This window comes from Ailuropoda melanoleuca, chromosome 6, assembly GCF_002007445.2.
Source record: "Ailuropoda melanoleuca isolate Jingjing chromosome 6, ASM200744v2, whole genome shotgun sequence".
Lineage (NCBI taxonomy): Eukaryota > Metazoa > Chordata > Mammalia > Carnivora > Ursidae > Ailuropoda > Ailuropoda melanoleuca.
In genome coordinates, this window is record NC_048223.1 from 40402464 (window position 1) to 40474552 (window position 72089).

A 72089-nucleotide genomic window follows, 5' to 3' on the forward strand; every position below is an offset into this window, starting at 1 on the left:
ACATGTGTGCACACAGGCCTGAGCTCAAAAAGGCTAATCTTACAATGCCACTTCCAAATTTTTGAATGGTCAACCCTTCTAGCTCCCTCTGGGAAAAAAATACGTAAAAGTTTAGGACATTTAAATATTAGTTCATAAGATGTTACTGACACAAACAAATGAGATTAACTATAAGAGCAAGTGGTTTTATTTTTCTTTCTTTCTCATTGTTAGCAGGTTAGATAGAGACTTTCCATCCACAGTCCATTCTCACAACTCCTTTGGTGGTGAGAAAGTTGAAGGGAAGAAGGGGGATGGAAAGTATCCTATGGCAGATTTATAACCCACAATTGTAATGGGTGCTGTTGGGATTCCTCCCAGCATCCTTTACCAGGCTGTGCTCCCATCCCAGCTGACATGAGTATTGGTGGCTCTCTTCTCTGAAGAAATGTCATGGGCTGAACTACAGCTGCCCTACAACCAGCATGGGCTACAACTAATGACCTACAATATAAAGTGTGAAAACTGTCCCCTTACCTAAGGTAAGTTCTTTCCTCTGAGTCAGTTCTTTGTCTCTGTGGTAGTGGCCATGCTATTTGTGAGACTGGGATGAAAATATAATTAAGTTCACCTTAATTCACTTTAGAAGAAATGTTAATTTGATTAATCTATCCATTTAATACATATTTCTTAAGGTTGTACTCTTTTCATAAGGCTAGGCACAGTAGAGATGTCACACTGTTGCTGACTTCACATCATTCTAGTTATCTATACTGAGTGACAAACCCCCCACACACAACAGGGCAGCTTAAAACAGTGACAGTGACTTTGCTCATGAATCCACAGCTTGGGCAGAAACTGGCGAGGACAGTGCATCTCTGTTCCATATGGTATCAGCCAGAGCTGCACAAAGGCTAGGGCTTCTTCTGGGAAGATTCTCACCCTCACTATCTGGTAGGTGAGGCTGGCTGTTGGCCGAGAGCTCCCTTGGGACCGTGACTGGAATGACTACATACAACCTTTCCTGTGGCTGCACAGCTCCCTCACAACATGGTGACTGGGAGTCCCAAAAGAACAGGCAGAAGCTGTGTCATCTTTTATGACAGCCTCAGAAGTCTCAGAGAATCATTTCTACCACAGTCACTAGCTCACACAGATCCAAAGAAAGGAAAGCAATGCCACTGCTCTGTGGAGACATTTCATTGTGAAATATCATGTGAGATATATATGGATGCTACCAACTTTTGGAAAATACACTTTTCAACAAGCAGATAAGGGGCACAGCCAAGGCCAACTGACCCTAATAATCACTGCCATAGGGCAATGTGAGTTTGAGCCAGAAAGCAGGGGTGGGAATGAGCCCAGGGCAGTGGCCTACCACTATGCTCAGCCTGCCTGAACTAGAGTAAAGGGCCAGAGGGATTGACATTTTCATAACACTCCTGAAAATAAGGTGCCCACTGGTGTGGCAGATCTATCAAGAGCTGCTTTCTCTCTGTTTCCCCAAGCAGAGCAGAAATGTAGAAGCCATGTGACTTTTCTTTCTTTCTTTCTTTCTTTCTCTTGCCCTTTTATATAGGACAAATATCAAGTAACATGAAATGTAATTAAAGATTTTTAAGCAGACAGAAACATGGACAAGAAAACTGAAAGCCCTTGTGAGATTTCTTATTACAGAGAGGCAGTTGAGGTTACTCATTCCTCTGATTTCCAGGATTACCAAAAGGAAAGCATTTGTCATTAACCCTCATGTTTCTTCACTGAGCCTATTCTCTGGAGAAATCAGAGTCACGAGGACATATTTGATCAGTCCCATTAGTCCTGATGTCTAGGCAGTAAGCAAAGGAAAGAGAAAATAGATTAGAAAGGGCATTGTCCTCAGTGCCAACAAGGCTTGTGTCATAGGTTTACTGGGGAACCCTGGGCAAGTTGCTTAACTTCTCTGAACAACATTCAGCGAATATTTATTGAGCGCCCATGTGAGCCAGGCAATGTTCTAGGCACTGAAGATGGAACAAAACAAACAGCAACAAAACATAGTCCCTGTCTTTGCAGAGCACACATTTTAGAGGTAGAACAAACAAAAAACAGACTGTGTCAAATGCTGATGACTGGTATGAAGAAATAATAATACAGAATAAAAAGTCAAAGCATGATGGGAGTAGGATATCAGTCAGGCTTCCCTTATAAGGACCTGAAGAAGGGAGGGTGGGAGCCACACGGATGTCTGAAGAAAGAACACTGCATTAGAGTCAATAAGTGCAAAAGACCCGAGACCCCCTTGAGCTTGTCATGTTGAAGCAACAGCAAGAAGAAACCCCACAGAGTTCAGTCAGACTGGGGTAGATAGAAGGTGGGCAGAGGCAGGAAATGAGACTGGGAAGTGGGACAGTGGCCAGGTTACAGAGGGCCTCATGGACCATCATAAGGACTGTGGGTTTATTGCACAGGAGTGACCTAACTAGGCTTCAGCGTGTTTGGTGGATCATTCTGATCCCTGTGTGGAGGACAGTAAGGAGGCAGGTGGAGGCAGGGAGACAGTTTGGAAACTGCTAAAATAGTCCATCTGGGAGACAGTGTGGCTTGGACCAATGGGCAAGTAGGGAAGTGGTGGAGGTAAGAAGGAGCGGCTTGGTTCTGGTTGCCTTCTGAAAATGAGAACCAAGGAAATGGTGATAGATCAGGGGTAGCACCTATGTTAGAAGGCTGTTAGGAGAATAAAATGAAGTGTGTATGCAAAGTGCCTTTACACTGCCATATTCTCAGCCCACCTCTGCTCCGCACCCTAACATTTCTTCCAAGAAAAGCAAAATTCTCTGGAGAATTCACACAATTTTTTGGCTGAGTGGAGGGAAGAGAGGGGAGAGAGGTCCCTATGTCAGCCAGCATATGCATACCCACCTTCCCTGCCACCATGTTACCAAAGGCCCTCCATGCCCTGGAGGGTCCTGGCTGAAAGGAGACTCACAAGGAATCCATGAGGGTCCCCAAGGGGGAAAGGTGTTCTTCCCCACCTTGGCCTTTGCATATGCCACTCCCCACCATCAATCCTCCTTTGCCTTGGTTCTTCATCTGAGTACCCACTACAGGTCCTGTAAGATTCAGCTTATTATGAGCCCCCTCCAGACTTCCCCTCTTCATTCTGAGTTAGAGCTGTCTCTGCAGCTTCCCAGCACACTGGAGCTTAGCATCAGTCCAGACTTCACCACACTGAATTGTCATTGTGGTATAAAAAATCCATCCACATTACTCTTCTGCATACAAAGATAATGCAGTTTCCTCATTCTGTCTGTTCTTCCTCATAAGCCCCTTCCCACTTGGTAAGCAGGAAAAAAAACTAAATTTGGTTTAGGCTGTTACTCTTCGGTCTGATTCTAAATTTAAAGAATCTGTTGAATTAAGTGTCTGGTCTGTTTAGATAACAGTGCTCAGACTCTCAGACTTCTGAACTCCCTCCCACCCGCTCCATCTTATCCCCTCATGGTGCACCATCAGTGGGTGGGCTATGTACATTAGTGGAAAGAGTAGAATGTCCCTGAACCAATTGGGTGCCCTCTGAGTCTTCTCTGGCTTCAGCTGTGGAGAGGCAAAGATGGCCATGCCCTGAAGTGGTATCTCTTGAGGAGATTACGGTCCCAACCCAGGCATCCTGCCAGTACCTGCTGCTACATCTCTGGTTGGTTTGGGCTATGGACTGGGCTCTCTTAGCTTCTTCAGCACCTGGTGGTGCTCTCTGGCTGCCTGGTCCTCACCTGGGCTCTCACTACTCTTCTCATAGACCCTCAGAGTCTAAATCTACACCTGCTGTAAAGTCACCTTGCCTCCCCAACAGGGCCATCCTGTGGTGGGTTCTTTCTCTCAGCACATGTACCCTCCATCCCTGATTCCCAGCCATGACTTTGGGGAACCAAAGTGACTCAGGAATGCAAACTACAGCCCATCTGCTTCTCTGACCCTTTGTCTTCTCTGACCATGTCTCCATTTCCTGTCTTCTTCCCACATCTGCCAGGACTACAAAGAGTGGGCTTTTCTCCTTGTCTCTTTCTGATCTGCAGACTTCTGAATTCAAAATTCTTTGACCACATCTACCAGACCTACCTCTTGCTGTGTTAAATCAGAACTAAAACAATTTAGCATATACTATCTCCACAAAGACTGTCCTTCAAGACTATGTCTGTTAACTATTGCTGCAATTAATGCTGCATAACAAACAACCACAAAACCTCAGTGTTACTCTCAATAAGCATTTATGAGGCTCATGGGTCTGGAGGATGACTAGGGGTTAGCTGGTTGAGGCTGGGTTCCAATAGGACAGCTCAGCTGGGGTGATTCTACTCTACTTGTTTCTTTCCCCTCTCCTGGGAGAAGACCAACACTCTTCTCAAGGAAATGAAAGAGCACAGAAAGGAAGCCCAAATGTGCAAGCACTTTTCATGCTTCTGTTGGCTTCAGGTTTGTTAACATCCCATTGGCAAAAGTGAATCCCATGGGTGCAGAAATACACCCACCTCAAATGAGAGAGCTGTGCAAATTATGTGGGTAAAGTTGTTACTGATAAGGGAGTGAGGAACCTGAAGGGAAATCTTAAATATTGACTGTTTTAGAATGACCATTTTAAGGCCCCATTCTCATATGCCATCCTGAGGCTGATGATTGCCTTGGGCCAATTTGATTGGTTATCCCTATTATGGAATTATCTATTCATCTGTATCCTTCCATTAAAGCTGTAGCCTCCTTAAGGTCAGGGACTGTACTCTGTTTATCTTTCTAAGCTCTGAGTGTCTACATGTAGTATCTTTAGCGGATAGTGTAGTTGCTTCAGCATCATAAAGCCCACCCTCTCTTGTTGCATGGTAGTCATATGCTTTGAGTGACAATGAGCACACTCTAATTTTTAGTGGCACATCCCTCTAAAAGTTTATATGGGAATATACCAAGGCTTTGGCTAATCAATAAATGGCATTTCCCTAGACACAGGGTTCAGAGTGGTTCTACCTGAATGAAGCTCATAATTTCTGTTGCCTTGTAGAAATTAATGCCAATCTCCTTTTGAATATAAATGAGAAACCACATAGCCCTGGTCCACCAGCAGCCGAATTGCTAACATGAGGGAAGCCAGTCTAGCACAAAGCAGATCTAAGAGAACCACAGATAAAAGACTATGGAGAGTGAATTGTGCCCTGACTCTGTAGTTTTCAGTTAAATGACCCAATGACCCCATATCCCCATCCTTTGGCTTTCTCTATGCCTTTCATTTCACATCATTTTCCCCCAAAGTACAGTGCCTCTATGTTTATTTATTGAGATGAACATATTTATCTGTTCATTGTCTACCTTTTCACACTAGAACGCAAGCTTCATGTGAGTTGGGACTCTTAGATTTATTGTTCTACCCTCCACATGTAGAACAGAGCTTGAAACATAAAAACGTACTCAATAAAAATTTGTCAAATAAATAGATGAGTGAATGAATGCATGAATAAATAAATGCAGTGTTTAATCAGTTTGAGTTTTCCATTTATTACCATTAAAAGAATCCTGATATGTAGTTCCAATACATGCTTTCTGAATGTATGTGTGGATGACAGAGTCAGAGCAGGAGACACAAGAGCTGTCTTCAAATATTTAAAGGTTATGCCGTAAAGTAAGCATTTGATTCATTCTGTGCAGTTCCAGAAGTAGAAGTGACATTAAGGCACAACATAAGGAAAGGCTTTCTAACAAGTTGTTTAAGAAGGAATGCACTGACACAATAGGTAATGAGCTTCCTGTCACTAGTGGTATAACAGGTTAAGCCAAGCTGGTAACTTTACAGAGTATTCTTGCAACAATAACAGGCTAGATGCTGGATCACTTTTAATACTGAGAATTTATCATTTTAATCTCCTCTCCTAGGTTTCCGAACTACACCTGCATCTTAATATCTCAACAGGTGGGGATGCTTCCTCTTTAGATATTTGTCACTTGCAAAATTTTCCCCTGTCTAGTCCTACCTGGGCATTTTATAGCTTTGTGACTTCGGGAAAGGTCAGTTCACTTCAGGGAGCCTCAGTTTACTTATCTGCAAAAGAAAGCGACTAGAGTTAATAAACTAAATATCTCAAGATCATATTTGTGAGACTTTACCTGCGGCTTGATGCTGTGCTATGAGCTTTAGCTTTCCTTGGTTTAATGTGATTTTCATAATAACAGACAACTTTACACTAAAAGGGACACACACTACTATTACTCTCTTTTTATGGATAATGAAATAAAGACTCAAATTGGCTAAGTAACTCTTCCAGATCACAGGACAAGGAAATTCTGGAGCTTGGAATTTGAACTATTAATCAGGACTCCAGCTTGTCAATGTAGAGTTTATACATTATTCAAGGCTGAGAAAACTACATTCTATAATACCTCAGTGGACTCTTTCAGCTCTGATGGTCTAAGAATCCACATCTTCCTCCACTGGGCCACAAACTTAGGATTTAAGACTTCAAAATCAACCCAAGACAGCAAGGAAAGCAGATTCATCCTGCCCTGCTGGCCCCTTTGAGCTAAATATCTTCATGTATCCAGATAGCAAAACAATCCCTAAAAGTTTGTGGTTCTCAAATCTTCCTTACCATACACCATCCCTTTAAGAAACCTTAACAATAAAGAGGAAGAATAAAGATTACCTGCTCTGAATCAGACTTTTCAATTTAGGCAGGCAGAACCCATGCATGTTGGGGGCGTAATTGTATGTGGGTGGGAAGGATAATATTGTTAGCATTCCCATTTTACAGATGGAAAAGCTGAAGTTCAATGAAGTTGTAGAACTTGTGCTAGATCACCCATAGCTAACGACCAACTCAGGACATTTGAGCTCAGCATAACTCAGTCCAAAGAGCCCATTCTCCTTTAATCTATCTCTATGTATGTGTGTCTCTTTCTTTCTTTCCATTTAAATATTGTCCTGGAAGAAAATACTTGTTCAATTCCACACTATACATATTCTTATAGGATGTAGTTTATCCTCCTAATTTGAAATTGAGGAAACTATTAGAGCAATAATTTGTCTACCTTCTCTCCAAATATCCTTCCATGCCTTCTCCTAATAAATGGCCAGAGAAAGTGTTATGCAGAAATTATGTAAAGTTCCCTCTTCTGATCTTTGATTAAATGTATCAGTTAGCTATTAGCTATTACTACAGTTAGCTTCTGGGGTCTCAGCTGCAGAAGCTTAAAACAGTTATCATGTACTATCATGAGTATAGGTGCGAGTTATGGTGGCCTTGGCTTCAAACTACAGCAGGCTGGCATTGCCTGACTTATACCAAGTTCAGTCCAGTGGCTCTGCTTCAAGATGCAATGCCCTACTCTACTTTCTCTCATCCTCTTTGGACCAGCGCTAGCACAGGCACAAGCCAGCAAGCCCAAACACCCATCTGTTGTTTAAGCCTCTATTCACATCAGGTCTGCTAACATTCCATTGACCAAAGTAAATCATATGAAGAAACCCCAAATCAAGGGATGCCAAAGTACACTCTACCCATAAAGGTGGTGGGGTGTATTGATTTGCAAGGGCTGCCATAACAAAACTCCACAGACTGAGTAGCTTAAACAGCAGAAATTTATTTTTTCTCATAGTTCTGGAGGCTACAAGCCCAAGATCAATGTGTTGGCTGGTTTGGTTTCTCCTGAGGTCTTTCTCCTTGGCTGGTAGATGGCCACCTTCTCACTGTGTCCTCACATGACCTTTCCTCTGTGCATGCACATCCCTTATACCTTTTCCTCTTCTTCTAAGGACACCAGACCTATTGTATTACGGCCCCACCCTTATGACCTCATTTGATTTGATTGCCTCTTTAAAGGCTCTGTCTTCAAATACATCACACTGGAGGTTAGGACTTCAACATATAGATTTGAGGATGGACACAATTAAACCTATAGCACACGGTTAGTGAATTTTTCTGAACAATAATGCCTGGTCTCATTTCAAGTTTTTCCATAACTTGGAGTCTGACTGACCATGATTTCAAATTCTGGCTCTACCACTTAATAGCTGTACAACCTTAGGAAGTTTACCTATATTTCCTCACTTGAGAAAATGAAATAATTACAGTAATTAACTCATAGGTTTGTTTAAAACTGAATGAAACAATTCCTAAAAAGGAAGCACAAAGTAATTGCTCAATCAATATTGCTAGTGTTGTGGCTCTTTACAATTAAGAAGCTTTCCCTTTACTCAGGGAGGCTGTATGGGCTGTGGCATCAGCCATATGCCTTCCCTTTCAGGACCTGATTCTATCCTAGAGCAAACTTTATTCTCTCAAATCCATCTTGCTTCAATCTGTTTCTGCAATATGGTGACTCTCTAAAAAAATCCACTTAACATTTCTCTGCCAATAAATTAGAGGCCAGAAAGAAAGAAGATGGCACACACTTGCCTTTCTAGACATTTTACAGATGGCTGACTGCCTTGAAGCCATGTCATGGCTTCTGGGGTCTCAGCAAAGTGTTTGATTTTCATCTGCCATGTAAAAATCTTATGAGCTCAGAGAAGGACAGCGTAAGCATTAACTAGGGCCCTTTGAGGGTACCTCTTGGGAGACCTTTTCGGTGTTAATGATACATAATCCAAATGAACTTTTATAACTTTGCAGTCATTTCTCAGAATCAGGTTGGTTATTTCACAGGCTAAGTGCCATGGAGACCTCACTGAAATATCTTCTGATGTCCTCTCAACACCTTCTCAAAGGAATCAATCATCTAATCTCCCCAGGATTAATTCTTTCAAAAATTTCTCTTAATTGGTGTTTCGGGTGGTTTTTAAATTCTCAGGCCCCACCCAAAATATATATAGCAAGTCATGGGGCCAGGGAGCACAATGAAGAACACCCACATGCATTTTTTTCTATTCTGCATATAGCAACTTATTTAGTGATCACAATATCCCCTGAACAGTAGTTAATGTTTTCTGCTTTTTAACCTGAAACAAGATGTTAAAATTAAATTTTGAACAAGTCACCAAGACACAACAGGTGTCCCTGCCAAAGTTAGATACCAGACAAAATGCTAGATTTTTTAAAAGGAACGTTTGAGAACCATTTCCATGTTGCTTGGCTCTGGCAGAAAATCACAGATGTGAAAAGAGGTTAAGATATGGAAAGAAAAGAGGATTTCATGAGAAATATGTCTTCAGAGCAATGATATTCAAAATGTGGCCTCCAGACTAGCAGCATCAGCAACTTGGGAACTTAGAAATATAAATTATCTGGTTCTGCCCCAGACCCACTGAATCAGAACCTCTGGGAGTGGAGTCCAGTAATCTCTGTTTCAATAAGTTTTCAGGTGATTCTGATACAAGTCAGTGTTTGAGAACCACCGCTTCAGATAAAGTTATGTTCTAAATACCCCAGGAAACTTCCTTAGATTGCCAAGAGCATTATTTGAGACCATCCAGGGAGTCAGCATCAATTTAACCAGGGGATGCCTCACTGTCAGCCAACTTCCAAGCCACTTGGGGGTCATTGTTCCCCAAGCAGGAAGTTTAGGGAAGACAGAAAGAAGACCAGGCTGTTTGTGAGAAAACTTCTGAATTTACTAAAGACTCTTAAACTGGGGAAAAGTCAAGACTCTAACCCAACCTCCCCTCATGTCTATGCTCTGATAGAGCTGGCCACACTAACCCTTTCTAATCCCTGGAAAAACCAGGGACCTCTTGGGGAAGTCCCTGAAAGGGCCTGAGAAAATAAACTGGCAGACTGGTTTCCCTTCATCACTCAAGCATGCAGACTCAAGTTTACTGATGAGGAATGGCTTTGCCTGGCCCACTCAGTCAAATATGTATCTCCTGGGGTTTGTGAAACTCAGTGAACTGAAATATGACCCTTGTCCCTCAAATTATGGAATTCAGGAAGCATGATCTGGCAAGCCGATTTAGTGTCCTTTAAAGTTGAGTGCATTGGTGTAGGTGTGAATTCCCAGATTTTATCAGCAGAAAGGAAATGCGAGTGTTTTCCATAGGCCATAGGTATGGAATGCATAAAAAGCCAGCATAGCTCCCCTTAGGACCAGTATTAGTTTTCTCAAGCTGTGTAATAAGTTACAACAAACTTAGTGGCTTAAAAAAATGCCCATGTATTAGTTCACAGTTCTGTAGGTCAGAAGTTCAGGCATGGCATTATTGGGTTCTTTACTCACGGCTGCATTCATTTCCAGAGGCTCTGGGGAAAAATTTGCTTCCAAGCTCATTCAGGTTGTTGGCCAAATTTGGTTTCTTGCTGCTCTAGGACTCAGGCCCCCATTTCCTTGCTATTGTCAGCTGGGTCCACTCTCAGCAACTAGAGGCTCCCCACATTCCTTACCACATGGCCTCATCCATCTCAAAAGCCAGCAGTGGAGAACCTCTCTAACATGTTGTCTGCGGCTTTATCTGTATCTGACCACTTGACCCAGATTTAAAGGACATGCATGATTAGGTCAGGCCAACCTGAATAATCTCCCTTTTGATTAACTCAGAGTCCACTGATTTCTTAAGTAATCAGTACTTAAGAAAAAAGTCAACTGATTAAGTAACATCAACTGCATATGCAAATCTCCCTTGCCATGTCATGTAATAATCACAGAAGTCATACCCATCATATTCACAGACTCACCTACGTTCAAGGGAAGGAATCATGCAAGGGTGGAGGTCACTGAGGGTCATTCTAGGATTCTGCCTACCAGAGATACTGTCCAAAAATCAGAAGGGTAAGGGGACCCCAGCAGGTCATCGATGAAAATGAGTGCCAGGTAGCTTAAGATCATCTTTTGGAGGTCAAGAATTTTGCAAAAGACAAATCCAAGCAAAAAGAACTTCCAAATAGCTCATCAAAGTGACCTTTGAGAGAGAAAGTGGGCTTGAAACTCTGGCAAGTGTCAGAGAGCAAGGAACCAGAAAGGACAGCCCCCCTTGTCAGCTATATGAGAACTTTTTTGTAACCTCTTTTCCCCTCCACTCTCTATAAACTTTAACCCAGGCAAGGGCAAAACATGTGTGTAAGCTGGGGAAGCTGATACAGGAAAGAAGAATCAAGCCATCACATGCTCTTCCCCAAAAGGCAGGTGGCTACCAAATACAGGTCTTGGCCAGATGGGCGAAGTCTCACATTTGCATGAAGACTGAAGTATCAATTAATGCCTAGGACTGCATATTTTTTCCACATAATTACAATTGTAGTTTTTTGTTTGTTTTTATTCTTTAAAATACATAAAGCAGCTATAGGTTTCCTAGGAATGAACAGAAAAGTCATAGGGACTCCTGAGCTTTCATCAAGTGGTAGGGAAAAGGCTTTCGCCAAGGAATAAAGTTGAAAAGGACAATGAGAGACAAAAGAAAATGAAGATGAAGACAAAGACAAAGACAAAAAAGGAGTGGGACACATTTTTATCACATCCTAAGTGTCATGATTGTTCAAAGTGCTGGTTGCGTACATGTAAGGTAATGGGGACCAAAAAAGTGAGTGATTTATCAGACATATACAAATAGGAAGCTAAGGAATAACTGAGCTGGGGTGGGAATTCAATTCATCCAGACCCTAAAACCTATTATTTTATTTTACTACCATGCCAAATAGAAATCTTGACTATAGGAAAATCATGAATCTGGTGGACAAAAAGCCAGAGAGGAGCTGTATGGAGATAAAAGCCCACTCCCACTATAGGTAGGTTCTTACTATCTCCTTTTTTCTTCACATGGGTTCTGTTCAGGTTGCAGGATCCAAAGTGACTCTTCACAGTAATGTGTCAGCACCTTAAAAAAAGCCTAAAGTGTTCTTCCAAGATAAAACTTCAGAGACTTAGACTTTCCTTTTCCAACGACAAGAGGTAAGGACTCTGTTGTGGGAGGGACTTGGTACCTCCTGGATGACCAATCATTGTGGAGCTTCAGTTAACTTGAGATAACTATTTTCAGTCCTAGTGGGATGAAAAATATACAGCAGCCCCCATTTCCCACCTTCCAGCCAGAAAAGCAGTAGAAGATTCCTAAGGTGACCAGACCCTGCTGCAGTAAGAGAGGAGGGAGAGGGAAGGAGAAAGACAAAATGTTTTCTCTGTGGCCCAAGTCTTCCCTTTCAGTCCTAAGAGCAGCCTTCTGTGAGGAAGGACATGGAGGTCAGAGAAGGAAAATAACATGTGTCCATCCTTGCCAGCAGGAAATGAGGAGCCAAGGCTGTGCCCTGGGATGACATGCAGTTAAATGGGGCTCAATGAGGTTGAGGAGTGAGATCACAGACCCTGGTAGAGAAGAAGGAATAGGGACATGGCAGCTAGATAGTTTGTGATTCGTGCCAGCTGTGGGATTTTGCAAATACATAACAAGCCTATCTGAATCTCTTTATTTCAACTGACAAATGGACTCACAGCTCCCCAAGATTGCTTTGGGATGAAATGAAATTATATTTATAAAACACTTGACACATAGCTGACATGACTGTTGGTTCTCTTTCCAATCCATAATCTATCCTTTGGCCGTTGCCTTAGGAAATTAAATTTTTTAGAGAAATTCTCAATGTTTATACAAAAAAATATATCAAAGTCTTATGATACTTGCAATCCATGAGAACACCCAACCACACAACTATGGACTCATTCATTCTATCTGTAAAATAATGACAACACTGTGCTGTATGCTTAGCATCAGGCTTGTGATCAGAACATGTTCCTCAGTGGAAAGACAGGCCTGCCTGCCCCCTTTTTCCTTCTCAGAACCAGAGTGATAGAGTCAATGAAAGAACATGAAGCAGGAATAATTAAATTTTAACTTTGAACACAAAAGCCAAGTGCTCTGCCAATTATCTTTCTCCAGCAGAAAACCTTCTAAGAAGGGAGTAGAAAACTAAAGCAGAAAACACCACATAAAATTGTCAGCCAATGCCTGAGTGGCTGACTTTGGACCCTACCTGGGTGATTAAGCCCCAGGCACATAAGGATCTTCTCACCCCACTGTCATGAAGGTGAAAAGGTGCCATGCTCCTTGAAGGCTATAGCTGTGGAAGAGCTGCCCTTACATGTGATGCCCTCACCTGTCCTTCTTAGCCACTGTACCTTTATTAGGTGTCAAGAATGCCAAGATATGTAGAAAAATGGTCCTTATCGGTAAGGAGCTCATAAGTAACAGGAATAACAGATGCTATATTAATCAAAGTAATTAATGCCTGTTCCCCAACAGACCCAACACTTCAGTAGTTTAATACAAATTTATTTTGTGTTCACACCACATCCAAATGTGGGACAGGTGGCCTTCCTTTATGGTAAAGTTACAAAATCTGTAGTTACAATGAACTTCAAGGTCAGAAAGATGGCAGGAATGTCATATGGGATGATTTCAAGTGCAGGCCTAGAAGTGGCACACACAGGGCAGAACCCAGCCACGTGGCTCTAGTCTAACTGCAACAGAGGCTGGAAAATCCAGAGTCACACCCAGATATTAACAGTATCCACCACAGATGGACAAATAACAGCAGTGCAATGAGTTTAGTACACATTTGGTTTATGGCATAGTTTGGCAATGGCACAATGAAGGGAGTTGTAAATCCTTTTGAGTAGGTCTAGGAAAGTTTCATGGAAAAGAAGACAATTGATATGGGTCTTAGAAAGGAAGTAAAAATAAGATAATGAAGGATTTAAGAGGGGCATTTTCAGGCAGAGGCATGGATGCATGAAAACAACATGGCAAGTTTACAGACTGTACCAAATTTGGCATGTCCAGGGAACAATATGCATGGAGGAGAGACTAAAGTGAGTGGAACCTAATCCTGAGGTTAGGAGGAAATTTTCAGGGCTATGATAATGCTGTGCTTGAACCGAGAGTCCTTGCCAGGCATCTGGAGGAAATCTGTATCCCAGGGTGTTGCCAGATATGTGAGCCAGGTGCTTGCAACCCTCAGCCAAGAAACAAGGCCTCCTAAGGTTCCTGCTTTCATGACAAAAGGCAGCCCCATACCAATGACCACTGTTGCAGTACCACACAGAAGAAGAGGAGGGGTTTGAGCATCAGACACTCCAGGCCTCAAACGCTTATTCCACCACTACTGGGCAAGTTGCTCTTAAGCTACAGTTTTTCTAGAATAGCAATGGCTATCATAGGAAACAGTATACAGATGAAGGGGAATGCCGCTTATAGGGCCACAAGAATCACAACTGGCAGTGGGTCTTCCAAACATTGTTAACACCTTCCACCCTCTGTCAGGCCTCCTTCTTTCCCCCTTTTTCTAGAACAGGCTTTGGTCACATGATTGACTGATTTGGATTGCTTGCTGGGTGGTTTTTCTTTGCACTGTGATGTCCTTGGGCTCTGTGTCAGTTAAGTCACTTAACCTCCTTCTCCAGCACACTCACTGGACAGAGTTCTTGCCTGTTCCTGGAATCAGGGGACCTCTGAATCTCTCCTTGAAGCCAGCCTAACCTTGAAGTCTAGAAGTATTCTCCGACACATGATCTCATTACAGATTGACAATATCATCCCCATTTTACAAATGAGGAAAACCACAAAGGGATTTGAAAAGAGAGGCCAAATGTATTCCATTTCTTTTAATAAAATTCCAATACTCTCCCTGATAAATAAAAAAACAAACAAACAAAAAAACACAACAACAACAAAAACACAGACTACCCTTAATTGCTGCCTCAAAAGGTAGTAGGAAAAAATGTAGGTATTTTGTCAGGAAATGAGATGGCTCTTAAAAAAAAAAAAACCTGTCTAACTGGTTTCCCCTGTAAATACCTTATAAAGGAGGTATTCTCAAAGCACTGAGCAATAAACACCAAATTCCAGAGATAAAACACAGAAGATATAGCAGACATCATTTGCTCTTGATTTGTACTGAATGGAAGTAAACCGGGCTCACTGTTACCGAGTGAAATAGCAGGGCTCTGGCCAGGTTGAAACCCTCTTTCTTTTTGGTTAGTGCTTTTTTTACTGAGAAATTACATAGCTGATACATATGTAGATACATAGGATGTACAAACACACGTATGCCCATGTATTTATAGGCACATAAATATGTACATTTACACACACATATACCCGAATTAACACAAGCCAGACTTTATTCTAGCATAGGTGCCACCAGTGAGAAGATAAGCGGGAGGATGCTCTGGAATCTGACCCTGTCCCCCTCCGTTGAAGACAGTAGGTAAGACTGGAAAAGTGAAATGAGGTCTGGAGTGTACAGCATTTCATGGCCAACACCCCTGAGTCAGGAGCTTCATGACCCACCCTGTTTTTTCTATCGGCTGCCACAGCAGAAGGTGCCGATCCCCTCTTCCTCCATGTCCTCTCAGCCCTCTTTGGTCATGGGCAGGTGACTGCCATGTAGGCCACCCTCTGGTCAGGAGAGTGTGCTCAGGACAGGTCAGAAGTGCCAGGGAGATAGTGTCCTAAAAGTGCTGTCAACACTGAATGTGTTGGAGCTAGCGGACAAACACCCCAGCTTCCTCACCCACCACATGGGACAATGTCTGGGTGTGCTCTACACAGCCTCTCTTCAGGACTGGGCCCCAGTCATCCACGGCAGGGGTCTGCTGATCGATGTATCCTTACTGGCTTTCCCACCCAGGCCTGTCTGACTTCCCCATTCCCTTCCTCTGCTGTCCGAAGTCATTGCCCAAGCAAACTTCTTACCCAAATCCCTATTTCAGGGTGTCCTGGTGTGCTAGTAGGGGACCCAAACTAGTTCCCCAATTCCAACGCCTCCAAACCAGGTCTCCGACCCCTGACATCTCTGTCTTGTTAGATGCCCTGGGCCCTGCTTCCCAGCCAGTTCCAGAGGAAATCATGGCTCCCTCCTCTGTGCTGTGACTGTGGTGGCCTGCAACAGGGATTCTGTCACCCATCCAAGGCAACACTGGGACAAAACAGGTGTTTAGCAACATGTCTCCGGTACGTCTTAGAGCTGCTTAGAGGTTGTGGAGCTGCCTAGCCTGGGATCTGGGAGGCGCTGGGGAAGCCCACTAGCTGGCTCTGATAATATGCTTTTCTGTAACTGCAGACAAGCAGATAGACAAACCAACAGGCCACTGGCCACGGGTGCCCTCTGTCTGTATGGTGTGTATCTAAGAGGAACATGCTTTGTTCTAGAGCAAAGAGATTAGCCGCAAGTGGCTCCCCCACCCAGCTGTTCCCAGCTCCTTTTCTTATAGCCTCCTTGCATTAGATCCTATCCCCACAGTGCCCCAAGTGGCTCCACAGAGCCCAGCCCCCAGTTCCTGCAGGGCAAGGCCATCTTGCAGCTAGACTCAGACAGAGCCACCCTACATTAGCTGCCAATGTGTCCAGTGATCAGGAAAGTCTCACAGATATCTCGCCAGAAAGCCCACTGCTCCTCACCTTCAGTGTGGACTGCCTGACTCCCTGCTTTGCCTGAGTCACCCATCAAGCCCATTCCATGCAACCTACCACCCTCCCCAAGCCTGAACTCCCACACCAAGCTGGCACCACACGGGAATGTCTTCTCTGCCAGACTCCCCGAGAAGAGGAAAGTTGGATCATTCTTGTCCCCACTGCTGGCCACAGTGCCAATGACACATAAGGCAGAGCTTTCCACACCAGGGGGCAATAGGCCTTAACATGCAGATACCCTTTGGAGAGGGGATACAGTGATATAAATTCATTCAAGAACACGGAGTCTCTGAAGTGTAAAGAAGGGGATTCCCAAAGGAGGAGAGGTAGGAGAGCAACAAAGGCATGTTTTGCTTAATTCCCATATCTTAGCCTGGGGAGAGGGGGACAGAGAAAATCTGCTTAGATAGTGCTGAGGAAGGAGAGGATAGGACACCTCTGAGTGGAGCATTTCTTCCTATAGTTACAAAAATTGAGAACCCTGAAGTCGGGCAGAATTTGACTTGCAGCCTAGCTTTTCTGAAGTTGTCCATGAAGAACTCTGAAAATGCCAACACACTGGAGCAAAGGAGCTTTAGAAATGAGCTCAAGCCTGGCGGCATGTCTGATTTTTAGCCAGTCACGGTGTGATTTATTTGAAGCCTGTTTGAGTCCAGTGGAGAAACGAACAGAAGATCATAGCTGTACTGGTTACCTTCCAGATGAAGCTTCCACAGTGTGGAGAGAGCTGATTTCTATTCACTGACTCAACTTAGAAAACTGTTTAGAAAATTTCCTGGCAATTATTAGCAGGGGCTTGATCTAGGGATAACTCTAGGTAGGGATGTTTTGATAAGCTTCAGAGTAAACACCGTAAAGAAAGTCATCATCACAGCTGGGGAGAGATGCTGGCATTCCAGCATACCTGGTGGAGAGTCAGCCTGGCCAGCAGCACACAAAGCTGGCTTGCAGACATGTGGGAGTCTCACCACAGATCCCACACTGCTACAGCAGCTGCACTGGAGCCCTGGCCCTGGTGTCATAGAGATAGTTTTATATGAAGGTTCATCCACAACCTCCTAGCCTACTGTGAAGTGAGGTCCTTCACCCTTCTCCATCCATGTCTATATTCCAACATGGGAGATGACCCTCTTCCTTAAAGGAAGTGGGAAAAGTGGGTGCTTAGAGAGTGTGCACTATGTGCCAGTTTCATTCTAGATGTTCCAAATGAATTATTTCATTTAATCCTCACACAGCCTGAAGTAGTTAGGCAGTGTAAGGTAGAGTCTACCCGTCAGAGTTCACTCAGGAGCAGAGAAACCATTCTAGGTACTTCAGCAAAGAGGGGGATTAATACAGAGATTATTAAACATAGGACAGGGGAGCAAAGGCTTGTGAGAATCTCTTCTGGCTTTGGAGAAATCAGAAAATACTTGGATCATAGGAAGCCCCTGCCAGTGACCTCACCTGCATGCCACACTGAAGCTCACGTGGAAGCCACTGCAAACCATCATGCCCGTTGTATGTTTGCATGGCTACCACCAAGTCAGAGGGCAAAAATGCTTCTCTTCCTCTCTGCCCTCAAGTCTGCATGAATGCCTTGCTGTGGCATGATCTAAACCAGAGGGGCCTGGCAAATGTCATTGTCAGCTTTCAAGCCCCCGAAAAACAAGGAAGAACTTAGAATCAACAGACAACATGCTGCATAGGGAGGTACTATTGTGCTCATCTTATCACTGAAGCAACTGTAGTTATAAGAAGTGAAATAATTTTGCCTAAATTCCCACTGCCAGTTTGCAGTAGGAAGGACATATGAATAAGACTGAATCTCTCTGCCTCCAAAATCGAGAAAAATGAATGGAATTCCGATGGATGTGGAGACATAAATTTGTCCACCCGAATCCTGAGAGGACATTTCTGTGCATGGATTGCTGCATACCCACCAACCATGCCAGCATTAGACAGATAAGTAAGGCACAATAGTGAAGTTCTATGTTAAAAGTCTATTTTGTGCTTACCCATAGTAATTAGAAAGAATCTAAGGCAGTAATATTGAAACTTGAAAAAATTCCAAGTGTTATTAGGGGAATGCAAGTTAAAACTACATCGAGATACTCTTTCACATCCACCAGCCCAGCAATACGAAGGGTTGACAAAGATGCAGAGACTTGCCACCTCTCAGATCTTGCTGGTGGACATGTAAATTGGTACAACCACTTTGAAAAATAACTTGGCATCATCTCTTAAAGTTAAATGTATTCACAATTTATGAGCAAGAACTCCTACTCATAAAAAATATTTCCTAAAGAAAATATTTCATTTGTGCTCCATAATCTGAAACATATAGAAATGTTTACAATAGCATTGCCCTTAGCAGACTGACACTTCAAGTAAACCTGATGGCCATTAACAAGATGAATAAATAAATAGATTCCATTTCATTCAATGGAATATTATAGACAATGGAAACAAATGAATCACAACTAGATTTGGCAAGATGTCTGAACTTCAAAGTTTTGATACGGACAGAAATTCCATTCCTATAAAAGACAAAACTAAATAACACACTGTGTAGCTTGCATGCATTATATCATAAAATTATAAAGAAAAGTAAGGTAAATATTAATTAAAATGGAGAATAATGGGCTTTTTTAGAAGGAGACTTAGGGAATGGAATCGGGAGTTTTAATGGAGTTTGTATGGTCTTAAAAATGATCTGTTCCTAAAAGGGATAGTGGGTGATTATTACACCTACAACATATGTTATATACATTTTTTATGTATATGACATACTTAACATGCAAACAAAGTTGATGTCATAGTGAAGATGTCCTGTCCACCAATCTTACTGTAGTTTCATCCAACTACTGTTTCATACTAGGGGTAGTCAGTGTCCAACGCTCTCTGGTCTTCTAAATGTGGCCTCACACATGATCTGAGACAACATAAAGTTTACTGCAAGCATATGAACTCCATCTACATTCCTCCTGACCACCTCTTACTTGCCAGCTCCACAATGCAGAGTAATAAACTGGGATAGTTTAGAGCATGAATTGTTGGAAATTGATTTGAATTCTGAAACCTGATTTGAATATCAGAACCAGGGTTTGAATCCTAATCCTGCCACTCATTATCTTTGTGATCTTAGGAGCATTATATAACCTTCATGTATCCCAGCCAGTAATTTAGTACTTATCTCATGGGACGCAACGTGTTAACTCATGTAAAACACTTAGGACAGTGACTAGCATACAGTGAATATCACTCAATTGTCAATTTTTACCATTGATTTAAAGATTTGTTTATTTGAAAAAGAGCATGGGAGGGGGGCAGAGAGAGAGGAAGAGAGAAAATACTCCAGCAGACTCCATCCCCAGTGCAGAGCCCAACGCAAGCCTCGATCTCAGGACCCCAAGATCATGACCTGAGCTGAAACCTAGAATCAGACACTTAACTGACTGAGCCACTCAGGTGCCCTGTCAATTTTTACCATTTCTTCTCATTTTTCCTCTTGCAACATTTGTTGATCAACCCATCTTTTTTTTTAATTTTTAATTTTAATTTTTTTTTGATGTAAAGTTCGATGATTCATTAGCTGCGTATAACACCCAGTGCATCATGCAATACGTGCCCTCCTTACTACCCATCACCAGTCTATCAAAGTTTATCCCATTCCCCCACCCCCCCTCCCCTCTGAAGCCCTCAGTTTGTTTCTCAGAGTCCATAGTCTCTCATGTTTCATTCCCCCTTCTAATTACCCCCCTTTCTTTATCCCTTTCTTCCCCTACCGATCTGATCTTCCTAGTTCTTATGTTCCATAGATGAGAGAATTCATATGATAATTGTCTTTCTCTGCTTGACTTATTTCACTTAGCATTATCTCCTCCAGTGCCGTCCATGTTGCAGCAAATGTTGAGAACTCATTCTTTCTGATAGCTGAGTAATATTCCATTGTATATATGAACCACAACTTCTTAATCCAGTCATCTGTTGAAGGGCATCTCGGTTCCTTCCACGATTTAGCTTTTGTGGACAATGCTGCTATGAACATTGGGGTGCATATGGCCCTTCTCTTCACAACCCATCCTTTTTGTTTGAACCCACATTATAGTAACTACTATCTACTTGGTACCATTCTTAAAAATAGGGGTCAGCAAATTATGGCCTATGGGTCAAATAAGGGCAACTGCCTACTCTTTTAATGAAAATGTTATTGGAGCACAGCCATGTCCATATGTCTATGATCTGTGACTGCCTCTGTGCCACAACAACAGACCTGAATACTTGCAATGGAAGCCGTATTACCTGAAAAGCCTACCTGGTCCTTTAAAGAAAATATGTGCCAACTCCTGCTTAAGAATATGGTTGAACTCTGCTGTCCTGGCTTTGGTCTTGCCCCCTGCTTCCATAACCTCCCTACCACAGACCCATTTCCAAATATCTGTACTCCAACCTCAGGCACAGTGACTGGTGAAGCCAACATAATCTTATGTCTTTGGGCTAGAGGGAACATAAAGTAAACTCTATTTTTTGTTGGCCATCTCTTATCATGGGTAGAAGATTGGACACATCGAATACCCAAGCCATTTCTGTCCAAGGCAAGGCATGTGACAGCAGACTCTGACTCTAAGGTCTCATTGTCTCATATTAGAAATTTCCAACAGAACCACACATAGTCACCTCACTTCAAAACAGAACATGTAAAAACATAATAAGTATGCCAATATTATGTATCTGTAAACCATACAAAGAGAAGTATTAACTATCAGCATGACCCAGCCATTAAAAATGTGTTAAAACTTAAATATTACCTATTTTATTCTCCTAAGTAAGACAAAGCCATTAAGATAATAATTATGAAGCCATATGATTTTCTCAATGGGTCTTGGGAAGAAACAAGTCAATGTGAAATAAGCATCTATTTTTTTAAGTTGTCTCTACTCCACTGACTTGGTCCACACGACCTCACCCACCAAGACAATGCACTGATTTCACAGTTCCAAATGAGAAGTCCTCCAATAAGGATGAAGGATGACACAATGACAAAGAAACCAGAACAGATGCAAAGAGAAGGAGTTTCAGCAAATTACCCACTCCCACCCAGGGAAGGAAAGAAACAGGAGTGCCCTCCTCTGTGTGCTATTTTGGTCACATGTGATTAATAGCCTGTCACACTGTCAGAAGAACCCAGACTCCATCAAATCGACACACATGGCAGGTCTGGGCACCAAAACAAGGCATATTTCTGTGCAAAATGTGCTGGGGGGTGCACTGTGTGTGTATATATATAGAATGCATACCTGCCACTTGCATCCGTTCATCCTGAAATACTGCTGAAATTTCTCTCTCCACACACACTCCCAAACTGTGTGTGTGTATGTGTGTGTGTTTTCCCATTTCATTCAGCAAGCAGCTGTGAAAGCTATTATACTGCCTACATAGCAACAGAAAAGGATCTGGTAAGTGTTTAATGAGGGGGAGGTGTGATAAAAGGGATAGGGCAGTTAAACTGGGTAATTTGGGAAATAATAAGGTAATGAATGTTGTTGCCTTGGAAACCACGTCATAGTCTATAATCTAATACTGCTCTATCTATCACATTCAATATTCTGAGAAATGGGCAAATCCAATTTGATTCACTCATGAATATTATCTTTATAAAGATATTAACAGTCTAGTCAAGGTACTTCATCTCCCCACCCATTAGTGAAGCAATACATAAATGAGATAGGAAGTATATCCTCTAGAACAGAAGAATGCAAAACCTTTTGTGAATCCTAAAAGGACTCTCTATAATTTATTTTGTTCCTTATTAAATTGGCAGTCATATTTTTCTTTACTATCCATAAACATCTTATCTTCCAAGCCTGCTCTTTAATAAAATATGCATGCAAGAACATGCAAGAAATTGATATTTTTCTGTAAAATTTGGCCTCGAAAGCAAATGTGCACCAACTTCCTATATCAAAAATCTCTTCCAATAATCATTCCTGGAAGTTTCTGGGCTGACTGGTTCCCCAGGGAAAATTTAGCACCTGGGACTTAAGGTGACTTTAAAACACATATCACAATACTAAAACGGAAATAAGAACAAAAATTCAGAACTCAGAAGCATAAATCTAAATGAAAGATCAGCATGGGAGAGAGGGCAGTGCAGTACGTATTTGTAGCCCTTAACGTCCTAGGTGTGCTAGTTGAACCAACAATTTGACTGATCTTCCTGGGTGTCAAAGCAAAAGAGAAAGTATGAAGACAAATAACTAAATGAATACAATATAGCATCCTTCAAAATAAGTCAAGCTTTTCCTAAAACTCAGTATTGAAAGAAATTTCTCAGTTGGAGGTCCATTAAGGACCATTGAGAGATAGTTACTGCCCAATTGCAAATGCAGTGACCGGTTTCATTAGGACCCCTCAGGCATGAAATCAAAGTGCAGTCCTCTCAAAGCAGTCTGGAGGTGTAGGAAGAGAGAGAGGTAATGAGGAGTAGAGGAGGGAATAATATAAAGGATCTATAGAATATGTATATTTGTCTTGCTTGATCCAAGAATTATAAAATTTTTAAGAACTCCCACACACCCATTTCCATATATTCCTTATTTCAACTAACCTTTAGGTAAGAATTGGAAATCAGACTTTTTGAAACGAATATTACACTATATGTTAACTAACTAGAATTGAAATAAAAATATGGAGAAAAAAAGGAAAGCATACTTTTTCTTTTTTTTTAATTCTCTGATATAGAATGCAGATCTACTCAGTATTACTACTACTACTACTATTACTGTTATTATTCCAGTTTGATAACCTTTTATGAAAAGGGTGGAGTGAGTTTGATACTCTCCAACCAACTCTCAGATGAAGGTATTACTGCAAAGGAAGTACTACAATGGAACAAACTCTGAAGATGGTTCCAAAAAGTTAATAGTGCAACTGTATCATTTTGAAGACCTTGGTCCTATTCATACTCTGTCAAAGAGAGAGACCAATCATGCTCATCAAATCTTCATGGGTTTCTCTACATTTCCCAATCTCCTTTGCAGTCAGGTTGGGCTCCATAGCTAAGTTCTAACCAAAGGAATGGGGGCAAAAAATGATATAAGCCAATAGAAAGTTCAAAGTAATCCTCCAACGTACTTTCTCCCTTGCTATGGCAACCTTAGGGGCCATATGTTCCAGATGGCCTGGCTACATCTAGTTGTGACATGAGCGAAAAATAGACCTTAATCTTTCTAAGCCACTGAGATTTCAGGTTTACCTAGTGTGGGAGTGAGTATTGATTGCCTGGACAATGAATACACTAGCCAACAAACTGCCTCCACCACACTATTTGTCATTTTTTAAATTAAGTGTTATTAATTTGATTATAGATGTTATATATTTTGGCTTAACTATTCGATGTAAAAATTTAGACTTAAAATTGCACAAATTTTTACTGCAGTATCTTCGAACATAATTCTGTCTCTTTCTCTCCACCTATCTAAGCTTTCTTAACATAGACACATAAAAATATAATTAGAAGAAAGATATAAATGGTGGGTGACAGATATAGATAAATAGTGGGACAGCTAAATACAATGCTTAGATGGGCTTCTGTAAGTTTCAGGTGGGTGCGGCTTTCACATTTACTTAACCAGTGATGGAGTGAAGCCTACCCCTGTAAATTTATAAATGCTGTCCGTGAGTACTGAGAGGTAGACTGAGATTAGCAGTTAGAGAGTGAGAGAGACGTGTTTTAACTCAAATAGTCCTATTCCAGAGACTGCATCTGAATTACCACTCTGTTTACTGCCCTAATTGATTATCTTTCATTCACTCAGTCACCTTTTCCAAAACCAAATGTTGCTTCACTAATAAGATTAGTGATAAGTCATTGCTGTTTTGTTTCCTGACAACTTGTGTTTCATTTACTATAGCTGCCTGTTTTCTTTAAGGATATTTATCTACTTTTTGATTTGTAAGAGCTCTTCAAAAATTAAATTTAAAATATCTTAAATAAAAGATATTAACCTTGCACCTGTCATATTTGTTCACAAATATTTACCCAGTTTTCATTTTTCTTTTAATTTAAGGTGATTTTGTTTCCTTTCAAATTTTCTTTTATGATTTCCATCATGATTGTAAAGTTCTTGTTTACTCAAAATTAACATAAATATGTGATTACATTTTCCATGTATGCTAATAGTTTCAATTTTTTTCACCTTGACATCCTTTGTCTGCTTAAGAGTTATACTTACAAAAGATTTTGCATCCTCCTTTATTTCGTTTCCCTGAATGTTTTTATTTCTCACAGTTGGTTTTCCCAATAATATTAACAAATATCTATGTTTTACCCTTTTGATTTAAAGCACTTTATTATATGTTGGATCGGTGGTGGTATAATGGGAAGAGCAGACAATCTTAACTTGTAATGAGAATGGCTTTAATGTTTGCATTTTAAGCATGATGCCCATGTCTCAGTCACATATGTTTTCATTACATACAAAAACTGTTCTTCAAGTCCTATTTTACTATAACTTTACATCAAGAATACATTCTTTTTTCTGTTACTAACATAATGGATTATCATAATATATATGTTTCTCAATGAGCCACCATTAAACTCCTGGAATAAAACCTACTTATCCATAGCACATAATTTCTTTAATATACTTGATTTCATACAGCCATCATGTATTCAGAATTTTGCATTTCTATTTCTAAGAAAGATTTGTCTGCAGTTCTGTATAGTTATGCTAGTTATAAGTAAAAGAAAGGAGAAACTTGCCTTTTTGTGCTTAAATATTTAAAGTGCCACAAGAATTTTATGTTCTAAAATTGTTTGAAAGAACCCATTCCTCAAACCATATGGGTCTGACAACTTTCCAGGGGGTATTTTTAGATGTTTTTCATAATGTCTTTCAGGTTCTATTCAGTTTTTCCATATTTCTTCTATAATCAGTTGTTTTTTATATTTTCCCATAAAATTATTCTTTCATCGATATATTTATCTGTATTGGCATATATTAATATAGAATTCTACTTTTTATGATATGTGTATATAAGCATATATAAATAACTATTTAATTACACCCTCTTTATCATTCCTAATAAAGTGTACAGCTATTTCTCTTTATTTCCCTGATCATCTTTATGAGAGTTTTGTCTCTTTTATTGGCCTTGATACGAAGGAAGGAAGGAAGAGAGAGAAAGAGAAAGAAAGAAAGAAAAGAAAGAAAAAAGAAAGAAAGAAAGAAAGAAAGAAAGAAAGAAAAGAAAGGGAGAGAAAGAAAGAGATCTCTAGTGTTTATCATTTATATTATTCATACATATTAATTTCCATTCGTGTTTTCATTCACTTCTTCCTTGGATAGGACACATTTCCAAATATAGTCTTATATTTATAGTCCTATAAATAAAGTCCAACAACTTCATTATTGATTTTTCTACATTCTGTTACCATTCAATATTACCTATTTCCTTGAGTTTTTAACTGCTCTTTTTTAATTTGTACGTTTTTGTAATTCAGTACCTAAAACTTTATGAATATTATATTTTTATTTGTATCTTACCATTAGAAATTTAAACTATTCCCTTTTTTACATTTAATATTTTCATGTAATTTTACTTCTCCTGATATTAACCCTGATTCCTTCTGTTTAAAATTACATGTAAATATATCTTCATCCCCTCATTTTTAAGCTTTTGTTTTGTTTTAAATGAATTATAGTTGTCATGCAATTTTATATTAGTTTTAGGTATAAGACATAGTGATTTGACAATTCTATACATCACACAATGTTCACCATGAAAAGTGTAGCTACAATCTGTAACCATACAAAATTATTACAATATTATTGACTACATTTCCTACGCTCTACTTTCCATCTCTGTGAATTGTTTATTTTCTAACTGGAAGTTTGTACCTCTTAATTCCCTTCACCTATTTTGCCCATCTACCCACCAGTTTGTTTTCTGCATTTATGAATTTGTTTCTGTTTTGTTCCCTTGTTTGTTTGGTTGCTTTTTAGATTTCACTTATAAGTGAAATCATATGGTATTTGTCTTTCTCTGACATTTCACTTAGCATAACATCCCCTAGCTCCATCTATGTTGTAGCAAATGGCAAGATTTCATTCTTTTTTATATATGAGCAATATTCCATTATATGTGTGTGTGTGCACACACACACACCCACACCACATCTTTATCCATTCATTCATTGATGGACACTTTGCTTGTCTCCATGGCTTGGCTATTGTAAATAATGCTGCAATAAACATAGAGGTGCATGTATCTTTTCAAATTCGTGTTTCAGTTTTCTTTGAGTATGTACCCAGTAGTGGAATTACTGGCTCATAGGGTAGTTCTACTTTTAATTTTTTGAGGAACCTCCATACTGTCTTCCACAGGGGCTACACCAATTTACATTCCCACCAACAGTGCACAGGGGTTCCCTCTTCTCCACATCCTCTCTAACACTTGTTGTTTCTTGTCTTTTTTATGTTAGTCTTTCTGACAGGTATGCAAGCTTTATTCTTTCATTTTGTTGAGGGGTGCCTACTGCTAAACTCATACAGTTGGATTTCATGTTATTCTAGTGTCTTTCACATGTATATGACAGATTTAATGTTCCTATCTTTTTTCTTTCTTATCCTGCAAGACAATTTTAAAATGTGGGAAATGCCAATTAAAATAAGAATGTGAATGAACATGTATGTACGGATGCAGTTGTGCGTTTTTGTGTATCTGTGTGTGCAAGCATGTGACGTGTGTGCATCTGAAGCTGAAGAGACCAAAAGGTGACCACAACAGACCAACAAAGAAAAATAATGGAACTGGATCTCAGTGTTGCAGTCCCACATAGCAGCTCTAGCCAGAGCCCATAAAATATGGTGCACTATCGTACTTCTTCTGAAGGCAGAGTCATCTGGGCAGCATGGAGAGACGAGATTAAAAGATTCAGGAGGACAAGTGAAAGCTAATTTAAATAAAAGGATGAAATCAAGACTTAATGACAAGTTAACACTTCCAGGAACTGCAGAATGTTGTTTTATATCCTTATCCATCTCAGTCTCTATAGTAATATCTGAGTAAACAATTACATCTTGCCTGAGTCTTTGAATACGAATTATAGCAGTGCTGTGATATTTCCATTAACACTTTTCAGAATCTCTGAATAATTCCCTCACATTTAAAGGCTCATGCTGGCTACCTCTCTGGACTGCCTGATCCCCACATTACTCTCCCCTCCAAGTGACCCCTTTAACCTGTTCTAAGTGAGCTACCAAATAAACTGAAGGAGGAGACCCAAGAGGGTCCTGGCCCACTGCCTATTCCTGGTGACTGGGCTAGATCAATCTTCTGTTTTTAGCAAGAGTGGCAAAGATCGTGCCCTGCCAAAGAGCAGAGGCAAAATCTGGGCTCTCTGAAGTGTGTTACTGAAACATGCTGTTTGGGAATTCACTGTTCCATTGAGGAATTCTCTCCCCTTCCTGAGAGAAGGAGGCCAGTCCCCATTAACAGTAAAGAGACTACAAGCTAGAACACACTTGCTCTCCACTCATTTATTCAAAAATAGATCCAAAAGAACTATACGATTTTTTTTCTCCAGCAAAGTATAAAAATATGTCTTTTTTAAAGGACAACATTTTAATACAGCCCTGGGATATTCACACAGGTTTTTGAAAGTGAGTTTAATTCACTGCCTTCATTAGGAAGCATTTGCATTTCTTTGGCATCCTCTCTTTTGCCTTTTATGGCCTACAAGTTGGGCTCACCTGCTCAATCAGCCTGTAGTCATGGGTATCAGGAAGAAAAAAATGCTTAAATACATTTCAGACGGAAATGGGCATCTAGGGAGAGAGCATCCTCACACACCTGTGGCCTCCTGAGGGCAATTGCTCCCCTGGAGTTCACTGTGACCTTGTTGAGAGGTGGCCTGACAATCTAAGAGAGGACCCACATTGGCATTGGTCCATCTCACCTGCTTCATGCTCTTGGCAGCCAGAGGGTGTTATCATCCTACTATGGCCCACTTCCAAAAGGTCCCCTAAATACTCTATCAAGAACTATTTTACATACCAGTCTCTTTTTTCTTAATTGTTTTATTATATACACAATGTAGTCAATATGAAAACTAAGAAATATGATAAAGACTGAATCAGGCACAGGTGTTCCATGCAGGCCTCATCAAAGGACAATAAAGCCAAACCATTAAAGAGGTTTAGATGCATTGCTTTCTCCCTCAGCATATGTTTATGGCTCCCCTACACCCACATTCACAAAATAGAAAGGAACAGGAAGTCACATGTGTGTTCCCTAATGCTGTCTGGTTAACAGGCCCTGGAGGAAGAAGGGGGTTGTGTTTTTCCAGGAAAGTAGCCAAAGAGACACTCTCTTTTGTCCTTTTCCCAGTGAGGTTGTGAGTACCAACCCCATACATCAAAACTGCAGATAATGACATTGCCAAATGTTTCACACAAAACCTGATTTGCTGCCTGTGTTTGTGTTCTCATCCCTCTTCTAAAGTCACACAGAGCCCACTCAGAACTAGACAAAGCCCTCCTTGCATCCTTGAACCCCAGGCCCTGGAAAATCCTGACATGTAGTTTTCTCTCAGCTTTGAAACGTGGGGGTCAGTTTGAGGGACACCTGGGTGGCTCAGTCAGTTAAGCATTTGACTCAGGTCATGATCTCAGGGTCCTGGGATTGAGCCCCATGTCGGGCTCCCCACTCAGCAGGGAGTCTGCTTGTCTCCCTCTCCCTCTGCTCCTCCCCCAATTGTGGGTGCGCTCGCGTGCGTGCTTTCTCTCGAATAATCTTAAAAAAAAAATACATTGCATGATAAAGCTGGGCCTACACAGGAAACGCACATGGCCATTTCCCTCATCCATTCTGCCACCCATGGCTCTTTAGAATGTCAGGTCAATGAGGCCAATGGCACCCCCATTCTCACCTCTGAGTGTCAAGAGAAACTGCTGGTAGGGTCTCTAGGACTTACAAGTAATTTTTGTACAGGTATTTAGCATAGAAACTTTAGGGGAATGTTTGCACATCAGTTAGAGGACTCAAGTACTTCAATCTCAATGCCCCTAAAAAAGGGGTGCTACCAAGCACGCACCTACAATGAACCCATCAATCTCTCCAAGGAGCTTATTTCTCCATCGTGCCTTAAGGGACAAGATAGATACCCCGAGATAAAAGTGTAAGGTAAAAGTGAACTAGAATTCAAGTAATTAAAATGGCTAATGAAAAGTTTAACCTTCTCTCTGGTCTTAGACAATGGGACATTTCCTTCATACAGAGAACAAGATAATGAGAATTTATGATCTGGGCCCTCCGCATCTTTAAAGTCCATCACTCAAAATTACCTCTGAAAGGGAACCTCCATGAATGAAATCTTGAGTCACGACAGTCACTAATAGTCCTTGTTTCAGGCATGAATGAGATCACTATATAAATTTTTCTACTTTAAAAAAAAAAAAGAAAAAAAGAAAGCAAAACTTGGTAGACTCTTCTTTATTGTTACTAAGATCAGTAGCCAGTATCAGCAATGAGTGAGCTTTGAAAGTAACATGAATGCAGAAAAATATAAATAGCCAGACTCATTTTCAGCCAAAGAACAATCAAGCAGCAATCTCCTGACATTGTGCAACCCCAGGACTCCCAGATGTGCCAAGGAGAAGATTGATTGCTTGCCTTTGAGAGGCATTCTTTCCTTTTGAGAAGGAGCCGTAGGATAATCATCACACAGCTCTTTGGAGCCTCGAATGGGCTCTCTCTATAGCTTAGTTGTGTTTTGTACACACAGCTCCTCTGTGAAGGTTAACAAGAAGGTATAAAATGATACTACACACAGCCCTATGCACCTCAGTATTCAGGAAATCCAAGTGCTCAATGTTACATGAGGCAAAGAAAGAAAATGAGAGGCATTCGCAACAGTGTGGACTCAAACTCTGACATTGACACTCTGCTCTTACCAGCAATTTTTTTCAGGTCAAATTTGAATCAAAGAAAATAGAGCACTTAAAGTTCATGTAATGATACTGAGCGATCAGTGTTTCTAGAATGATCCAACAAAATGCTCTGTCCTCTGTGCAACCTGCGGTGTTGCTTGTCCTCTCCCCTAGGTTGTCTTGAGAAAGAACTCAGAAACTGCAAGTTGAGTTTCCTTGGAAGGGAAGTTGATCATGATCCTTAATCACACACACACACACACCACATGCACACACAACTATTACAGAAACCTATAAAAAGAATTTTAGAGGTATAGTGAAAAGGGAAAATATGCCACTTAGAAATGTGTTTGCCACTATTTCAACAATCAGGATGGGGTACCAAGATTCAGAAAAAAAGAGGTCTTGTACTAAGGGATACAGACTTAAAGCCATTAGAAATCTAGAACACAAACTGTAAAGAAATTAATAAAGTTGTTTAAAAACCCATTCACCAGAATGGCTAAAAGGGAAAGAAGAAAGAAAGAAAGAAAGAAAGAAAGAAAGAAAGAAAGAAAGAAAGAAAGAAAGAAAGGAAGGAAGGAAGGAAGAAAGAAAGAAAGAACTATCACCAAATGAAGGTAACATTGTGGGAAAACTGGAATTCTCATAGCATATGCTGCTGGTGGGGTGTAAATTGGTACTAAAACCACTTTGGAAAACTGCTTCACAATCTCTGTAAAGTTGCACAAATGTCTATTCTGTGACCCAGCAATCCCACTGTTAGGAAAGTATACAAAAGAAATATATAAACATCTTCACTAAAAGACATGTATTAGAATGTTTGTAATGGCATCATTCACAATAGCCCCAAACTGGAAACACTCCAAAGTCCATCAAACAAAGGTTAATAATCGTAATACAGTCATACAATGGAGTACTATGCTGTACCCATACTAAATAAACAACCACACAACAGCAAGGATGAAACTCACTTACGTACTGTTGAGTAGAAGATTAAACAAAAAATTATATACCATGTGATTCCATTTATACGAAGTTCATAATCAAATATAACTAATCTATGCTGTTAGAAGTTAAAATCCTGGCTAATTTTGGAGAAGGTAAGAAGTACGTGGAGTCATAAGACAAGCTTTCGGAGAGGTCGAATTCCTTAAACTGAGCATTTATTACATGGATGTGCTCAGTTTGTGAAAATTCATGACATTAGACACCTAAAACTTGAGAACTGTTTTGTATATATGCAACACTTCAATAAGATGTTGATTTTTTAAATGTATTATTAGAGATGGTGATGGATACAGAACAAACAGAAGAAAAAATTTCCAGATGTAAAGAAAGAATTGAATTTGCAGGTGAAAAGGGCAATGACTTTCCTTCCCTCAAAATAAATAAATAAATAATAATGAAACCATAATCATATCCAAAATCATTGAAATTCAACATTACAGAACCCTGCTGGGGAGTTCAGCTTCTGGTAATGGGGGACTCTGTAATTCAGAACAACCTCTCCATGGAAGACAACTAGTGGAAAAGCTGAACATGATACTCTTCTAAAATATTCTGGAAGGCACTGAAAAGCAGGCTTTCCAGCAAGCAGTAAGAATTACTATCACACCGGATGTTTTTTCCTGCTTTATCAAAGATTAGTTGCCCAAAGAGCCGAGGGTCAATTTCTGGGTTCTCTATTCTGTTCCATTGGTCTATGTGTCTGTTTTTGTGCCAGTACCATGCTGTCTTTGTGATCACAGCTTTGTAGTACAGCTCGAAATCTGGCAACATGACACCCGCAGCTTTGTTTTTCCTTTTCAACAGTTCCTTGGCGATTCGGGGCCTTTTCTGGTTCCATACAAATTTAAGGACTATTTGTTCCAGTTCCTTGAAAAATGTCATCGGTATTTTGATCTGGATAGCGTTGAAAGTGTTGATTGCTCTGGGTAGCATGGATGTTTTATATGTTAATTCTTCTGATCCATGAGCATGGAATATTTTTCCATCTTTTTGTGTCTTCCTCAATGTCTTTCGAGAGTGATCTGTAGTTTCCTATAATGTGGGTTCAAACAAAAAGGATGGGTTGTGAAGAGAAGGGCCATATGCATCCCAATGTTCATAGCAGCATTGTCCACAATAGCTAAATCATGGAAGGAACCGAGATGCCCTTCAACAGATGACTGGATTAAGAAGTTGTGGTCCATATTTACAATGGAATATTACTCAGCTATCAGAAAGAACGAGTTCTCAACATTTGCTGCAACATGGACGGCACTGGAGGAGATAATGCTAAGTGAAATAAGCCAAGCAGAGAAAGACAATTATCATATGATTTATCTCATCTATGGAACATAAGAACTAGGAAGATCAGTAGGGGAAGAAAGGGATAAAGAAGGGGGGGTAATCAGAAGGGGGAATGAAACATGAGAGACTATGGACTATGAGAAACAAACTGAGGGCCTCAGAGGGGAGGGGGGTGGGGGATTGGGATAGACCGGTGATGGGTAGTAAGGAGGGTATGTATTGCATGGTGCACTGGGTGTTATACGCAACTAATGAAGCATCGAACTTTACATCAGAAACCAGGGATGTACTGTATGGTGACTAACATAATATAATAAAAAAATTAAAATTTAAAAAATTTTTTAAAAATTTAAAAAAAGGAATTACTATCACAAGATCTGAGAAAAGTGAAAAATACATGGAAGTGAGCCCTCCATGAGAAGCCACTTTTCTTGTAAGAATTTTGAGAATCCAGAGAAGGCAGCTAGTGGATAGTCAACATCCTATTTCTCGACCTGGGTAAGGGACACATAAGGGATCCTTTTGTGTGTTGTGGATTTTTCTATATGTGAGTTGTAGTTCAAAACACAATAGTTAAAAGGGAAATATCAAACCAGCATTGCAGTAGTAAAACAAAACAAAAAAACCAAAAAAACAAAAAAACAAAAAACAAGAGTTGATCTCAGATTTATACAAAGCAATACTATCAAAGTCAGGAAACAGTAGGCAAGTAGTTCAAAGATTCTGAGAGAAAAATACTCCACAAGTATACCTTCAAGTAGAAAGTATAAATGCAATAAACAGACATTCTCTAGCATGCAGTAACTTGGAAAATCCAGCAGTTGTGAGCCTGTCTTACAAAAATTATTGTAGGATGAATTTCTGCTAGCAAAGAAATCTATCAATATACACAAAAGGAAAGGACAAGAGTAACACAAGGACTGGTAGTTGGCACTGAATTCATTTAAATATAAAACTTAGTCTAAGCAACTTGAGGATTAAAAGATCACTGGCTCCTTTAATTTCACTGTGAATTTATCTCTACTAAATTAAAGAAGGATTATGTTTAATACTGTCAGTAAAAATAGCATGTGTTTTATGAACCTAATCTTTTATCTCTCTCCTTCTTTCTTTCTCTCTCCATCTCTGTATCTCTCTGTCTCTCCTTCTGTCCATCTCTCTCTCTCTCTCTCTCTCTCTCTGTATATATATATATATATAAAAGGATATCTGAAATTATTTTTACCAAGTGTTAAAAACAGTTGTTCCTAGGTAATGGGGTTTCAGGTCATTATTTTTTCCTTTTGGAATGCCCCATTTTACTACAGTTTTATTTTTAAAAATGAACATTTATGTTTATGAAAAAATAATGGTCATTATTCTTTCAAAAAATAAAGTGGGAACAATATAAACAAAAATAAAGGCTATACACACAAGTCAGGTACGGAAGTATGTTTCCCTAAGCAACGCTGAAGGAGATACTTAACCATAGTCAGCGTTCGATGAGCACATAATTTAGCAATCAACAAAATAACTGACAGTCAGCATGTAAATGATTCATATTTTAATTTTTCAACTGTTTACTCTTTTAAATTTTTATTTCTATCTTTAAAGCAAACACATTTATTCAGGAGTCTAAAATAAGAAAAGAAGAAAATTTTGTATCAAGCTGGGTTTAAATTACACATTGAAAATTTAGGTTCAGCAGAAGAAAGAAGCTTCAGATAGAAAAAATCAAACCTATCTTAAATAGTTGCAGCCCTGTTTACTTTATTAAATTTAACTTCTAAAAAACCACCTTAAAGTTATTTCTCCCCCATATTCCCACTCCTAGCACAGGCAGTCTTCTGAAGCAGGCCAAAGTTTCTGGCACTTTTGTTCTTTCCTGCGTTGCACATGATATCCAGTCAAGGGTGGCTTATGACTCCACATCTGAAAAATCAGACAGCCTCCAATCCATACATGCCCATTGTTTCCAAAGTCAAATCTGGATTCTCTAGCATCCATTGTCTAGCATGCCTTACCTGGACTCTCACCACATTCATTCTCTAGTTCACTGAGCGGGCACTGAGCAGCCCACATGAACGAGTCTCCTGCCATCAGCTGGGCTACAGGCCCACAAGGAGAAGGGCAAGCAAGAGATGTCTACGACACAGTGTGACAGAAGAAAGCAACTGCCCTCATAGTCAGCATTGTCCAGACTGGGGAAGCCAGGATGGGGGGGCTCCCCCAGGAGGTGACAGGTGAAATAAACCTGAAACAAGACTGCCAAGTACAGAAAAGGGTACTCCGGGAAGAGAAAGTATGACATGTTTGGGGAAACGTCTAACTGTTCCTTTACCCTGACGTGTTCACAAAGAAAAATGGAGAGAGGTGACAGGGGTTGTGACGGTGGCCCATAGGCCAGAGTAAGGCCTGGTCCAGACTGTGGAGGCCTGACGGGACTGTCGCCGGATGGCACAGCCAGATAACCTTTCCAAAAATGTAACTCTGATTTCTCTCATTCCCTTCCTTAAAATGTGTCAGTTTTTCCTCAATTAAGTATAAGCACCTTCAGAATAAATGACAATCATCTTCTCATTTTGCAGCAGATTGGTGGACACTGCTCCACAGCCTAAGCATATTATTCATGATGATAATGAAGGGGGGTAGGAGAAAATACTAAGAAAAAATGTGAATTACCATTGTGGCTCCGTCATATGCCATGTTAAACTCAAAGTCCTAGACTTACTCTTTCAGGGAAGCATAGGCCCTCATCATGTCTGAATGAGTATGACAATCAATGAAAGAAAACTGAATAAGAAAAAAAAAACCTGAAATATAGACCGTTTTTCAAGACATAACAAAGCATCACTTCCAATTATGAAGAATGATCAAAAGAATGTCGATAAAGCCTTGTACATTTATTTATAGTAATGAACTGATATGTACTGTACATAATCAAAATAGTGTTTAATTTAGAAAATTAATGTCTTGGAAGGACAGAAGTGCTTAAAAACACTTTTGTCTTTAGTAGTTAAAGAATCTTACTGCAATTTTATGTCTTACATCAATTCTGACAAAGAACCATGCTCTTTTTAGGTATCTATGATGTTTCAAGATAGCGATTGTCCCTGGGGAAAAAGGAAAAGGCTTAAATGTGCCCCACCCCTCTGGAGCTCCCTATAGTCAATCCACCAAAATTCCACAAATCCTGATATAATGAAATCAAAATAACTAAGCTGTAGTTCACTACCCAGCGATCTTTCCATTCACTCATGTGGTGAAGATACAATGATGAACAGAAGACAGTCATAGAATCCTAAGGGAGACAGACATGAACCATAACAGAAATCTGATTAGAGCTCTAATTAAGATTTGTACGAGGCGCTGTGGGATCCGAGCTGATGCATCCTACATCTGTCTGTGGGTATTCTGAAAGGCGTCCAAGGAAGATAGGAACTGGGCAGGAAGGTGAAGGATGAATGGGTTTCTCAGGCAGGCAAGGGCAGGAGGGCACTCGAGTCCATGCTCAAGAGGTTGAAAGGCAAAATAAAACCCGCCTTGACCACAGGGTGCAAGAGACAACAAGCATCTGACAAAGGCAGGTAAAATCAAATTATAAACCCCAGGAACGTTTGCAATGTTGCTCTTTGAAATGCTCACTCTGGCAAGACTGTAGAGTCTGAACATTAACAGAGGAGACTAACAGCAGAGAAACAGTTAGAAAGTGTCCACGTAAACCCAGTGAAAAATGATGAGGGCTTGAACTCCTTCTTTCTTGGACCTGGCTTTTTTTGGTTAAATTCTCTCTCAGTAGGACTTGTCCATGTATATAACTAACTTCAGAAGTCATTAAACCCAAATCACCTGACTCTAAATTTCAATTCTATTACTTCTGGAGCCCCTTCTCAGAAAGTGATGGGGCAGGGGGGGAAGCTTTGTTCATATCTATGGTTCTGGTAAACACCACAGGAGTTGGTAAGCTGTCTTAAGTCAATGACTTCTAAAACCTGATGAAAGTTATGGATCTTTTAACTCAGAAATTATATATACACAAATTTTAGTTCCCAACTTGTGTTCAAGAGTGACTGAAACTCAGGCTTTTACATTTAACTAGATTTGGTAGATATTGTAGGGAATAATATTTTAAGTGCTTCTAAAGATTTAGGGTTTCACCCAGTGAGGAATCACTGATCTAGGTGTACTTAAAAAGAGCTAATTTTTTATTTGAAATACAGATGCCTGCTTTTAATTATTAAGTAAGCTTTGGTTATGTTGCTTCATTAATAAACCATATGTTCTAAAAGGTCTCAAAATTTAGAACTAACTCAATTATTATTATTCAGTGGGGGACACACTGTATTGGATTCAGCATGGCATGGGATTATACGGAAAATGACTTACTAATTACAAAGCTAGATTCTATGTTAATGAAGCTGTAATAAAAAGCTCCTTTATTGAGCCCAATAGTAACCGGTCAGAATGTGACTGTTGCTGCTTTTCTCCTGATCCAAAGATGAAGCTGACCCTGCCTCCATCATTAGCTACAACACTAAGGATTTTTCAAGCCACCCAGGAAGTAGCAATGACACTTGCCCTGACCCCAGAGGTTTATACTCCAATGCAGGTCTCTGTGGACCAATATAACATGAAGAAAAGAGATGGGAGTAATAATTACAAGTTTTTCCTGTGTGTCCTCTGTGGTGTTCATACATCAGCACACATTTCCTGAGTGTCTTCTATAAGCTGAGCAGTGTGGTAGACACAAAGGCTACGGCAATGGGAAGAAAGAGGGAGCACACAAGTATAGCAGAGGGAAGACAGTCCTGTAGCATAAGTCCCATCTCCTGCACATGCTCATCTTGGAAATGCAGACGAGACATGTCCGTGAAGAATGGATGGATGGAAACTGATGTGCTAGCTCTCCAAAAAAAAGTACCAAGTAAACCAAACATTTACTTCCAAGGCATTATTCCAGAAGGGAAAGATCTTAGTGTTGGGGAGTGAATGAACTAGGTCTGCACGATGCACATGAAACAGAGGTTATGTTTACATACAAATGTGCCTACATGTGGCAACAAAAGTAACAGAGGCTTGAACTAGATAGAAGTTTGTTTTGCCTTTATATAAAATTCCAAGCTGGAAAGAAATTTCTGTTTTTGCAAATTCATCGGTAACCCAGGCTCCTACTCTCTTATTGTTCTAGCATCCCTTGGATGTTTTGTTCACAATAAAAGATGGCTTATCATAATATCCACACTCTAAGCAGCACCATGGAAGAAAGAAGAAAGAGGAATGTACCCCCTCACTTCAATGGCATAACTCAGAAATGGCACACAACCCTACTATTCCATTGTCCAGAACTTAATTACATGGGCAAACCTAGATGCAAGGGAAGTGGGGAAATGTGTCCAATTAAAAATTACTGTAGAAGAAGGGAAGAGGTAAAGGTATTCACTTATATTTTCTTTTGACTCAGCCTCCACCTTTAGTGAGGAAAGAGCTGTATTCACCTCAAGATTAAGCCAGTGAAAACTAAACTTTCCAGTTTGAGAAGAACAAAATAGATTCATAATGCCAGGCATCAAGATCCCTGACCTTTTGGGCCAGAATATCAAAAAGCACTGAAAGTGACCAAGTTCATATAGATACTGGAGACAATGCAGAGTGAGGTAAGCAAGCACATGGATTAAGACAAGGTTATCCTACAAGATCAAGAGCACCCACAGAGGATGGTGGGTCACCATCTGCAGGGGCTGCAATAAACAGCAATGCCAAGAACAAGGGCAAAAAAATCAGCAATGGCCCTCAAGGAGGTGGCAGCTGCCTGGGATCAAACAGGGAATAGGCATTCGAGTCTGGAGATCCAGTCAGAGCACTGTTTGAAACTCGGATTGAGGGTCCTTTTATTGATGTATTTATTTAGCAATGCTACCAACACCTAGATCGTGTGGATGGAGAATTTAGGATTATCTGTATGAGAAGCAGCTGAGGGAGAAGAAACCATTCAGAAAGCCTGCATTGTGCTAATAACTCTCTACATAGCCAGGACATATACACCAACTATCCTCATAGAATTTGTGTCCAAAGTTATATTTATTCAAAACCATACATGTTTTGCTTTTTAGTAGTTTGGTGCTGTATAAAATGATAAGGGGATCACAGTTTGAGACACTAAGTTTCATCTTCTGACACAGGCAAGTTATTCAGATCTCTGAACCTCATTTTTTCCTTACATTAAATGTAAAAGTTAATTTGGGGAAAATGAATACCTCCTCAGTACTAAATCTTCTCCTGCATTTTATATCCCTTAGTAAAGTTTTCTTTGTATCACATTTCTTGTTAACTGCATTCCTGGGTATTATATAATTCTGTTACTTTGAGGCCAGAGATCTTGTTCCTAATTACATTCACAAGTATACAAAAAAGTTAATGATGTCTTGTATGTATATTTTTGTGACTTGCCACTGTATGAAACTCTTTTATTAGTTCTAATAACTTCGTAGTTGATTTTCTTGAATTCTTTAGGAAAATCCATCTGCATTTAATACGTATTCGAAGAATGAGTCAACTGAGTTGGCCCTATATTTTCAATGTTCATCACTAGTCCTATTTAAACCAAATTTCTTCATTCTTTAGACCACATATGATTCACATTTTAATTATCTTATTAATTTCCCCAAGTAATTTTCCATAAAAATATATGAATGGTATATTCTCTAAGTTATTACATATTTGAGAATACATTCATTTTACCTTTGTCTTAAAACCCAATAAATATTGATCCATTATCTTTGGGTATCTAAAGCTTCATAGGATGTCTTACTAGACTATAAGTTCCATGAAGGCAAGGATCTATGGTGGCTAACTTTCAAACACAAAACAGAGTGACTGCAATATCATAGGCACTTTTATTAGTCAGCTTTTGCTTAGTTACGCTGCTGTAACAGATAAGCCTAATAGTTCTAACCAATGAAAGTCTATTTCTCAATCACATTATGTGTCAGCTGCAGGTAGGCTGAGGCTCTACCTGCAGTTATAGCTCTCTTTACATATTTTTTATCCTGCAATCCAAGTTGGTAGAATAGATCCTATCTGGACATTTTTTCCTAGCAGAAAGGAAAGGACAATGGCAGAACCACATATAAATCTCACTTTCAAATCTTCTACTCAGATGCAGCACGTAACACCTAAGCTTATATTCCATTAGCCAAAGGAAGTCACATGGCCAAGGCTGACATCAATGAGGAGGCATACTCCTCCCACAGGGAAGCATGTCAAGTCACACAGCACAAGCAAGAATGTATTAATCCTCTCATAGACAGGACAGCAAATTCAGAACAATAACACGTCACATTCTTTACAAATACTTGTTGAATAAATACGATTGCTTTTTTTCCCCTGCCTGGACACTTACCGGATGTTTTTCTTTATTCCTAAAAGTCCCATCTATCATTAGACTGTGTCTGGGAATGGATCTCTATTCATTCATCTAGTCTGGCCCTTACTGAATAGTTTCTTAACTCTTGACTTATGTTTTTGGTGGGATTTTTTTGTTTTGTTTTGTTTTCAATCTTAGGGAAATGTACTTCTATCCTCCCCCCCCATTTTTGCTTTTACACTCTACTTTTTTCTTTCTGTTAAGTCTTGTTAAAAATGTAGTTGATATCCTGTGTCTACTCCCCATCTAGATTATCTCTTCTTACAAAGTTTGAGTATCTTCACTTTTCTCTGAGCTGTAGAAATATTACTGCACAGCTACCAGACTCCTAGATCTACTTTTGTGAGGGTCATCAGTGTTCACGGTTTTATATAATAGATTTACTTAAGTTCTATTTATGATTATCTTTCCTTGGGAGGATAAGAAATAAAGAAATCAGGTGTCAGACTGTATAGGGCATTTTTCAATAGGTTATTGTATTTTTTTCCCCTCAAGGGGGAATTAAAATAAAAATCATACAACCATGTCTCTGTTAGCTATTAAATGTTTTAGTTTTAAATGTGCAATAAATCAAGAAACCCAGCTAGATATATGTTTTTATTTTGATTATAAGTAGAGGCCCTTTAATCCCATTTTGTCCATTGTTCTCGGACAATTATCAATAGTTCCTATTTTCATTCCCAGAAGGGTCCTCATTTGGAATATAAATTATGTGATCACACTAATCATTAGTCAACCTTTGTCTCCTTATAAAAACAAAGAAGTTAAGAATAATTAGGTCCCACCCCTCTGATTATCCTTAGGAAGATCTAAGTTATTAAAAAACAATTTCTCGTTTCTGATGTTACATCCTTGAGGAAAATTAACCAGTGCAGATCTGGACCTGTTTTGATGAACAATAGCAGAGAAGGGAAGTATTACAAGAAGGGCTAATCTACAGACAAAGAATGGGATTGCTGCATTTGATTAATGCATCCACACTTGCCTGGTTTCTGCAGATGAGAAAAAACAGGGTTCTAATGGAGCAGATCCATCACCAAACCATATCCATCCCATTGGTAGGGAAAGTATTCACCTTCTGTTGTATTTGTCTAGCCAGGGACAGTGATGCATCTTCCTTCTGTGTTCACAATACTGAACAATTAGGATTTCTTTTTTCTTTTGTTAATTTTATGTTTTATCTAAGTTATTTGGATAAACTTTCAGGAAGGCTTGTGGGAAGTGAAATATGCAGTCACTAAATTATTTGGGTTAAATACTGTGATATCCTTCATTAAGAATTTTTTAAAATACTCCACCATATTTTTTTATTTCTAAGAATTCTTCTGTTTCCATAAAAGATAATTTTTTTCATGATTCTCTACTTATATTTTATTGACAATGCCCCCTCTGATTTCAATGAATTCTATTATCATTTATCTATTAGTAGCAGTAAATTTGTTGAAAATGGACTATTTGTCCATATAGGTATCCTAAATTTTTTATTACTGATTTATAGACAGATAGATGGAAAATTGATAGATTGATGGATAGATAGAGATTTATAAATAGTTGCAGATTTTATATATACATATATTGGGAAGGTTTTGAGTAAAATGAGCAAAATGTTTACTCATTCTTATGTGGTGGTAGGAAGTCTATGTCTGTTCAGTTTTAGTAGCACCCTGACCTAGTTGCTACTGAAGGTTCTATGGCTCAAATATATTAGTGTTTAAATCTTTTAGGAAAATATCAAAAGAAAAAAGGAAAGTTTTCAATTTATTGAAAAACAATAGTCTTCTGAGGGACTGCATGGGGCATTGTGGTAAATACAGGCAAAACAAGGCAGGCTTGGGCAGAAAAATCCTTTGGGGCTAAACAGTCTCTCCACCCTTTGAACCCTTTCTTTCTTCCCCACACATTCCACCTAATCAAACAGAAGGAAACCCATCAAGATAATATCTGCCTCCAATACCTGTCTAGTGTCCCCATAACCCTCAGCTTATCATTTAAATTCGGGACGGTCTGGGGTGCCATCTTGGGATTGTTCCCACTCTGTATAGATCCTTGCAAAACTTGGTTGGTAAATCTAATATGATCATAAATTTGCTCCCACACACACATCCATTGCTGATAACCAGTTCTCATTCTCAATTCAGTCAAGAGGAATTTATTTACCGAGTTGTTTATTTTGTTTGCCAGAGATCTTCTTAACTTCTTAGGTAGTTAGGTATTCTCTCAATAGAGAGAATGGGAACTTACCAGTTCTTCCTTCTCATCTCTACCATTTTTTGTCAAAAATCCTTCAAATTTTAAGATGACACCATTTGCTAATTCATAGCCATGACATAGGGATTTCTTTGTTATTGAGTTATATCCATGGATATGCGGAAAACTGCAAAGAATTGGTCCTAACTAAGATGGCTATCCACTCCAGTATGCAGATATTTCAGTGAGTTCCAAAGCAACCCAATGGAAACTTCCTCAATCACATGAGTTGGCAAAATGTTCTCTTATCTGAGACTTTTGGCAGACATCCCTTCTTTGTAGAGCTCTAACTCTTATCTCCAAGGTCACCAACAATTCAATGACCATGGAATCAGGAAGTAGGCAACACTAAGTAACTGAATTGACTTTCCCAATGTGGCAGTATTGAGTATTTCTCTCTAAATGTTGCCCTTGCTCTGGAAACAAGTGCTCTTTTATTTAAGGTACTGAAGCTACAATTGTTGGAATGGGTGCTCTAAACAGCTCATTTGCATCATAACCCCTCGGTTTACCTGTGACTCAACTTTGGAATCATTGTCAATGAGGATTATCTCATGAACATTATATTTGGGGTACCTTATGTATATAGGCAATTCTCATCACATTGCTGCTATGTCTGTTGGGGAGGTAGGTTTAGGGGTGAAAGTAGGAGACATAATGTGGCTATTAGTGGCTACTGTATTTGTTTTTAGTTCTGTTTAGCCACTAAGAAAAATACTGACAATTTAAGAGCTTCAACTGAACAGCACATTGCAAAAAAAGATGTGTGAGTTTACTTGAGTTACTTTTAACTTTGAGCTCCGCCTACACACACCTGCTGAAAGTGTGGACAAGAGGGAGGACATGTGGTGACAGCCCTTGGGCTGAGAGACCTCAAAGGAACCTAAGAGAAGCTTAAGGCCTCTGGGATCCCCTTAAGGGAATTGCAGTCTGTGAAAATATTTCATCCAGGTGTCTTTCTTCTATTTTGGACATACAAGCAATCAGAAGAAAAACAAAGTGTAATTTGCATTTTCAGTAGGAAGCAGAAATGTGCAGACCTTCAAAACAGACTATCTCCACTCAAACAATTCAGCAGGCCATGCATATTAATATTGAAGAGATTAAAGCCTAAAGAGGCTAATAGCTCTAGTCTCACTTAGGCAACCAGTTCATGGAAGGGGCAGAAGTAGGACATGTGTGTTCTAATTTTTACCCAGTGTCCTCATCATCAACCTATATACCCTTCTCCACATTACTCAATAATCAAAGATGATTGCCCATGATGATCTCGGTAGGCACGTGAGACTTCATCTGTAAAACCGACAATTTCTAAATCACCTGTGCTAGAAACTTTGAGCCTTCTTTGATCTGCCTATATTTCATTTCTCTCTTCACTGAGAAGGGATTAATCAAGCTTTCATATATGCCTCATCCATTCCTTCCCCTAATTCAGGCCTTCAGCGTTTGGGACCTGGCTTCCTACAATGGCACCTTAATGCACTCCTTTCTTTCAGACTCTCACTTTTCCAATTCTGTATGCTATCAATAGGTTTAGCTTTGTCCCAAGTGATATGGATCACTCCCTTCCTGTATAACTGTTCTGGATTCTCATTGTTTACAGAATCTCATCAAAAATCCTTAGTGCAGGCTCTCAGGGTCTGAACCTATAATGTTTCTCTGGCCTCATCTCCCATGATTTCTCTTTACCAACTATGTACTCCTGGCAGGAGGGCCTGCCAGACTTATCCAGAAAAAAAGAAACACATCTTGGCCTCCTTTGAATGCCCTGGGTCTTGATAGATACTGATTCCTCTTTTTGGAATACTATGTTTTTCTTTTTATTTATTTTTTTAGTAGTAATATTTTTTTATTACATTATGTTAGTCACCATACAGCACATCCCTAGTTTTTGATGTAAAGTTCCATGATTCATTACTTGCGTATAACACCCAGTGCACCATGCAATACATGCCCTCCTTAATACCCATCACCAGCCTATCCCATCCCCCCACCGAAGCCCTCAGTTTGTTTCCCAGAGTCCATAGTTTCTCGTGGTTCATTCTTTTTTAAATTATCACAATTTGAAACAATACAGTTAATTGGGTGCAAGTGAACAAAACAATGTTGAATTCAGTACCTGTTCATTCCACTTTGTTTATATTCCACAATTTAGTCTTCCAATTCCTCTAGATGATTGATTCCAGAGACCACAGAACCCCACCCCTATGTCATATACCTTCCTATAGAAGAATGCTTACCCTGTTATTCCCCTAGTGCTATGATATCCCACAAACAAATCTGCTGTCAGAGCATCCTGAGCTAATGGGCATGTGGCCTGCACACCCTATTTTCCTGTCACTGCATACTCAGCTGGAGTAAAATAATCAGGGTCATCAATACAATGACAGTTTTGTCCATGCCAACCTGCCACCACTGGTCCTCTTCCAAAAGCCAGATGTATATCCAAAATAAAGAGAAGGCCCTCAGCCAGTTATGCACAATGCCAAGAGAGGATATACTTGTCTTAGGACTGAGTTCTAGTAACCCAGCTAGAGGGTCTCAGGAAGAGAAACGATCCAAAAGTTTGGTGCTAATTTACCCAGGAGTCTCCTGAGGCCATTTCCAGAGTAAGAGTCCTTCAGAAGCAAGAGTTCTGAGAAAGTAATAGTCCTCTTAAGGTAAAGATCCTTATGGAGAAAGGTCTTCATGGAGGCAATATTTAATGGGGAATATGGCCTCTTGGGAGGATTAGTACTCAGAACAGGTCTTCATGGGAAAAGAGACTTTTTAGGGATGGGGTCCTCATGAAAGAAAGGTTCTCATGGGTAAAGGATCCTCATAAACTAAAGGTCCTTAAAGGGAAAAGGTCCTCATGAACAAATGTCCTCATAGGGAAGGATCCCCATGGGGAAGGGTTTTGTTGGGGGAAGAGTCCTCCTCGTTTTAGGATCCCTCCAGGAGAAGGATGCTCATGGGGGAGAGTTCCCCCAGTGAAAAGCCTGTATGAGTTTTGTTTCTTGGGCTGATGACTATTCCTCTACCAAGACTCTTCTCCATTTGACCTTCCTAAAAAGAGTGGGAGATGTGAGGATTCCATACTTAGGAAGAAAAGCAAGGAATCTAATAATAGCAAATGTACATTGAACACCCACTATGTACCAAGAAACCCTGACCCCCTTTACAATACTAGCTCAATTAATCCTTACAAAAGTCCCAGGAGGTAGGCACTATTATCATATCCATTTAACAAGGATGAAACTAAAGAACAAGGCTAAGTACACTGCCTGAATCATACAATTGGTAAGTAGTAGAACCATAGCTGGAATCTAAAACCCAGCTTCTTACCCAATACACTATCCTACAGTAAGGCCAAAGACCTTACATTATCTTGCCTCAGAAAGAAGTCAGAGGTTATAACCCTGGAATCAGGACCTCAGAGTTCTATAAGCTTTATTGCTCTCCTATTCTCTTAACTTTGAGGTACCTTCTGCCCAGAGAAGTAAATAATAAAACTCTTAAAACAGAAAGGTTTGAGCATTTGTTCAAGACAGCGAGAGACTGATTTCTCACACAACCAGTCTCTGGAATATGAACACCCAAAACTGCAGTAGGAAGTGGCTATTATTGAGAAAAAAAAATTAGATAAGTCCTTGAAGGACTGGTATAAGAAAGAGTCAGCTCAAGGAGCTGATTTGGGCTTGAAGAAGAAGAAACTTCCCAGGGTTCCTCAACCCTCAACCCTCAGCAGGTTCCTGTGACATGCAGAACTACTATACAAACCCAACCTTGAGACACTGGCTGAGGCCTCTGATGGAATGCCCATCACTTGCACCTGGTCACCAGCCTAGGAAACAAAACTCTGCCTTTAGATTTGGATTATGCTCCTGCCTCAACCCTGCCTAAATTGTAATCCTAGATGTTGCAGAAACAGCACACCAATCTTCTTTTTTTCAAGTCTGGCCAATGTGCTTCCTGAGACTCCTAACCCAATGAAACTTCCAGAAGGCAGGTGGAACCACCAACAACAAAACAAAAAGGCAACCTACTGATTGGGAGAAGATATATGCAAATGATATATCCAATAAGGGGTTAATATCCAAAATATATAAAGAATTTATAAAACTCAAAAACCAAAGATACAAATAATCCAATTAAAATGTGGGCAAAGGACCTGAATAGACATTTTTCCAAAGACATACAGATGGCCAACAGACACATAGAAAGATATTCAACATCATTCATCATCAGGGAAATGCAAAGCAAAACTACAATGAGATATCACCTCACATTTGTCAGAATGGCTAAAATCAAAAACACAAGAAACAATAGGTGGTGGTGAGGATGTGGAGAGAAAGGAACCCTCTTGCATTGTTGGTGGGAATAGAAACTGGTGCAGCCATTGCAGAAAACAATATGGAAGTTCCTCAAAAAGTTAAAATAGAACTACCCTATGATTCAGCAGTTGCACTACTGGGTATTTATCCAAAGAATGCAATTTCACTACTGGGTATTTACCCAAAGAATACAAAAACACAAATTCAAATGTATACATACACCCCTATGTTTATTTGTTTATTGCAGCATTATTTACAAGAGCCAAGATATGGAAGCAGACCAAATGTCCACTGGTTAATGAATGGATAAAGATGTGAGATGATAGATAGATAGATAGATAGATGATAGATAGATGATAGATAATAGATATCACAAATACCATACTTATATGTGGAATGTAAGAAACAAAACAAATGAGCAAAAGGAAAAAAAGAAAAGAGACGAACCAAGAATCAAACTCTTAACCATAAAGAACAAACTGAAGGTTACCAGAGGGAAGGGGGGAAAGGGGAGAGATGAAATAGGTGCTGGGGATTAAGGAGTGCACTGGTCGTGATGAGCACCAGGCGATGAAAATAAAAACTTAAAAAAGAGTAAAAATAAAAATAAATAATAAATAATGTTTTAAAATAAATTTTTAAAACCACAATGAGATAGACCCTCACATCAATCAGAATGACTAGTATCAAAAAGACAAGAAATAACAAATGTTGCCAAAGATGTAGAGAAAAGGAACCTCACACACTGCTAGTGGCAGTGCAGATTGGTGCAACCACTGTGGAAAACAATATGGAGGTCTGTCAAAAAAAAAGAGAGAGAGAAAGAAAGAACATGATCTAGTAATTTCACTACTAAATTCAAAGACAATGAAAATACTAATTTGAAAAGATATGTGCACCCCTAAGTTTATCACAGCATTATCTACAATAGTCAAGATATGGAAACAACCCAAGTGTTCATCAGATTCGGAAGATATAAGCTACACACACACACACACACACACACACAGCATATTACTCAGCCATAAAAAGGAATGAAATCTTGCCATTTGCAACACAACATGGATGGACCTAGAGGGTATTATGCTAAGTGAAATAAGTCAGAGAAAGGCGAATACCATATGACTTCACTTATATGTGGAAACAAAACAAACAAACAAAAAAGACTCTTAAATACAAGGAACAATTTCATGGTTACCGAAGAGGGGGGTTGGTTAAGTAAAGAGGATTAAGAGATACCAACTTCCAGTTATAAAATAAATAAGTCACAGAAATGAAAAGTACAGCATAGGGAATATAGTCAATAATATTGTATGGTGATAGATGATGACTACACTTATCCTGGTGAGCATTGAGTAATGTATAGAATTGTTGAATCACTATGTTGTATGCCTGAAACTAATATAACACTGTGTGTCAACTATATACTTCAGTCATTAATTAATTAACTAATTAATTTATTAATCGAGAGAGAGAAGGCAGATGGGAAGAAAACAAAGGCTAGATGATGTCCCAGAAAATCGGTGAAGTAAAGGATTAGCTTTGTGCCACACTAGCCATTGACCATCAACAACCAAGGGGAGAATTAAGCCCAGTATAAGGCAGAGGACAGATTAAATCGCAGCGTGTTTAAAACTACAAATCCCAAATCTAAGCCATAGACATCTTTGGCGCAACCCTTACTGCAAGTCTCTCCCTATACAAGAATTAGATGACCTCATGTAAAGATGAGCCATAAATGAAAAGGGACCAATTTCATACATAAAACAAGCAAAGAAACAAACAAAAAAAAAAAATAGGGAGAGGAGACAACAATAAGATGATAAGTATACATAAAAAAAGAGAAAAACCATGCAAATGTTTCCTCAGTCTCAAAGAATTACATGTAACTTTCTTTTAAAAAAGGACCTCAGAAAGAAAACTGTGTTCAAAAAGCATCAAGAGATTATAAGATAATAGAAGGAGCGATAAAGTGAGCTGGTAAGGTAAAAATGGAAGAGGAAAATGAAAACAGTACAGAGATTCAAGTCATATTAGAAGCAGAAAACTATTAAATATCTATAATTAAAAATATAGCCAGGGCCCTGGATGACAAAGCTTGGGTAATTGCTCAAACAGTAAGAAAAACAACAGATAGGGGCATCTGGGTTGTTTGGTCAGTTAAGCATCTACCTTCAGCTCAGGTCATGATCCCAGAGTCCTGGGATCGAGCCCCACATCAGGTTCCCTGCTCAGAGGGGAGTCTGCTTCTCCCTCTGCCTCTACACTATTTGTGCTCCCTCTCTCATTCTCTCTTTCAAAAATAAATAAATAAAATCTTTTAAAAAACCAGATATTTAAAGGACAATTAAGGGAACGAAAAAATAAGAAACAAAGAAGAACCAATATATACATAATTAATATTCTGAGAAAGAAAAATGAACCAAATATTTATGTACTTTCTGTGTATACTTTATATAGAGAGTTCACTTCCACTACGTTACTATACATTATAGCCAATAATGTATAGTATTATACATAATATTAGCCAATATTATTAATAATTATAATATAGATAATATATAATAAAACCATTTTATACATATGTGTGTATATTGAATATATTTATGCTCTCATACAATAGTAGAATAGTATATAACCACAGTAAAAGTAAACTTGCCTGGAAAAAGAAATACTGCACCCTGAGGAATATTGGGGTGGGGGATTGATTGCAAAATATCAATCAGTAAATTCTATTCTGATGAAGTCACTGAACATTAGGGATGAAGATAAAATAAACCAGAGACTCAGCTTCCACTTCTGCAGACTAGATAATTTGGGCCAATTCTCCCACTGGGCACACAGAAATGAAGAAGCAAGAAACCTAAATAAAAACCTAGAGAAACAAGAAGTACTCAAAACAACCTACAGGGTTTTAAGATCATTGAGTTCCTAAACACAAACTTCAAAACAACCATCCTGATATAGTCAAGGAGATAAAACACAAGATTGAGGATTTGGGAAGAAAACTAGAAATTATACAATAGAACCAGATCAAAATTCTTAAACTCAAAATTTCAATTGGCAAAAACAAGAGCTTAATGTTCAGGTTTAGACACTGATGAAAAAGAATTAAACTGGAAGCAAGATCAGAAGAAAATATCCAAAGTGAAACATGGGAGAGAAAAGGAAGAAAATACAGAAAAAGAGTCAGAAGAAAGTGAGAAAGACTTACATGTATGTAATGGAGTCCCAAAAAGAAAGGGTACAGAGAACTGTACAGAGCAATACTTGGTGAGATTATGGCTGAGAGTTTTTCAAAACTGATGATAAAAGTATCAAGCTACTATAGGTTCAAAAAGGCCGAAGCAGAATAAGAAAAAAAATAAAATAAAATAAAGAACATTTAAATACCCCAAGGTAAAATTAACAAAATAAGTGTTCTGGTCCTGTGAAGAGGCAGGTGGATCCCCAGCCAAAGTTGAAGATACCCAGAGGCTCTGGAAGGGTTGATGGCTTACCTAATGGAGGTCTCTGAGAAGAGCGGGGTAGGTGTCTCCTGCAGGTCGGAAATGACGTCAGAGGGCGGGGAAAGCAAACCGGCTTGTGTGTCACTGTGACTAGGAGTTAGGGCTAGGGCGAGGGTCCCCTCCTTCAGGCAGCGACTCCTGTGGTTTGAATCTCCCACTGGCACCAAAGGAGGAAACACCCACGCTTTCTTATCAGCTTCTCCAGGGCTGGGCAGAAGGGGGAGTGGGACATGGGGAGGCTCAAAAGCTGTATGCAGTCAGACTCCTCATTACATAGAACAATCAGACTGCCGGTGACTGACTTCTCTTTAGAAACAATGGAATCAAACAGAAGACAGTGGACTCATACCTTCGAAGTGCAGCAAGCACAGTACTATAAATCTAGAACTCAATACTCACAAAATACACCTGGAGAATGGAGGTGAAACAAAGACAATTAGAAATGGGAAGAATTCATAAGCAACATACCCAGAACACACTTAGGGAAAGAACAAAGACTCTTCTTCAGGCAGAAAGAAACTGACTCCACGTGGAGGCTCAGAGATGCAGGAAAGAATGAAGAACAACAAAAAGCCAAATATGTTAAGTCAACCAAAACGAATGCTTTCTGTATAAAATAACAATAACAATAATAATTATTATTATCCTTAATTGTGTTTTATTAAGAATAATTATTAATGTTGTGTTTAAAATGTAAAGTCAACTAAAATGCACAAAAATTGCATATAAATTGATAGGAGGTTAAATGGAATTAAATTTTTTAACATCGTCCAGGAAGGGATAATAGTTCCAAATAACATTAGACTTTGACAAGGCAAAGACAGACACTGTAATCTCCAGAGTAATCATCAAAATATAAATATTTAAAAAGAGAAAAATCAGGTGGGCATCAAGGAAAAGAAAGTCATAGACACGCTTATGGAGTGTGTAATTGTATGTTGGGGAGGGATTTGGTGAGGTGCTTGCTTAGCTCAGCATTATCCAAGCAACATTTAATACCAGTAGACAATGGTGCAAGATCCATAAAGTTCTGAGTAAAAAGAAGACATATTCATTAATTGGATACCTAGCCAAGTCATTCTCCAAGTACAAATACAACTGAGAAATATTCTGAAAGATGCAAGAACTCAGGAAGTCTAACACTGTGAGCCTTTCATGAAGAAAATTATTAGAATAATAAAATGAATATGAATAGCAATAAACCAAAGTAAAGAAAATATAAATGCAATGACAAGGTAAAAGAAATGCTGATGGTGTGTTTTAAAATAGGAAAAAAATTGACCACTGTGGGAATCACAGTTAGAGAAAAGGCTGTAAATGTTATAAAACTTGGCAACATTAAAATAAGATAACTAATAAAATCACAGTGTTAAGGAAATAAGAGAAAAAAGTATGTTTGCTTATTCTTCAACTTTTATAGCAAATATTTCCAAAGATGCCTTCCAAAGGTAAATTATATGGTTCAAACATTATTCCAAATGCATGAATGAATTTTTTTCATACTAAAGAATCTTTGAAGATTAATATGTTTTGTAATAAAGACCTACTTATATTAAGTATAACTGTTTTAATTACAATTTATTTTGTTTTCTTAGGCAATTCTTCTAAACTTCTACCTACATACCTGTTCTTTTTCTCCAGATTTTCACCAGAACTTTATTGATTATCTCTGGGTTTTGTTTTTTGTTTTGTCTCTGGGAAGTGGAATTTGGAAGAATTTTTATCTTTCCATGATTCTTTCTCCATTGCTTGAATGTTTTATGATGAGCAAGTAGTATTTTTAAATAACAAAAGTCATTTTTCTAAAAGAAAAATAAACAACAAAATGAGAGAAATATTTGCAACATATATGACAAGCAATAGCAAAATACAGCCATATAAACATCACCAGGAGGAAGAAAACACTAGAGGATATTGGCACAGGACACAGTTCACTAAGAAAAAATACAAATATTGGTAAGCAAACAAAATGCTCTACTCCATTAATTATCAAGCACAAAAAACTAGATGGAAATAAGATAAAAATTCATTAACCAGACTGGCAAAAATTAGAAACATTATCAGTCTCTGTTTGCTGAATGGCTCCAAGTACTCACTTTTTACACCCTACAGGCAAGTAGTTTTGAGAAAACAAAATGTACTGTGCTTTTTTCAGTTATAGTGACTGTTCGGCCAAATCAGAACGTTGAAGAGATATGAGTGGGGGCAATACAGATGCATGCATAGAATTCTTTTCATGTTCTAGTTCTCTTCCCAAATTTTCAATCTTGTCTTTTATCCCAAGTTCCTCAAATGAATTTGTGCTACTTTACAGTGAGTTCCAACACAGTCTCATTACTTTGAATCACCAAAGGCAGCCAGAATTTTCATCCTCTACTGGTGGGTGTATGAAACGGTACAATCACTTTGAAGAACTGTTTGGGAGTTTCTAATAAAATTAAAATACATCAACACTACACCCCAGAATTTCCACTCCTAACTGCGTACCTGAGAGAACTCAATGACTACATCCATAAACCTTGTGCAGGAATATTCACAGAAAACTTGTAATAGACAAAAACAGAACATGTGAACCTCACAGACATTATTTGAGCAGAAGGGTACACACTACATGCTTTCATATATTTGAAGTTCAGGAGCAGGGACAATGTAACTATGGTGATAAATGACAAAATAGAGGCTATCTTTGGGGAGGGGGCTATTGACTGGAAAGGGACATGAGAAAAATGTTCAGGGGTAAGAGAAATGTTCTGTATTTTAATCTGAGTGTTGGTTACATAGCTAGATGCAAAAGTTAAAATTCTTCTAACTGTCCATTTATGATTTCTGCATTTTACTTAAAGAAATTGTAAATTGTTGGCTTGAAAGAAAGGCCATTTGCCCCACCTACAAGGAATGGAACACCAGTGGCTAGCTACACCTCTAAGCCTTGCACCTTCTCTCCCAACACTTAGTAGATTCCTGGTTGCCTGGGAACCACCAGAGCCTGGGAAGGACCTGAAGAGCTGGGTGGATTCAATCCAAGGAGAGAAAAGGGTGACTGACCTCATTTCATTACTTTGGATGGAGCTGTATCTATGCTGTTTGATAAAACAGCACAAATGTAAAAGAGGTGTAAACTGCTTTCACATCTCATTTAGGGAACAGATGAGGCGTGAAATGCATTTCACAGGCACAAGTACTGGAGGGGTATGCTTAGCATGGTGCAATGTAGAACATTTGTTCCCCTTCCCTCAGGGATGCTGGATTATTTCTGAACATGGCTACTGTAGGGACAGGAGAAGGGGGTGACAGTGTCAGTACAGGGGGAGGAAGAAGGGCTCTGCTGTCTCCTGCACTTGTGACAACTGCCTTCCTTCCTCTGCCTGACTACCTTCTCCACATCTGTTAAAGTCCAGCTCAGGTACCACTTCCCTGCTCACTGCTCACTCTCACTGATTCATGCCTCTCCCCTCGGGTCACCCACAGCACTTGGTTCAGCACACAAATCTGTCATTTATTTCCCTCTGCCTTGTCTTACAAGGACAAGGAATGCGTGTCATTCTTGTTATGCACTGCTTGAATTCAGTACTTGCTCAATTAACCCTTAAGGAATGAATGTGAACTGAGGCAGGGGAAATAGGGAGGGAGAAAAACATACCTCAGTATGGCATTTTAGCAGTCAAGCCTTCTTTAAACACCCAAAAGAAATATAAAGTTCCAGAGACAACGCAAATGCTTAGATGACTTGCATCATTTTATACCTCTCAAAGACAAACATGCATATGACTTTCAGGGTAAGCTTATGTATAAAGATAAATGTAAGAGTTATGTTTTCTTGATTATTAAAGCAATGCTTTGCCTCCTTTTGTAAGAGGAACTGTGATATCTCAGATTGATAATTGTTATATCTCTATCTCCTGTTCTAAAATATTTGGCTGGTCTTATAGGCCTTTGCCAAAAAATGGCAGATCTTTTTGAAGAAAACAATTTTGGGCTTACATTCCTGATGCTACTGCCTGATCACAATTTTATATGTCTCTGTGTGAACTGCAACTTATATACTGAATTTTGTCTCTACTTAAGGTGACCAAAATGAGGAAGGTTCCAGGCTATAACACACAATGAAACTATCATACCAAAGATTTTTTATTTAGACAATTCCAGTGACCACTGAGAAATTGAGAGGGAGTAACATATTGTGAAATAAATATTTCACTTAGATTTAGAAGACCTGAGATTAAGCCTAGCTTCAAATTTGACCTGAAAAATTGCTTAACATCTCGAGATCTCCATTTCTTCCTATGCAAAAGGTGAATGATTCTGGGGTACAGTGTACACTCACCCTATGACCCAATGATTGTTTTCTCCAAGGAATGTATCTCAGATAGATACCCAAATTCAGATGCACAAAGATATTCATCCCAGCATTGCTTATAAAAGCAAAGAGTTGGAAACAATTTCAAACCTTCTAAATGTGGGCATGGATCAATAACGTTTGCATATGAAAAGGACCCATACACCTACTTAGATGGGTCTCAAAGACAAAAGATTGAGGGAAAAATGAAAGATGTAGTTTGGAATTTATAGCACAATAGCATTTAGGTAAAGAAACACTCAAGATAGAGGAAAATGAGACAGGATTAGAGATGAAAAAGACAAAAATAATATAAAATATTGAATAAAATAAAAAGACACTATATATATAAAGTGATGCCAATTGAGAGACATTAAATCTTGGTTTAGCGAAATAGAGACAGAGGAGGATAGGCCACTATTCCTAGGTGAACAAGGTTTTACTTTCCCTGATTATCTCAAGTCAGAGCCAAAATCCTCAAGATTTTCAATGGCTTTAAACATAGCCTCACATTTTGACCACATCATCTTCCATATTTGGAAAAATTTAGGCCCCATGTGTTTAAATGGGATATGCTGCACAATGGAAGTGGCAGATTGTCACAGATTTTATTCAGTATTGACAATCGAGGCATTTTTTATTGTTAATGCAATGTTAATTGGGACCATGCTAACATTTAATTAATTTTAAGTACAATAGATCATTTGTCAACAAAAGGGGGTAAAAATATTAATTGAAACATATGTGAATGGTTATTTGCTGTGTGTAGGAAACATCCCACCATTAAAGTTAATCACAGTGTGATTAATTGATTTAATTGATTCAAGATGGGTTCCTGTGGCATAACATAAGTCTGTCGATAAAACTTACAATTAAGCCTCATTATGAAAAGCGAAGTTACTAAAACAAGCAGTGATGGGCAGAGCAGCAGCAGGCTGCTTTCTTTTATGATTCAGAACGAAAGAAAGGCCAGCATCACAGGGAGAATGGAAAGGCCCAGAGACTGGGCATTCTGGGAAAATAGAAGAGATCTTCAGGGAACATACTTGAGCCTGGGAAATGGAAACTGAGAGATGAAAGCTCTGGAGATGAGAGGGCTGGTAGGGAGCTGGGTCCAGTGGTGGATGGGGAAGGCCAGTGGGACCAGCAGCTCTATCCATCAAGTACAGAGATGAGAAAGGCTCTGAAACCCAGTGGGGTATACAGATGCATGCAGCCAGAGTGTTTCAGAGTCTCTGAAGCATGCTAGAATGGGCAGGACCACAAGCCTTATAAAACAGGAGTGAACTTTCCCTACAAATGGATGTTAAGTTGAATCCTTTGCTGATTAACATGGATGGGGCTCTCAAAACCTCTAGATACCTGGGTCTCAGTCATGACTGCTGTTCAGAATGCCCACATGGTACTCCAGGAAGTCTTCTTCGGGATGTCCAGCTTTGTACACAATTCTCACTGGCCTACAAGGCCAATCCATTCATTCACTTACTCTTTACTCAGGAAATTGAAGTGACTGTCATTTGTTTTCACTATAAGCAGGGGATATGAGGCCTTACATTATATTGTCTCATCATACTTCTGTGATTGCCTCTCCCTCACCCCATGAGGGAAAGTTGGAACCTGCCAACAAAGTGCATTTTCCAGGTATTGGGTGTGAGTATAAAAACTTTTTATCTTACTTTGAATTACTCCCAAAGTACAGCTGTAGCATAATTAGTATATCTGGCCATTGTCTGCAGTTCTTGGCAGATTTTCAAAAACCCTTGGAACTTCCTTCATGACAGGAGTGTCTTTGTTATGCTAATGAGATGACTCATGGCAGAAGCCCCTATATAGCTTCAAGATGAGAGTTAGTCTCATAATTAAAGAGCTGGAATTATGGGCCAGCCCAACCTCTGGGGAAGGAAACAGAGTTGGAGTTTAAGTTCAATCATGAGTTAATCAATGAGTTAATAATAATTGCTAATCCATAATGATCAATAATAATACCTATGTAATGAAACTCCAAAAATAACTCTGTATACCAAGGCTCCATGAGGCTTCCTGGTTGAACACATTGATGCACCCATATTGCACAGGAAGAGGACATGGAAGCTCTGGTACCCCTCTTAGAAGTTGCCCTATCCATCTCTTTCATATGACTATTTCTGAGTTACATCCTTTATAATAAAACTGTTATCATAACTATAGCACTTTCAGTGAGTTCTGTGGGATTTTCTAGCAAATTATCAAACATGAGGGGGTCATGGAAGTCTCTCAATTTATAGCCAGTAGGTCAGAAGAAGGTGACCTTGAGACTTGCAGGTGACATCTGAAGTGGAGCAGTATTGTGAAGGACTTTTTCCTTAACTTGTGGGGTCTATGCCAATACCAGGTAGTTAGTGTCTGAATGGAACCCAGTTGGTGTCAGAGAATTGGTGTCAAAGCACAAAAGCTTACGACAAAAACTTGGGTGCAGGCAATTTATTTAAGAGACATTCCCAAGAAGAAGTAAGGAATGAGACAGAGAAGAGAGAAAAGCTAATATAAAATGCAGCAATTGCTGGTTACCTCTGTGGCAACTAGGGGTCAGTACTGTTGGGGATGTGTGAAAGAACCAGAGAGAAGACATTGACAAAGACAGGGAGGTCAAGGGACTTCTCCACTGACTCTCTTCCCCAGTTGGTTAAGGGTTGCTCTGGGGAAGAGATTTGTTAATTCCTCCACCTCTCTGGTTGTAACTGAGTGGTCTCCTTGGCTTCAGAGAAATTCCTGAAGCAACAAAGCAGAGAGACACAGAGGTAAAAGCTTGATGCAAAGTGCCAGAAACATACAAGGATCAGAAGGTTTGAGAGAGGAAGTGGTTTGGTGCATGAGAAGTACCTGGTACACTCATGAATCTCAAGAGTAATTCTTTATAGAATAACTCAAGCTGCTTTTTGGAGTAAAATCATAAACAAATCATTTCTAAGTCAGGATACAAGGTTTAAAATGTTTTCCTTTCCCTTCCAGTTCTACCTTGCAGACGAATGAGCCCAAGGGGTTATTTGCAAATAAATCACTAGGCTCATACCATGTGACATTGGTCCCCCTTGCAAGAACTGATTGGATTAAGAATGACACCTACCTGTCCCTAAGAAGCTAATCTATGGGCTAGCTACTGGTCCATGGAAGTAATGTAGGCGAGGGTCATGTTATCAGTGCTGGAGCTACAGTGGAAACAAAGGGAGGATGACTGTGTCCTGATAATGAGGGAGTCTCCATACTAACAAGAATGTACCAAGATGGTCTGAGGCAAGGGTTACCTTGGGTAGAGCAAACATCTAATTCCCAAATTACATTCCAGTATTCACAGAACCCTATGCTATGGCTCTGCTCCTGCAAGAGGCCTTCAGGGCAACTCATGGACAACTTCATAATACTGACAACTTCACAACAGTCCCATTACTAGAGCTAGCTCTCTTCCTTGTCATGTAAGAGCCCTGCACAACAGATTGCTTCTGGTAGAAGGGTTCTCACGTGGCCTGAAACCATCCATAGCCACCAGAATCTGCACTGTCTACCTTGAAGGTTGCTTTCTTCTACCCATCATCACCATCACATCCTTGGCCCATCAGGTGTCCCAACAAACAGATCTCAGAGATATTCATTGGCAAGAGTTTGGAGGTAGAAAAACTGTAAATAACGAAGACTCCATTTAAATATAGGTAAGGTAAGATGCCTGGGGGCTTGCCAACGAGAGAAGAAGAAAGACTGAAAAGGCATACATTTTGACCAAGTTCTGGAATATTTCTTGGAGCACGTACATCTAATGGGGCAATGGAGTTGCCATCCAAAATAAAACCCTCTTCCTATGACAATCACCACTTTCAGCCAGCCTTTCTTGACTACAGCAATAGTACTTAATTTAAAAAGAGTCACTATTAACATCATGCAGAATAATTGAGTCATAATTCCTGTTTTCACTTCTCTCTGAATTTGGCTTTCAGTCTTATTCCATATAATGGGACATCTGGCCAAATTCACATCCTTCAAACTTTGGAACCAATGACCACAGCCAAGAAGATACATTATGTCTGCTTGATCCTGAGTGATTTGCCCAACCCTTTGACCAGAAACATGGCATATGGTACCAAAGAAAGCAGGGAAAGTAACCATACCTATCTCTACCACTTTCCCCGCATATTCATTCTATAAGTATATTCAGTACCTACCATGGACCAGGCACTGTACTAGGTTCTGAGCTTGCGATGGTGAGCAAACTCAATTTAGTTCCCACCCCCCTGAGCTTACGGTTGAGAGAGTCTAGCTGACTTTGGAAACAAGCTAGCTAACATCTCTGAACTTCACTTCTCAGTGTAAGATGATAATAATGATATTTACCTTTCATTGTTGTTGCCAGGAAAATTAGATATGGCTTCCAGTGTTCAGCATTAGCAGGTCAAGCTGTCGTGCTGTGGCCAGGGGTGGCAGCTGCAATGTCCTCATTATCTCAAATTCTGTAGTGAGATTTGGGGTATTGTTCCTGGCTGCACAGCTTCCAAACTGTTCTTTAGCTTTGCTGGAGATTCTGTGTACAAGCTAATATCCTTTAATAAATTACCTTTCTGCTCAAGCCAGTTTTGATTGTTTGCATTAAAAGCCTTAACTGATAAAGTGCTTAATAAATGGTAACTATAGTTACTAATCCCTCCGCCTCTTGTCCCTTTATTAAGAAAACTACAGCTGAGAGCCTTGAAAAGTGAGACCCAAAAAAAGCAGCCTTAAGAATTAAACATGACCCAAGCTCTAGACACAGCAGAGGTTGAAGGCAGCCCCATGTCTGACAGACAGGCAGGATGAAGAGTCCTTGTCATTTTTCCAGGGACCAAAGTGGCAAGGCAGTTCCGCCCTCCACACGCAGAGGTAAAACAGTGACTTCTCCAAAGGCGCATTAGATGCTGCTCCTTCAACTCCAGATTGAATTTCAGACGCTTAAATGTATTATGCCTTTTCAATTGAGTTCTGTATCTTTGGCGGAACCAGGAACACAGAGAATCTTAGATCTTCCTTGTCATTCAGGAGACATTAAAGAAAGCCACGTCCGATCCTCGACCTTCACAGGAAAAGTACAGGACATGACTGGCTCACAACCTTGACCTTGGGGGGCACAGGTGTTTTCCAAATGAGGAAAAGTCATAGAATTTTGCCAAACTGACCCTGACATGATGCAGCCTTCAGATAGCCCTTAAGGGACAGCTGGGTCACTACTCAGACATCAGGGCAGGTCACTCTCTGAACACCTGCCTGAGGGGAAATGCCTGTCCTCCTGGAAACACACCTAGCTAGCAGTCTAATGACTTTGGAATTTACCTGGTCTTGTTTCTCTCAGTCGCCCATCACCCAGCCTAAGAGTCATATCAACAAACTTACATCCTGTGATACTTTAAAGTTAACCTCTCCCCACCTCAGTTCTTTCACCTTTAAAATGGGGGTCATTCGATCTAACATAGTGAGAGTATTATATGCAGTATCTATAAAATACTAAGTCAATGTAAAACGGCTGGCCATAATCTCATATTAAAAGATCAATTTTTTTAACTTTAAAAAAAGATCAATAAGTACAACTAATTGTGTCATTACCCCCACTTACCAGAAAGAGGAGCAGAGAGCCCAGGTGTCCTGGGCAGCAACCCTTGCTGACTTGGCCTTCGTGGCTCTGCCTCACCTCTTTTTTCCATATCCTCAAACAGATGGGGAGAAGACCAGGAGCAATGACTGGGTCCACCACAGTTCACACTGCCAGGCAGAGTTTACAGAGAGATTCAGGGACCCCTTACCCCAGCCCTAAAGAATTGTACCCATTTATGATCCTCCTCTGGGCTCCCCGTGGCTGGTCTAGTGTCCCAGAGAGACACTCTTCATCAGCACACTGAGATGTAACCATTTCCAGAATGCTCAAGCCAGTGTCACCTCCCGTACAGCAGGAGTGAGACTCAGGGAAGCCTGGGGTGAGAGCATAGAGACTCTTCAATGTGTATATGAATTTAGAGCTCCTTTGGTGGTTAGTATGGGGCCATGGAAGGCTTTGCAACAAAGAAATAGAATGTTAAGGCCAGTTTACATTCTGATATTTAAATTGGGGTGAGCGTAACCAAGACTAGCATTCCCCTCGGTTTAACTTTTGACAGGCTTCTTTCTAACTATCAGCCCTGATCTCCCTCTCCTTAGAGCATTTACTTGAGAAAACTAGTGATTGGAAATTCTTTCCCTGCCCCTTTGAGAGCTAATTCTTCTCCCAGCCAATTACAACTCAGGGATGTTTGTCTGAAGGACCCAGGAGTCATCCCTTTGAAATGCAATCCTCTTAAAACCATCTCCCAGTCTCTGCTGGCAGGATAGAAGCCTAACTTTGATAAACGCCAATTAGCAAATACAGACAGCCTAATCACATTGACCAACCTGCCCCCTAAAGTCCTCCAGTACTTTTCCACTCGGTACTTAAAAACTCCCCATCTTTTGTTCCTATGAAATTGATTTCAATATTTTCCCCCTATGGCAATAATCTTGATCTTTATTATAGTAGTCCTGAATGAAATCTTCCTTATCTGTTTAACTCCATCAAGTGTGATTTTTTTTTCCCTGACAAAAGTGGGCAAAGGAGCCATTTAGAAGCTTTTATAATTTTCCAAGAGAACAGAAAGAAGCAAAGACAGTAGAGCTAGAAAGCATGGTTTGGATGCTGGAGAAGGAAGTAAAAGCAAATTTAGAAGTCAAAGCAAATCTCTGCTCTCCTTAGTTTCTGGTCTATAATATTGCCATCCCACACCTGGCATAAAGGCCAGGAAAGAAACTGAGCTGGGTCAGAAAGACAAAATGAAGAGCTCATTTTTTACCATGTTGACTGAAACTTCTGCTAGACAGATGTCCAACACATAGTGTTGGAGATGAGGCAGGAATAAGGGTACGATATTATATATATTTCTTTTCTTTAAGGTACAATATATGTATTTTTTATCATTATGAAGGCTATTCATGCAGTAGAAAGTTGGGACACAGGTAATTAAAAAGTAAAAAACAAATAAAATACCCAGATGCTCCATGAAAATAGCAGCCACTGTTCCATTTACAGTAAGGGGTGGAAGGGAAGAGGTAAGAAAATGGATCTTTGTAGCTAAGGTGACAATTGCTGTGAGAGGGTTTTAGGCTGATGTTGTAGGAGGCCAATGCGTGGGCCATGATCCTGGGAGGTAGGGGATGGGGAAAAAGTCACCAGAAAGGTGACATTTGAGCTAGAGGTTAAAGCATGAGTTTGACAATTATAAAGTAAGGACTTTAATGAAGAGAGTGGGAAGGTAAGCCACTGGCTGGGAAAAGACACTTGGTCCTAGAATATCCATCTAAGAATGCATACCCACAATTATAAAGAACTCCTACAAAGCAATAGGAAAAAGCAGATAATCTGATTTTGTAAATGGACGAAATACTTAAGAGGCACTTCACCAAAAAGTATTCACATGGCCAGCAAATACATTAAAAGATTCTCAATTGTACTAGCTACTGAAGACATGCAAATTAAATCCACAGTCCCCTATCAACACAGGCACACCAGAATGACTAACATTAAAAATCTCAAATGGGGCTGTAGAGCAAGCAGAACTCTTGCACTTTTCTGGTGGGACCATAAATTGGTAAAGCAACTACAGAAAACCATTGAGTGGTATGTGCTAAAGCTGAGCGCCAATCCAAGGAGCATTTCCACTCTTATACAAATCCAACAGACAGAGGATGTGTGTTCACAGAAAACCATGTAAAAAGTGTTCATAGCCACGAAATTAATAGGTCTCAAATTGGAAAAAACAAATGTCCATCGATAGCACAACGAATAAAGCATATATCCATTATACAGAGAGGGGGAGGGAGAGAGAACAATAAAAACAGGAACTAACTACAAGGACATGTAACAACAAATGAATTTCACCAACATCATACTGAGAAAAATAGCCAGCCATAAATTAGTATGTATCGAATGATTCCATTTACATAAGATCAAAAACCAGTCACAGTTAATGTGTGGTGTTACAAGTCAGGAGGATGGATATTCCAGGAGGCAGGGGATTACTGAAAGGGGGTTCTAGGGGCTTCGAGGGGGACTGGCCATGTTCTCTTTCTTGATCTGGGTGCTGGTTACTCCATGTGTTCACTCTGCGAAGATACATGTATGATCTGTGTGTTTTCCTATATGCAGGTTACACCTCAGTAGCGTTTACATTAAGCAAAATAGAAGTGAGGGGGAATCGTTTTGCCTGAAACGGAAGTTGCATGGGGGAGGAGTGGCTCCACAAAACTTGTGTTTCATAAACACCTATGCAGTCTGGTAGATGGAGGAGCAGAAGACTGAATTCCCCAAAAAGGAACAAAAACAGAGCCAATGAGAAAGAATACAAAGGGAAAATCATGTAAGGAATTAAAACAAAGGGGAGAAAATACTTACAAAGGCTGCAGACTAGAAATTGAGAGAGAGAAGGACAATGACTTGACAATTATAGCATTTTTGTTTTCTAACTTTGGTGTGAGAGAGCAGTGTGAGCAAGAATATTTCTAATGCATACCCCTGCAAAGAGCCTAATTGTTCTCTCCGCTTGTTTCAGGTGGGGCTGGGACTACATTCTGAATGAGGCAAATGGAGTTTCTCCTGAGATTCATCAGGGAAGAAGAAAGGCTGAATTCGGGTCTAAAATTCTCAGAACTGAAGGAAATCCTCCCATTGTTCCCCACCCTGTCTTCCTCTCCCACTAACCCCTTACCTCATCACTGCCTCAGTATGCTAAATACCCACCTTGCCATGCCCACCTTGCTGCCTCTTTCCCTCCACCTCCCTCTTTGCTGTTTAACCATCAGTTTATCAACTGTCTCCCTGTCCCACAGATGCCTTGACAGGAAAGGCCAGAGGCCCTGGGTTCAGTGGCTGGGGTCTCCACCCTGCAAGCCTTGATGGAATTTTAGTGCAATCCAGCATCTTTCATCACTGTCAGGTCTGCCTGGCACTGAGCAATCGCCACAAAGAATGCAAATTCACTGTTCAGTCATCAGCTATGGCTTCACAAGTTTGCTTTTCTATTTCAGATTCCCAGAAAGGTGACAGTTCTCCCAAGTTAAAAGACTTGAGGTCAGAGGCCAAGATACATGAGAAATCCCTGTGTTTTTCCAAGCCTACGTGGCTTTGGAGTAGCTGGAACCAGGCCCAAGGCCATAGCCAGGAACGTAGCTTTCTCTCGCTCAGGCAAAAACTATTCAGAGTCTCCTATAAAGAAATAAGCTTCCCTTGGGGAATGTGAGTATTTCTGCCACTCTTTGACCCCATAGGTTGCAGAGACTCACCTGCTAGCTCAAAGGAGCCCAGCTTATGGATCATGAAATCAAGAGAAGAGAACTCCAGTCCAGTGATTCTCAAAGTACAGTCTTCTGACCAAGACCAAAATCTTGAGCATGACCTTGGAATTCATTAGAAATGCAAATCCCTGGGCCAGATCCCTAGATTTACAGAATCAGAAACTAAGGGTGGGGTCAGGCAATCTGACCATGTTTTAATGAGTCCCAGGTGGTTCTGTACAAGCTCAAGTCAAAGGAACACTTATCTACCAGTAGACTTGGATGTTACTTCCCAGCCCTCTGAGCTGGATCTTCAGAATTCCTTCTGAGAAATAGGGGCTGAGGAATCCTAGATTAGATCTCTGGAGGAGGCTCTCTTTCAGCTTTAGTATCCGTGATTCTAGGGCTTCAAAGTACTCTAATACTTCTCCTAAGGTAGAGCTAGCAGGAGTTCATTTGTTATTCAAGCCAGGTGCTATTACACAGCCCCAGGGATTTATTTGAGTCCTTGCCAGAGCAGTTGAGAGACAAGAAGGGGTAACAAAATGCTAAGACATCCTAATATCCTACAGAGACAGGTGAAACCTTATGAGCCTTCACTCTTGTCCCCGAGTACAAATGTGGGACATGCTGCAGCACCAGAATGGGACATGGAAAGAAGAGAGTCTCCCCATTTTGTGGAGGGATACCTCAGAGCAAGCCACAGAAAAAGCAAGTTTCCGGGATTTCTCTGCTTCTGTTGTTCTAACCACCATCTACTCTCATGTCCCCTAGACCTATAGCAATAAAGCCAGCCTGTTTAAAATAAATCTCCCACAGTCTGTTCCAAAGAGATTTGTTCTCCTGAATTTGTCCCAGACTGAAAACTGCACACGTCCAAGGTTTAAGAGCTTATGTTAGGAGAAATTGAACATTATCTCAGGATAATGTTTTCCTACTGCTACTTAAATTTCCAGAGACATTTACAAAAATTAAACATCAATGGGAAGCCAAGTCCTTTATTTATGAAGCCAGCAATAGACATTGATCCTGTGATAATGTTATTATTTTTCTTATTGCTCTTGTCAGTGTGCATTTCATCATCTTTGGGTTGGATGAGTATAGAGTGGCACGGGAATAGAATGTTTATTGACTTGCAGTTTCTTGGTGCTTTAGAAAAGTCTGTGGTTCTGTCTCAAAGCCATTAGGAAGCTAGTTATGCACAAATACACATGAGCATATTAAAGCTTTTAGTTAATTGGTGTTTCTAATAATTGCTTCTTGGATTTTTAAAAAATGTCACACTTGGATATTTTTTATATGGTCAGCATTTTATTAACACTTATAGAAATTAGTCACACATCTTGAAGTCAGATTAAATGACATTCAAGCCACTTAGCACACACAGGTGAGGCAGATAGACTCCTTTGGCCTCTCCATAAACTAGGCAAATGGGGCCAATCACTTCATTTATAAGAAAAATGGACTTGCCAAGAACATTAGAGAATGCTGACTCACTCTGGACCCAGACACAGAGGAGTTTGGGCCAGACCAAGAGAAATGAGACCATCATGCACCATAATAGCAGCTTGTCCTGCTGGTCTGAGGGGATGGAGAGAGACAGTCAACTGTGGGTCAGCAAGATGAGAATTGGAAAGTCTGATGATAATGAACACTTGAAAGGGGACAGTGACCAAGAGTCTTAGCACAATCATCACACCTGATCAACCGTTGTTTGAACTGAGGCAGTAAAGGGTTTAGTCCCAATCACTAAGGGTGAGCCTGTGAAGTCCTGAGACATTCTCCTTACTCCATCCGACACACGCATTTGGAGTTCAGGTTGCTGAGGAGTAAGGTCTGAGTGACAGGTATCAAGCAAGTGTTTTGGCCCAAGGTAAGGGAAGGAGAAATAGCAGTGGCCTGCTGAATTAGAATGTGATTTCCACAGCGACACATGCATCCCTGATTGACATTCAAGGCAGTGCCCTTCTCTGGCAAGGACGGTCTCTCCGCCACACACTCTCTAATCTTTTCAGGGTCATCCATCTCTCTTCTACAGAATCAACCTTTTCCTCTCAATCACATTTTCCCCAATTCAGGTCTTTTCCACCTTAAAAATATCTTCCTTCCATTCCACGTTTCCTGCAGCTATAGCCCTCTCTCCTCCTCCTCACACCGAAAGTTTTCCAGAAAGTTGTCTATCCTTGCAGTCCCCATATGTTCCCTTCCCACTTATTCCTCAATCCATTTCACTCTGTCTTCCACCCCCTATCGCAGGCTTAAAATAGCCTCTGTGATCATCAGGTGACCTTTCTGTTGCTGAAATCCAAGGACAATTTTCAGTCCTCATCTTACTTGTACCTTAGCAGCAGTGAAGACTACTGTCCTCACCTGCAATTATCTGGGCTCTCAGGACTTTACTGTCGCTTGGTTTTACTCTCACCTTCCTGGTTCCTCTATTTCCTTTGCAAGTTCCTCCTTCATCCCCATGCAACATGCTAGAGGTCCTACAGGCTCTGAGGGTCACCCTTGATTATTCTCTCTCTCTCACCCCCATCAAAAACATCACTAAACCCATTCATTTGAGCTCTCTGATATTTTATTATTCTGTCCACTGCTATATGTCTTTAACTTGTTGAGAGCTCCAGGACCCACCTCCTGAACAAAGAGTGAAATTTGCCTAAGATCGTATAGCTAATTAATGACCACCAGACATGCTAGCCCTTGGTGCACTGGTGTTTCCTTGTCACCCTAATATAACCATACTTTACCCAGAAAAGTCAAAAATTAATTATGGATCTATATCATTTGTCATCATGATATTGTTGAGGAAAATAGGGACATGTAGGATCCCTCTAAGCAGGAATGATCTTGAGTTGGCAGGATTAGAAAAACAGACAAGATTCAATCCATGTCCTCAAAAGGCCTTCCCAAGGACCATTCTCCTGGGAACCTAGCAAACAGTGAACCTCCAACTCTCTCCATCTAGTCTGGGTAACAGAGGAAGCTGATGACAACTGAGGAAGGAAGGAGGTCAGAAAGCAAGATTCAAACTTCAAAGGTTTGGATGCAGCTGTCAGCAAGAGGTGAGAACAGCATATGAGACAGCAACACTCCCTGAAATAATCAATCTGTAAGGACTGTCATGTGAAATGCAGAGCAGGAGGCAAAATTAAGACTCAAGAGAAGTTACTGATAGACAGATTTCAGCCCACTGAAAAGATCTATGGGAGCTGTCCAAAGCACCAACAGAGGGAAAGAGCAGGAGGGGCACTTCTGTCTAGGCTGCATACCACTTTCTTATGGGTAATGTCACCCAGATTCTTGCACTAGGGCAAGTGAGATAAAGCAAGATCTGGTTTTCATACCATGCCTCTTGCTCACAGCTACAATAGTGCTGGGTGGCCTGACCTCCTCAACAACAGAAAGGGACCAGTGGACAGGTATTATTCCCTAATTATAAAAGTGGGAATTTAGTCTCACAAAAGTTAGGTATATGATCTTGATCACACAGCAAGCTAATGGAGGATCCAAGATTAAATTCACCCACTCAACACAATTTTATGTAACAATGTTTTGTTGTGCAAACTGTGGTAAGCATGGTAAATAAAGATTAGAAAGGTAATCCCACATTACCAAGGACAAAGAATTGAGGAAAAGATATTCACGTAGGCCCATTAATACAGGGAGATGAGATGGAGGTTGATAAGTCCAGGAGGCTATTGAACAGAGAAGAGAGACACCTAACCAGCTAGAAAGGAAAAAAATGATCAAAGAACATGTGGCCAGAGCTGAGTCTTGAAAAATCAGTGACTAGAACCTACCAACGTGAAGAATGTGGGTGGAGGGATGTTGTCAGTGCTCCACCAAGATCTCCTTTACTAGGAAAACATTCCCATTGCCCAGCTGCTGTTAGCATTGACTGCTATGTTTCACACCTGCCCCCTTCCTGAGACAATTGCTCCTGACCATTGGGAGGCACCTAATCAGGAGGTTACACACCCTATCTACAGGAATAGCCCCTTTCCAATGACTGACACGGGGGTCCAGAGACCCTTCCTGAAATTGGAACAATCTCTATGGTCCAATCCACACTCAGCGCTCCCTATAGAATCTGTTGAGATCACATTCTTGCTTAGCTTCTTCCCCTACTCTATTGTGTTTCCTTCCCTTCCCTTTTCCTGAGACCACTCCCTTAAGAAATCATAAGAATCTTGTCTTCTTCTTTGTTTTTTGGGAACCCTACCTAAGTCAAAGAGGAAAGCTGTTCTAGGCAGACAGAATAATGTGTGCAAAGGCATGAATGTGAGAGAGCATAGTGTAATACAGAATAACAGTAAGTTGGAGCAGAGGGGTGAACTATAGTGTGGCATGATATAAGCTAAGTAAGTAGATAGGAGATAGAATTCTCTCTCCTGACATCTAGCCAGTCACATTTCACCTCTCCATACTACTAAGCTGGACTCTGATATCCTCCATGGTTGCTTTAAATATGATATTTCAGAGCACATCTAGGCCATGAAGTGAGTTCATAGAGGAAAAAGTTACAAAGCAAGATTCCTTGATTTATTCAGTGGCATTTCACAAAGCAGGAACAAAGACGAGCCCCCTGGAATTTCCCATTTCTCAGACCACACTGCCTCTATGGAACTCACCACAGACTCTGCTTGTGGGAGAGGAAATTATCTCCATAGGCTATTTTTGTCCTCCTTCGCCTCTCCAGAAACAGTGGCCTCCCCCACCCCTTTCATTGGCTCCATCTGCTTTCCTGCTTTCCTTTCTGGCCTTTATTCATAAAGTCTTGCCCCCAGGTCCTTGTTAGCGCTCAGTTTTAAATTCTAAAACTTTCCAAAGCCACTGAAGCTCTTTAATCAGGAAGTTGGGCTGCCAAGGAAACAATGCTAATTGGAAACTTGCATGACTTGAGGTCCTGGGGAGTTTAGAAATGGATATGTTTCTTTTGTCTATCATGACATTAACACAGAATAAACTCAGAAGGGACAGAAAATAAAATGTGGTCCCAAATAGGAGAAATTAATCCAAGAAATACACCAATCCCTAAAAAAATGAGAGACTGCTGGACTGCAAAGGTCATATTGAAGCAGCTGAAAAGTAATTATTTTTCCTTAGGAAGTACAGGGATAATCGAAGGTAGAGAGAAATAGGTGGGGCTCATGATGTAGGATGGATCCCAAGCAAGGACCAGCCCCTGCATCACTGCTCAAGTTTAGAATATAATCCCATTTCACAGCCACACATGTAGCCCTCTAGACTCCAAACTCCTCACTAGTCTGCAGAATGACAGACAGGAATAAGACAAAGTTCTTGTCCTCAGAACCTAGAAAGAAAAACAGATAGACAGAAAAAGATTGGGTAGAGATAATAGAGTTACCCAAACTCAGGAAGAGAAAAGAAACACGTTATACACCCTCTGGGGTGGAAGTGGAGGCTGTGGTAAATTTTCCTGACGTGGACTATACAGAAGAAAGGCCTTCTTTTCCTTCCTAGACACAGCATGTGCCCAAAGCCAAACACCAACCACTTGACAACACTTGACAAGATTTCATGTTCTTCCCTGCTTCTTTGGTTATATCAACAGAATAATTCTGGCGGACTGAGGTAAAAAAATAATCTCTGACGACTCTGTGATGGTTCATAGAATCCAAGCAATGGCTGATGGATTAAACTTGGACAAATCTGGGACCAGAACTGCTTCAAGATTTAGGTAGCAGGGACACCTGGGTGGCTCGCCGTTAAGCGTCTACCTTCAGCTCAGGTCATGATCCCAGGGTCCTGGGATGGAGCCCCACATCGGGCTCCCTGCTCGGCGGGAAACCTGCTTCTCCCTCTCACACTCCCCTTGCTTGTGTTCCCTCTCTCTGTCAAATAAATAAAATCTTAAAAAAAGGGGCGCCTGGGTGGCACAGCGGTTAAGCGTCTGCCTTCGGCTCAGGGCGTGATCCCGGCGTTATGGGATCGAGCCCCCACGTCAGGCTCCTCTGCTGNAGCCTGCTTCTTCCTCTCCCACTCCCCCTGCTTGTGTTCTCTCTCGCTGGCTGTCTCTATCTCTGTCAAATAAATAAATAAAATCTTTAAAAAAAAAAAAAATCTTAAAAAAAAAAAAGAATCTGGTAGCAGACATTAATAGCAGGTGGTCAAAGTACCATTGTAGAACTAATGGGCTCCAAGAGATTTTTCCTATTCTTACCTCACTCTGGGAAAAATAGGATCTGATTGGATGAGCTAAGGGCATAAGATGAACTATTACTGCATGGTTCTCTACTCCATAGGATGAGCAAAGTAATTCTGTAAAAGAAAGTGAGATGCTCTTGCCAGAGGAATGGAGGGACAATGCCCTCAGTTTCTATAGACCACATGGGCCTGCCTGTGATTTTAAGCCAAGAGCTGCATCAGAGAATTTCTCATTGAAAAGGCAGAAATTCACTCACTTCCCTGGATACAATGACTCAGAAGTCCCTGGCTAGAGCTCTGGAATCAGTACCTTAATAAACTCTTAAATGGCTCTACCAAGAGAAGGTCAATGAAGCTGGACCATCTTCTGGATGAGGTCTGCCATTCAAGTTCCATATCAGCCACCACCAGAATGGGCTAAAAAATTACCTTAAAAAAGATTTTTTTCTATCATTTTTTTAAAGATTTTATTTTTAAGTTATCTCTACACCTTACATGGGGCTTGAATTTACAATCCCAAGATCAAGATCTTCATGTTCTACCAACTGAACCAGCCAGGAACCCCTTTCTATCTTTTTGAACTGCCTATATTTAAATCCATTATAACCATATTTCAAGATTCAAGGAAAACAGAGCTGAATTTATCCCTGTATTTGCCTTGTCCTGGAATGTCACCCAATTCAGCATGGGGATATGGCTGATTCTCCACTGTTACCGGTAAAGATCCCTATTGCTACTCATCTGGATTTCTAGCCATACTAGCAACACCAGAGGGCTCTGATTTCAGGGGAGACCCAGGAATGATCTTGTACCCAAACTATTGGGCTCCCTGCTGCACGTCCAGCACCTAGAACAGTACACTACATTCTCTATGTATTTGTTGAATGAAGGCAGGAGAAAGGGAGGAATTTTCTGAGCCCCCCTCCAAAATCCAACTAGAAAATTAATCTACTGAGTACCTTTCCACTGAGACCTGGGAAAGCAAACCAAGGGAACCAATGACTACAACTGGCCAAAGCAGCCCCTGGCTTGAGAAACAATATATTAACCTGTCAGTTCCAGAGAGGTGTTGTTACTCTTTATTAATATAAACAATTAATAAAGAAACAGCAACAACAAAAAAAACCCCTTTGTTCCTAAGACTCCTTTTAAACATGTGCTAGTTCTTCAAAAAAAAAAATTCTAAAACCTACCAGGACTTGTGATATTTGTGAATTTTGTAAGAAACATATATTTGGTCTTCACCCCCATTTCTCAGGCTTCTAAAACCATTGGAATTTCCTAAGTGGTAAGAGAGATAAAGGTGTTTTTGTTATGTTAATGAGTGACCTTTGTAAGGCCCCTTAGTCACCTAGGGCTGGGGGCTAAATTGATCATAAACGGCCAGTAATTTAATCAATCCTGTCTATGTAATGAAGTGACTATAAAAACTCAAAAGGACGGGATTTGGAAAACTTCTAGGTTGATGAAAACAGATTTAGAAGAGTGGTGGCTGCAGAGGGCATGGAATTCCTGAGCCCCTGCCCACATACCTTGCCCTGTGCCACTTTTCCACTTGGTTGTTCCTGAGTTATATCCTTTTATAATAAATCGGTGATCTAGTAAGTAAAATATTTCTTGAGTTCTGTGAGCCATTCCAGAATATTAATCAACCCCAAGAAGAGGGTCGTGGGAGCCTCTGATTTATAGTCAGTGGGTCAGAAACACAGGTAACAACCTGGGTGCGCTTGCAACTGACTTCTGAAGGATGGGGAACAGTCTTGTAGACTGAATCCTTAACGTGGGGGATCTGATGCTATCTCTGGATAGACAGTGTCAGAACTAAGTTGAATTAAGTTGAATTGTAGGACACCTCCTGGTGTCCAAGAGTTGATTATTGGTGTCAGAACCCCTCCCCCTCACACACACAGACATTGAAATTGGGTCCAGGAATCTATTTTAGTGCTAGATTATTTACTGTTCTTTATTGCATGGGGAGAGGGGACGGCAGTTAAGGAAAAATTCTTCCCTTGTGGTCCTCCCTTCTGATTTAAACCACAATGCAAATTAGGGGGCAATTTCAAGGTTTAACAATAGTATCCAACTGATCTTTGCAGGATTGCAAATAAAGGAGGCTATATCCTCAGGAGTACTATTAGAGCTAAGGTCTCTCAGCTCCTATTGTTAAAGAACATTCATTACCAGGCTCTCATATGAAATCCTGAGATGGAAGTAAATATGAGTCTGCAATGTTCTCTGTA